We start from the raw sequence: 72,089 nt of genomic DNA, 5'->3' as shown, positions 1-72,089 counted from the left end.
CCGCCGGGTCAAACTGTTTTGCAAAATAATTAGCATATGCCTAGAATTTAAAACTCGCCACGTCACGAGTGACACTTCACCTGTCATCATTTTCAAAATGGAGGAGGCCGATTTCAATCATTTAAAATCGCATAAAGGGAAGAAGATTAAGAGCTATTCAGTAGGATTTAAGGTCCAAGCTATTAAATATGCTAAAAAGAACAGTAAGCAGCTATGTTTTATTAATATACTGTAGCTGCGTGTGTCAAATATGAGTCATTAAATGACTCCCGCCTCCTGGTGGTAGAGGGCGCTAGTGATCCTTCTTGCGACTACTCGGCTGCAGAAGAAGTGACAACAAGCAGCAAGAGTGAGCAGCGATCCTTTAGTTTTTCCTCTCACTTGCACTTTTAACATGGAGGATTACATATCTAAAATTAAACAGTTTTCTAAACTGGACTTTCAATGGAAGCAGGAGGTAATAAAGGAAGATCTCCATCGAGACAGAGAGACTTTAAAACTGAAGAAAGATAAGGAAGACTTCTATAAACAACATGCTTTGATCAGAAGGAGCTGCGCATGGACTTCATTTATAAGTAAAAGTAAGACCATAATAATGTTTTTTTTATTAAATGTGCTTTTCATGATGGTATCCTTACATCACACTCAAATTTATAAGCGCAGGCCTAAATTTACCGCATGCCTTCGGTAAGCGACAGAGTGAGAAGAGCTTTTAAAGGCCTGCTTAAATGAGATGTTCTTATTTAAACGGGGCTAGCAGCTCCATTCTATGTGTCAACTTCATCATTTTGCGATTGTGACAGCTTTGTGTCGTAGGGTCTTCAGGACCCAAGGATCACAGCAGGAGTTCAAGTTGACAATTCTTTTTAATCTTTTACACACAATATTTCTTCTTTTGTTTGTTCCCAAAAGGATTTTATTTTCATTTTAATTTTCACAACAGTTCATCTTCTTCGTTCACTCCCCAAGTCTTTTCAGTCTTAATTCGTTCACTCACAAAGTTTTTAACTCGCTCAGTCCTCCCACAACCCTTCTGGCGTCCTCAGCTCCTTCTGGCTTTTCAGCCCCGCCCTGCAGTCCCCAACGCTGCTAATAGAGACAGGTGATTAGATAACTCCTGCCAGCTGAGGTATCCACTCACCTGCCATCTTGCTTCCAGCCGGCTCCTGGGCATGACATCGCCGGCAGGCAGCGAGTGACCACGCCCCGCCTCTCACAGCCATATTGACATATTTTTGCTGAAAGGATTTAGTAGAGAACATCGATGATAAAGTTTGCAACTTTAGGTCACTAATAAAAAAGCCTTGCCTGTACTGGAAGTAGCAGACGATGTGCGCGTGACGTCACGGGTTGTGGAGCTCCTCACATCTGAACATTGTTTACAATCATGGCCACCAGCAGCGGAGAGCGATTCGGACCAAGAAAGCGACGATTTCCTTATTAATTTGTGCAAGGATGAAAGATATGTGGATGAGGAAAGTTAGAGTGAAGACTAGAAAAAAATAAAAAAATAAAAAACTAGTCTGCAGAGCGATTCAGGTATTATTAAACAAATTTACTAGGATAATTCTGGAAAATCCCTTATATATGGCTCGGTTGGTAGAGCGGCCATGCCAGCAACTTGAGGGTTGCAGGTTCGATCCCCGTTTCCGCCATCCTAGTCAATGCCCTTGTGTCCTTGGGCAAGACACTTTACCCACCTGCTCCCAGTGCCACCCACACTGCTTTAAATGTAACTTAGATATTGGATTTTACTATGTAAAGCACTTTGAGTCACTAGAGAAAAGCGCTATATAAATATAATTAACTTCACTTATTTGCTTATTGTGTTACTAGTGTTTTAGTGAGATTATATGGTCGTACCTGTACAACCTGAAAGTCGGAGGGGTGTGGTGACCGCCAGTGTCTCCAAGGGAAGCCACGTTTCTCGACGAGGCGAAGGCAGCCGGTCGGGCCGGGCTGAGATTTTTTCTTTTTCCCCTCCTCCACGGTGAAATGTTCCGACGGTTGGAAACGGCCGGTGGGAGGAGGCAAGAGAGTCGCAGCTGCCTCTTTGACGGGTGCAGGAGGAACGACGCAAGCTCTCCGCTCATGTCTACGGTAAGAGCCGACTTATCACCACCATTTTCTCTCGAAACCTGCCGGTTGACATGTGGTAGGGAAACTCTGTTCCATCGTAAAGCTTCACCGTCATTTTTCGAGAATGTAAACAATGAAACACCGGCTGTGTTTGTGTTGCTAAAGGCGGCCGCAATACACCGCTTCCCACCTACAGCTTTCTTCTTTGACGTCTCCATTATTCATTGAACAAATTGCAAAATATTCAGCAACACAGATGTCCAGAATACTGTGGAATTAAGCGATGAAAGGAGACGACTTATAGCTGGAACGGTGCTGGACCAAAATGTCCTCTACAATGCGTGATGTCATCATACCGCGACGTTTTAGCTGATATTTCTGTGCGAAATTTAAAATTGCAATTTAGTAAACTAAAAAGGCCGTATTGGCATGTGTTGCAATGTTAATATTTCATCATTGATATATAAACCTTTAGACTGCGTGGTCGCTAGTAGTGGCTTTCAGTAGGACTTTAAATTAATTCTCGCCCCAGTGGCAATTCAAGGAAATGCGGTACGCATAATTATCATAACATTTATTCACCGCTGCTTATTTTGTTTTGTAAGGTTCCAATGTTTAAACTTTCAGTCGTGCACTACGCTTCCCTACCTTGTTGGCTGGACCACGAGCACACGGCCCTATGTGCTCCCTCTCTGGAGGCTAAAACAAAGCATTTCTTTGGCCAGAAGCTCCAGCAGAGGTTTTTTCTTCCCCGGCCATATTTAAAGGTTACCGGCAGGGTAAATGCCACCACTGTTTGCTCGCAGTTAATCAGTTCTGGTTTTGCAGATAAAGCATTGGGGGGGATGTCGTCGCCCGTGCTCCAAATATTTTAGCTTCCAGGCCTTTTTTTGTCGCGGGTTCCGCAGGATGCGAGTGTAAGAGTGCGGCTGTCAGCCGGCTGTGATTTGTGGCACGGCCTGCTTGGCCAACTGTGAGCTACCGAGGTGTGACCGCAGAGGGATGGCCAACACCTCCAGCTGCCTCGGGGCCAGCCAGTCAATTATACAATGCACACACACACACACACACACACACACCGGGGGAGGGGGGGGGGGGGGTGCATCTCCAAGTACGAGGCGTGTTCATCACGGTAATATTGGATCGATAGTGCCGTGTCGTGTAAGATTAGTCCGTACATTAGCATCCCACTGTCCTATATCTGCCAGCTAAAACCGGAGATGTTGTCCGAGGCCAAAAACAATTCCCGCCCTCCGAGCATATATCCATCTGTGGAGAGGCGGAGCCGATGGCGGGGCAGGGCACGCTGTAGCCCTGCCCAAGATGGCGGCAAGGAGGCGGAGAATGCGACGGAGCGGAGAGGCGGGGCGTGCCGGGAGCGACGCCGCCGCGATCGAATTCAGGTGCGACAATTAACAATTCTCCTGACCCTGTATAAAAGGGGAGAAGGAGGAGAGATCGGGAGGAAAGAAGGAGGTGGAGTGTCAGCAGCGACCAAGGAGCAGAAGCAAAGAGAACAGCAAGAGCGCCAACGAGCACACAATAGACGGAGACGCGGCCACCTGAAAAGCGACCAAGAGGCGAGCAGCGGAAAAGGAGCTGAAAAGCGACCGGACCGGAAGACAATCTTTATTAATGGAATTAAAGAGTCAAACCTGCTCGACGATCATGTCCTTCCTGGGTGGTCCACTGAACCCGCACGACGACGGCTTAAATCCGTCACACTATCCACTTTCTACCGCTTGTCCTTCGCGGGGTCGCGGGGGTGCTGGAGCTGATCCCAGCCGCACTCGGGCTAAAAGCGGGGTACGTGTAAGTAAAAAAACAGGAAAATATTGGGAAATTGTACATTCTCATGACAAAAAAGTTGAAGGTGAAACAATGTGTGCATCCAAGCGTTTTATGTTTACTTATATAACCCTAAATCGCGAGTGTCTCAAAGGGCTGCACAAGCCACAACGGCATCCTCGGCTCAGATCAGGGCAAGGAAAAACTCAACCCAATGGGAAGACTTCTATAAACAAGTTATCGATGCTTTTGATCAGAAGGAGCTGCGCATGGACTTCATTTATAAGTAAAGGTAAGACCATAATAATGTTTTTTTTTTATTATTAAATGTGCTTTTCATGATGGTATTCTTACATCACACTCAAATTTGTAAGCACAGGCCTAAATTTACCGCATGCCTTTGGTAAGTGCCGGAGTGAGAAGAGGTTTTAAATTAATTAGCGCCCCGGCGGCAATTCAAGGAAATACTTTATATTAGTCTCGCATCAATTCAAGGAAATACGGTATCTATCCAATCCACTTTATTTATTTAGCACATTTAAACAACAATAACGTTTCCAAAGTGCTGCACAGCCATGTTAAAAACAATTGTAAAAAAAAAAAAAAAATATATATATATATATATATATATATATATATATATATATATATATTATGCTCCACCAATGACCGAATAAAAATAAATAAATATAAAACCAATAAAAACAAATATGTTTAAAAACTATTTTAAAGGGTAAAATCAATTAAAACAGTAAAATAGAAAGTGTTTACTCTGGTCCTCCCAACAAAACAAAAGGTTGTGTATCCGAGGCAAGAGAAAAAGTGCACATTTAAAGGCGTCCACACCAGACTCTGAACACCGTGTCCACTCCGTGGGATCTCAGCTGTTTATGAGGACCATGTGTGGACGTCTCCGAGAAGGTCCTTGTTCAAAGCTGCTTTGTGAAACACGTTATCGTGTGCATGCAGATGTGCTTTTTGTTCGAGCCCCGCACCTCATCCATTACCTGCAGCCTGCCAGCCAGATAGTGGAGCATGAATCCATTCAAAAAGGGCCGTGACAGAGCGGGCTGATCCTGATGAACTTTCCGTGAACCGAGCTCAACGGCAGGATCCATGCATCACCGCCACGGAAAAAAATACAAATAAAAGTACTTTCTCGTCGCCACTCAGGCCGCACGCTTCATGCAGATTGTTGCTATCAACATTTCTGCTGTCCTCATGTATCAATCTGTCATCGGGATATTTGTTGGCGCACCAATGCTGGAGAGACTTCCTGGGAGCGGAGTCGACTTAGCAGGCTTGTGATGATCCTGTCTTGCTGGATCTGGTGGAAGTACTCTTCACACTCACTGGCCGGGGAGTTCAAGGCCGACTGAAATGAGATGTTCTTATTTAAACGGGGATAGCAGCTCCATTCTATGTGTCATACTTCATCATTTCGCCATATTGCCATATTTTTGCTGAAAGGATTTAGTAGAGAACATCGATGATAAAATTTGCAACTTTTGGTCGCTAATAAAAAAGCCTTGCCTGTACAGGAAGTAGCAGACGATGTGCGCGTGACGTCACGGGTTGTGGAGCTCCTCACTTCTGAACATTGTTTACAATCATGGCCACCAGTAGCGAGAGTGATTCGGACCGAGAAAGCGGCGATTTCCCCATTAATTTGAGCGAGGATGAAAGATTTGTGGATGAGGAAAGTGAGAGTGACGGACTCCAAAAAAAAAAAAAAAAAACTAGACGGCAGAGCGATTCAGATGTTATTATACACATTTACTAGGATAATTCTGGAAAATCCCTTATCTGCTTATTGTGTTACTAGTGTTTTAGTGAGATTATATGCTCGTACCTGTACAACCTGAAGGTCGTAGGGGTGTGGTGACCGCCAGTGTCTTAGAGGAGAAGCCATGTTTCTCGACGAGGAGAAGGCAGCCGGTTTTCCCTCCGACCCAATGGAAGCATCCGACGGTTGGGGGCAGCCAGTGGGAGGAGGCAAGAGAGTCCGCAGCTGCCTCTTTGACAGGTGCAGGAGGAACCACGCAAGCACTCCGCTCATATCTACGGTAAGAGCCGACTTATTACCACCATTTTCTCACCGAAACCTGCCAGTTGACATGTGGTAGGGAACCATGTTCGTTTGACCGCTCTGTTCCATAGTAAAGCTTCACCGTCATCTTTCGGGAATGTAAACAAGGAAACACCGGCTGTGTTTGTGTTGCTAAATGCAGCCGCAATACACCGCTTCCCACCTACATCTTTCTTCTTTGACATCTCCATTATTAATTGAACAAATTGCAAAATATTCAGCAACACAGATGTCCATAACACTGGAATTATGCGATTAAAGCAGACCACTTATAGCTGTGATCGGTGCTGGATCAAATGTCCTCTACCATGCGTGACGTCACGCACACACGTCATCATACCGTGACGTTTTAACATTATACTTCCGCGCAAAATTTAAAATTGCATTTTAGTAAACTAACTTGGCCGTATTGGCATGTGTTGCAATGTTAATATTTCATCATTGATATATAAACTATCAGACTGTGTGGTCGCTAGTAGTGGCTTTCAGTAGGACTTTAATTGCACCTGCAAAATGAGGTGCTATTTCAACAACATGATTGCAGTCAACTAGTGCTAATAAATATTGAGCAAAAATGTGGTTGATATCTTGCATAGTGAACAATGTAAGAAGACATGGCCGGGAAATACAGATGAATGGCAGCAGTGTGGAAGAGGGACAAGCGGTAGAAAATGGTTGGATGGATGACGACAGATGGACTTTTTTGAATGCGTTCTAGATATTAAATAAATTCAATCCAATGTCCGCTTACTATGGAGCCTGTGGGACTCCTTCAATCCTGCCACTAAAGAAACAACCAAAAACCTCCATTAGGGTTTTGTAAATATGATGTAAGTGTGTATGGAACATTTACAAGTGAAAACAGTCCTTGGTGGGGGTGGGAGGAGTCTCTGCAGATTTTCTGAGCTCTGGTCAGGCAGCGGCTTTTTGCGATTTCCTTGATGATCTTGATCTATGCCTACACACTTTACAATTTAATTAGAGTCCCTTTCATGCAGGATGTTATTTTACTTACCTTTTGTGAAATGGCACTGAACCAATTAATGTCATCGACAATGGACTGGACTCTCACTATTATGTTAGATCCACTATGGACTGGACTCTAACACTATTATGTTAGATCCACTATGGACTGGACTCTCACTATTATGTTAGATCCACTATGGACTGGACTCTAACACTATTATGTTAGATCCACTATGGACTGGACTCTAACACTATTATGTTAGATCCACTATGGACTGGACTCTCACTATTATGTTAGATCCACTATGGACTGGACTCTCACTATTATGTTAGATCCACTATGGACTGGACTCTCACTATTATGTTAGATCCACTATGGACTGGACTCTCACTATTATGTTAGATCCACTATGGACTGGACTCTCACTATTATGTTAGATCCACTATGGACTGGACTCTCACAATATTATGTTAGATCCACTATGGACTAGACTCTCACTATTATGTTAGATCCACTATGGACTGGACTCTCACACTATTATGTTAGATCCACTATGGACTGGACTCTCACTATTATGTTAGATCCACTATGGACTGGACTCTCACTATTATGTTAGATCCACTATGGACTGGACTCTCACTATTATGTTGGATCCACTATGGACTGGACTCTCACTATTATGTTAGATCCACTATGGACTGGACTTTCACTATTATGTTAGATCCACTATGGACTGGACTCTCACAATATTATGTTAGATCCACTATGGACTGGACTCTCACTATTATGTTAGATCCACTATGGACTGGACTCTCACACTATTATGTTAGATCCACTATGGACTGGACTCTCACTATTATGTTAGATCCACTATGGACTGGACTCTCACTATTATGTTAGATCCACTATGGACTGGACTCTCACTATTATGTTGGATCCACTATGGACTGGACTCTCACTATTATGTTAGATCCACTATGGACTGGACTTTCACTATTATGTTAGATCCACTATGGACTGGACTCTCACAATATTATGTTAGATCCACTATGGACTGGACTCTCACTATTATGTTAGATCCACTATGGACTGGACTCTCACACTATTATGTTAGATCCACTATGGACTGGACTCTCACTATTATGTTAGATCCACTATGGACTGGACTCTCACTATTATGTTAGATCCACTATGGACTGGACTCTCACTATTATGTTGGATCCACTATGGACTGGACTCTCACTATTATGTTAGATCCACTATGGACTGGACTTTCACTATTATGTTAGATCCACTATGGACTGGACTCTCACAATATTATGTTCGATCCACTATGGACTGGACTCTCACTATTATGTTAGATCCACTATGGACTGGACTCTCACACTATTATGTTGGATCCACTATGGACTGGACTCTCACTATTATGTTAGATCCACTGTGGACTGGACTCACACTATTATGTTAGATCCACTATGGACTGGACTCTCACACTATTATGTTAGATCCACTATGGACTGGACTCTCACTATTATGTTAGATCCACTGTGGACTGGACTCACACTATTATGTTAGATCCACTATGGACTGGACTCTCACACTATTATGTTAGATCCACTATGGACTGGACTCTCACTATTATGTTAGATCCACTATGGACTGGACTCTCACACTATTATGTTAGATCCACTATGGACTGGACTCTCTCACTATTATGTTAGATCCACTATGGACTGGACTCTCTCACTATTATGTTAGATCCACTATGGACTGGACTCTAACACTATTATGTTAGATCCACTATGGACTGGACTCTCACTATTATGTTAGATCCACTATGGACTGGACTCTCACTATTATGTTAGATCCACTATGGACTGGACTCTCACACTATTATGTTAGATCCACTATGGACTGGACTCTCACTATTATGTTAGATCCACTATGGACTGGACTCTCACACTATTATGTTAGATCCACTATGGACTGGACTCTCACTATTATGTTAGATCCACTATGGACTGGACTCTCACACTATTATGTTAGATCCACTATGGACTGGACTCTCTCACTATTATGTTAGATCCACTATGGACTGGACTCTCACTATTATGTTAGATCCACTATGGACTGGACTCTCACACTATTATGTTAGATCCACTATGGACTGGACTCTCACTATTATGTTAGATCCACTATGGACAGGACTCTCACTATTATGTTAGATCCACTATGGACTGTATGTTTATTTATATAGCCCTAAATCTCTCATGTCTCAAAGGGCTGCACAAGCCACAACGACATCCTCGGTTCAGATCCCACATCAAGGCAAAGAAAAACTCAAACCAAGGTTATGACGATGAGAAACCTTGGAGAGGACCAAAGACATGCACCTGGGGATAGGCCCCTCCCACCTCCAAAGACATGCACCTGGGGATAGGTTGATTGGCAACACTAAATGCTCCCCAGTGTGTGAATGTTGTCTGTCTGTGTTGGCCCTGCGATGAAGTGAAGTGAATTATATTTATATAGCGCTTTTTTCTAGTGACTCAAAGCGCTTTACATAGTGAAAACCAATATCTAAGTTACATTTAAAGCAGTGTGGGTGGCACTGGGAGCAGGTGGGTAAAGTGTCTTGCCCAAGGACACAACGGCAGTGACTAGGATGGCGGAAGCGGGAATCGAACCTGCAACCCTCTAGTTGAGGTGGCGACTTGTCCAGGGTAAACCCCGCCTTCCGCCTGAACGCAGCTGAGATAGGCTCCAGCACCCACCTGCGACCCCGAAAGCGACAAGCGGTAGAAAATGGATGGCTAGATGAGGCCTTTTTGTGTTCTTGGTAGTATAAAAACCATCTTTGAAAGGTGACATTTAAAGTGTAAACAAAAGCAAGTATTTTGCTGACTCAGCGTGCTTCCTGAGGACGTGACAGCGCTCACACGCACTCTGGTGGCTTGCATCAAAAGTCATTCGGCAAAAATTCAATTTCTCTCCATAGTCAGGCTGCATGGCCACAATGGATTTTATTTTCCTTCTCCATGCACACGCCTCACTGAGCATGCATGAAGCCCTTTCTCTGTGCTCTTTTACCTTTCAGGTGCACTTTTACTCCACTTATTTCACTACTTCAACCTTTACGGCGGGGGTGTCCAAAATGCAGCCCGGGGGTTATTTTTTCAATGCAATTGAAAAAAAATTAAAAACATAAAAAGTGTTATAAAAGAGCAAACAGGTGAAATGTAAGAAGATATTGTTGCAACTATAACACAGAGCTGCCATGCAGGCTGTTTACTTCTTTAAAAAATAATAATGAATCACAATCAAAGTCATTTTGAATTATTGACCTATTCAAGGCTCCGATCACATTTAATATTCCACATTGAAATATTTTTGGGGGAAAATGTTGCATATTCTTTGTTTTGCCATATAAAAAAAATGAGCTCTTTTTTTTAAGAAGGGCCGAAAACAATCAAAAAACATAAACAAAATAAAACTAATAATTGACGGATAAATCTGAAAGTGCTCTCAAAATTATTGTGCCAAAAGTAAAAGGTAAAAAAATATATATGTAATTTGTTTTTTAACACTTTAATGAGTAGGACACTTTTGGATCCCCAATTATTTTAGTATCAATCAATCAATCAATCAATCAATATTTACTTATATAGCCCTAAATCACTAGTGTCTCAAAGGGCTGCACAAACCACCACGACATCCTCGGTAGGCCCACATAAGGGCAAGGAAAACTCACACCCAGTGGGACATCGGTGACAATGATGACTATGAGAACCTTGGAGAGGAGGAAAGCAATGGATGTCGAGCGGGTCTAACATGATACTGTGAAAGTTCAATCCATAATGGATCCAACACAGCAGCGAGAGTCCAGTCCAAAGCGGATCCAACACAGCAGCGAGAGTCCCGTTCACTTGGGAGCCAGTCAGGAACCATCCCAAGCGGAGGCGGATCAGCAGCGCAGAGATGTCCCCAGCCGATACACAGGCAAGCAGTACATGGCCACCGGATCGGACCGGACCCCCTCCACAAGGGAGAGTGGGACATAGGAGAAAAAGAAAAGAAACGGCAGATCAACTGGTCTAAAAAGGGAGTCTATTTAAAGGCTAGAGTATACAAATGAGTTTTAAGGTGAGACTTAAATGCTTCTACTGAGGTGGCATCTCAAACTTTTACCGGGAGGGCATTCCAGAGTACTAAAAACGCTCTATAGCCCGCAGACTTTTTTTGGGCTTTGGGAATCACTAATAAGCCGGAGTCTTTTGAAGGCAGATTTCTTGCCGGGACATATGGTACAATACAATCGGCAAGATAGGATGGAGCTAGACCGTGTAGTATTTTATACGTAAGTAGTAAAACCTTAAAGTCACGTCTTAAGTGCAGAGGAAGCCAGTGCAGGTGAGCCAGTATAGGTATATATGTATGTATATAAAGGTATATACAGTATAGGTATGTATGTATGTATATATGTATATAAAGGTATATACAGTATAGGTATATATGTATGTATATATGTATATAAAGGTATATACAGTGTAGGTATATATGTATGTATATATGTATATAAAGGTATATACAGTGTAGGTATATATGTATGTATATATGTATATAAAGGTACATACAGTATAGATATATATGTATGTATATATGTATATATATAGAAGCATTTAAGTCTCACCTTAAAACTCATCTGTATACTCTAGCCTTTAAATAGACCTCCTTTTTAGACCAGTTGATCTGCCGCTTCTTTTCTTTCTCCTATGTCCCCCCCTCCCTTGTGGAGGGGGTCCGGTCCGATGACCATGGATGAAGTACTGACTGTCCAGAGTCGAGACCCAGGATGGACCGCTCGTCGGGACCCAGGATGGACCGCTCGCCTGTATCGGTTGGGGACATCTCTACGCTGCTGATCCGCTTGAGATGGTTTCCTGTGGACGGGACTCTCCCTGCTGTCTTGGAGCCACTATGGATTGAACTTTCACAGTATCATGTTGGACCCGCTCGACATCCATTGCTTTCGGTCCCCTAGAGGGGGGGGGTTGCCCACATCTGAGGTCCTCTCCAAGGTTTCTCATAGTCAGCATTGTCACTGGCGTCCCACTGGATGTGAATTCTCCCTGCCCACTGGGTGTGAGTTTTCCTTGCCCTTTTGTGGGTTCTTCCGAGGATGTTGTAGTCGTAATGATTTGTGCAGTCCTTTGAGACATTTGTGATTTGGGGCTATATAAATAAACATTGATTGATTGATAAAGGTATATACAGTATAGGTATATATGTATGTATATATGTATATAAAGGTATATACAGTACAGGCGTAATGTGATCAAACTTTCTTGTTCTTGTCAAAAGTCTAGCAGCCGCATTTTGTACCAACTGTAATCTTTTAATGCTAGACATGGGAGACCAGAAAATAGTACGTTACAGTAATCGAGACGAGACGTAACAAACGCATGGATAATGATCTCGGCGTCTTTAGTGGACAAAATGGAGCGAATTTTAGCGATATTACGGAGATGAAAGACGACCGTTTTAGTAACGCTTTTAATGTGTGCCTCAAAGGAGAGAGTTGGGTGGAAGATAATACCCAGATTCTTTACCGTGTCGCCTTGTTTAATTGTTTGGTTGTCAAATGTTAGAATTGTATTATTAAATAGAGTTCAGTGTCTAGCAGGACCGATAATCAGCATTTCCGTTTTTTTGGCGTTGAGTTGCAAAAAGTTAGCGGACATCCATTGTTTAATTTCATTAAGACACGCCTCCAGCTGACTACAATCCGGCGTGTTGGTCAGCTTTAGGGGCATGTAGAGTTGGGTGTCATCAGCATAACAGTGAAAGCTAACACCGTATTTGCGTGTGATGTCACCTAGCGGCAGTATGTAGATGCTGAAGAGTGCAGGGCCAAGGACCGAACCCTGGGGAACTCCACACGTTACCTTAACGTAGTCCGAGGTCACATTGTTATGGGAGACGCACTGCATCCTATCAGTAAGATAAGAGTTAAACCAAGACAGGGCTAAGTCTGACATACCAATTCGTGTTTTGATACGTTCTAATAAAATATTATGATCGACGGTATCGAAAGCAGCGCTAAGATCGAGGAGCAGCAACATAGATGACGCATCAGAATCCATCGTTAGCAATAGATCATTAGTCATTTTTGCGAGGGCTGTCTCAGTCGAGTGATTTGCCCTGAAACCGGATTGAAAGGTTTCACATAGATTGTTAGACGCTAAGTGTTCATTTAACTGCTCCGCAACAATTTTTTCGAGGATTTTTGAAATAAAGGGAAGGTGAGACACCGGTCGGTAGTTTACCATGAGGTCAGGATCGAGGTTAGGTCTTTTAAGAAGAGGATGAATAACCGCTTTTTTGAATGCTCGGGGAACAGTGCCCGAGGAGAGTGATAAGTTTATATTGTTTTTAAGTGTCATTGCTCAAAAAATAAAAATTAAGGCTCCAATTATTATATAATCTCAAATATTCCACCTAAAAAAATGTTATTGGGTCAAAATATTGCATATTTTGTGTTTTTTCCATTTTTTCCTAATGTTGATCCAGAGATTTAAAATTTGAATAATAATGAAAATAATAATACTGAATAATGACACATTTTTTATATATATATTTTTTTACCAAAACCTTTTGGGTTTTGTATATGGTTGTATATATGTATATTTTTTTTACATATATTGTAGTGGTTTTTAAAATAAAAATTATGAAAATGGCCCCCGCTTGCTTTGATTTTTCAATGTGCGGCCCTCAGTGGAAAAAGTTTAGACACCCCTGCTTTACGGAGAAAGGCCTCTTATGACAAAATGACATCCCGTCATATTACTACAGTAAAGTATGTTGACTCATATCAGGGGGGTCCACATTTTTCCCCCCAGAGGGCCACATATTATTTTCATTGTATTTATTAAACATGCTGAAACTACTCAAGTGGAGTTCAAGACATGCTAGCTTATGCATGTGCGGGGGAGGGGGGGGGGGGGGGGTCTATGGTATCTATATCAACAGTCAGTATTAGGTCGATACGAGCTTGATGGCATTGATATTTTCAGTTATTTTCCATGTGCTGTAAAGGGCTTTCACAATAAAATACTGTTTATGTTACTGTGCAATTAATGCAAATATTAGCCAGTAATTTGCTGTGAATTTACAATGATAATTTTTTTTTTTTTTTACAAGGATGTCTACTCCATTATGTGTAGTCTTGTGTATAAAATACTCCCTGAGGCAATTTCTCTTTCAATCAAGTCAGTACAGTTAAAGTAACATTCATTATTTACTTCCATTCAATTGATTGAACAAAACACCATGTTCAAAAAAAAGAGGGAAAACCAGTACCAGGAGGGGAGGGAACACGTGCAGAGGCAGCCAACAGTGAAAGGGGAAAACTAAAAAAAGGTGAAGAACATTTTTTCACCACTCTTGAACTTTCTAAAGCGGCGGAGCCAAGAAGGCAGCAAGTTGTGACGGTCGTGCAAAATAAAATAAACGACCACTAATCACACAATAATGAGGGCGAGAAGAGCGGGTAAAGTCTCTCCAAAGGGAAATTAAAAGTACTATCATCCCAGAAGGAGCAACACTCCGTTCTGCAGTACCATGCTGACATGTTTGCTACGTCGCACTCCATATATCAAGTCCTAAATCACGGGTGTCTCAAAGGGCTGCACAAGACACAACGACGTCCTCGGTTCAGATCCCAATTTCCCTTGTGGATCGATAAAGTTTGTCTAAGTAAGTTTCGATATTCGCAGGTGTATTGAATCACTTCTCATAGGAAAAAAACCCTAATTAGGACTTTGGAATGCAAAAGTGATAACCCTATCCTTGAGAAAAGACTACATGTTCAGCCCATTGCCAATATTTAAGTTATGACTTAAATGAGTTGTTTTTCAGACACCTACACACAAACTTCAATCAATCTATGTTTATTTGTATAGCCCTAAATCGCAAGTGTCTCAAAGGGCTGCACAAGCCAAAACAACGCCCTCGGCTCGGATCCCAATTTCCCTTGTGGATCAATAAAGATTGTCTAAGTAAGTTTCGATATTCGCAGGTGTAATTGGATCACTTCTCATAGAAAAGAAGCCCCAATTGGGAATTTTGAATGCAAACGTGATAACCCTATCCATGAGAAAAGACTACATGTTCAACCCAATGCCAACATTCAAGTTATGACTTAAATGAGTTGTTTTTCAGGCACATACACACAAACTTCAATCAATCTATCAATCAATCAATGTTTAGTTGTATAGCCCTAAATCACAAGTGTCTCAAAGGGCTGCACAAGCCACAACAACATCCTTGGTTCAGAACCCACATCAGGGCAAGGAAAAAATCAACCCAGTGGGATGATAATGAGAAACCTTGTAGAGGAAAGCAGATGTGTGTGACCCAACGTGGCTTGTAATGACCACATGTATGGTCTGAATGTTGACTACATGATTGTATTTACAACATACAATCATGCTCTTTGAGATTCATGCGTGGAATAAATCCACTTCTTTTGACTTTTCATGCAACAATGCAGGGAGCGCAGTCGCATCCTTAGAGCGTGCTGAGTCAGCAAAACACGCTGGCTTTGTTTGGTCGGCAAATGTCACCTTTTCATTTTGCCCTAGCTTTCTTTTCTAAGGGCAACAAAGCAATTATGCAAAAAAACAAAACAAAAACAAACAAAAGAGAACATTGGATAGAGCTTTTCGGCAAACAACACTTTTTTTCATAAATACAAGAAAGTAAGACTTTGTCGACATGTCAATAATACAAAACTCTGAATTTTTCCCCCTTGGCCCTCTTCCACGTGTTCAACAATATGTAAATACAGTGTAACAATGTCACACAACTCAACAACAAGACATATGTTTTTTGTAAAAATAAACATGGAAGATAACTGAATATAGGTAAACAAAACACTGTACTTTAATAAAGTGACTCTTTGGCGTACTACTAGATGGAGCCCGCATACCAGAAGTAGTACATGGACCCTGGTTTGAGAATCGCTGTCCTAAGGTGTTCCTAACTACGTTGCACGCTTTTGTACAATCAATCAAAGTTTATTTAGATATATAGATACATAGTACATTATTGATTCCTTCAGGAGAGTTCCCTGAGGAAAAGTTAAATATTTAAATTAAAATTTATACAGCCTTTAATCAAAAATGCCTCACAGGGCTGCACAAACCACGAGGACATCCTCGGTTTTGATCCCACATCAGGGCAAGAGAAAACTCAACCCAACAGGGAACAATGAAAAACCTCGGAACTAAGAGATTAACTAACAATCCCTTACCCCCCTTTTAAGGGGACGAGCAGTATGTGCACTCGTATATTTAGGAGGCGATGCCTTGTTAAGCAATTAATCTGGTTTTAGGCAAGTCTCACTGAGACCAATGACGTTAAGATTGTTCTGGCAATTCTGGCAATGCTTACTTAATGGGGACATCGCTCTGTTTACGCAGCCATCTTTAGGGGACCTCTCAGTCAGATCCATTCAGAACCATATTAACTCTTTTTCCCCAGGGTCCCCAGTATGGATGATCAGCACATTACTTCATCAATCCAGAGATTTAAAGAAGTGTATGAGCTAACTGGGCAGTGGCCATTTGACCTAAAAAAAAATTAGGCCTCCACAACCTGTAGACAGGGTGGTCCCCACAAGTACTGAACAACAACTTGGTCCCCATTCCAAATGATAACCAGCATGTGTGTGTGTGTGTGTGTGTGTGTGTGTGTGCGCAGTTGAAGGGCAGAGACTTGCTGTTCGTTGTTGAAGGAGCAAGCAGGAGTTGACATGATGAATGTGTCGGAGGACGTGTCCTTTTGAAGTGCATCACTTGTGTCCGACTGCTTTGTTATGCACAGCGGCTGCAAGCAGAGCCCCGCTTTCTTTTCTCTCGCTAGCCAGGGTGAAGCCGTCAAAACGTCGAGACACGGCTCTCCGACGTTTCGAAGAGACGCCCGCATCCGTCCACGTTTCCTTTTTAACTCAGATCACGGGTGGGGGGTGGGGGGGGGGGGATTATAATTAATCCGTTAATGACAGCCGGGGCTGTCATAAGCTCGGGGAGTGAATAATAAATTGCTGTAATAAAAATTAAGATTGCATGCATCGTTGAGGTCTTCGGAGGGTTTGTTTAATGTAGTTAGAAAAAAAAAAAGAAATGGCGGCAGCCTCTGTGGCGTCCGGCGCTGCACCAGGAGAAGGCTAATTTCTGAATGACACTTAACCTGCTGCAGTTCAACCGCAGCTGAGGGAGGTTGAGGGAGAACATAATGAGTTTTCCCATTTCGAGAATCACTCAACTAGATGGCCTGCTTTTTACCCCCAAGGCAAGAATGAGAGAAACTTTGCAAATGTAATATCCAGTTCACATTTCTGGTAGGAACTGTTGATATGGAGTCCATTTTTAGGGACAGAGGACCCTATTGAATTTCTAAGGTTTTATTATTATTCTTTATTATTATTCTACTGGCTCTTTGAACTGTAATTTGACCCCCTTAACATGCTTCTAAACTCACCAAATTTGACAAACACATCAAAACTGGCGAACATTGCGATCCAATCAAAAAACAAACCCCAAAACTTGAAATTGCGCTCTAAAACATAAACAAAACTGCTTGTTACTTCCGTTAGGATTATCATAAAAAAAACCTCTATGTAGGTCTAACTTAGACCGAGATTTCATACATTGACATCCTTCAGCAAAAATCAACAGGAAGTTGGAAAAACCCTTTCAAAACAAAAGTTTCCTCAAAAATGTAATTTTTGCCTCTCTGACCTGTAATTTGACCCCTTAAAATGCTTCAAAACTCACCAAACTGGACACACACATCAGGACTGGCAAAAATAGCGATCTAATAAAAAAAAAACCTAATCCCAAAACTCAAAATTGCGCTCTAGCGCCCCCTAGAAAATAAAACGGACAAAACTGCTCTTGGGGAGAAAACACAGACAAAACTGATTGTAACTTCCAGTAAGAATGTTGTAAAGACATGAAACAAAAACCCCTATGTAGGTCTCACTTACACCTACATTTCATTCATTAACACCCTTCAGCAAAAATCAACAGGAAGTTGGCAATTACCCCTTCAAAACATAAGTTTTGTCAAAACCCATCACCTTTTTTCAAACATTATCTCCTCTGAGCGCGTTTGTTGTGTCGGCTTCAAACTAGCACAGGAAAGAGATTGAACCCTTCTGATTAAAAGTTGATGAAATACTTTTTCTGACTGCTCCGGTTTTGATTTTACGAGCCTTCAAAGAACTGTTGCGCTGATGCTGCAGCGCTGCTGCCGTCTCAAGATGGCCGCTTAAAAGCAGGAAGCATCAGCGTGACCACACAATGCAGAGAAGGTAGGTACTGTGCGGGTAAAGATATGTTGACTGGGTGAAAGAAGGAGGCACCAGTTTGACACCAGGATACAGAGAAGGTAGGTAAAGTGCAGGTAAAGATATGTTGACTGGGTGAAAGAAGGAGGCACCAGTTTGACTCCAGGATACAGAGAAGGTAGGTACTGTGCAGGTAAAGATATGTTGTCTGGGTGATGGCAGGAAGCACCAAGGTGTATGGGTGACAGAAAGAAGCACCAGTGTGACCCCAGGATGCAGGGAAGGTAGGTAAAGTGCAGGTAAAGATATGTTGTCTGGGTGAAAGAAGGAGGCACCAGTTTGACTCCAGGATACAGAGAAAGTAGGTAATGTGCAGGTAAAGATATGTTGTCTGGGTGATGGCACAAAGCACCAAGGTGTATGGGTGACAGAAAGAAGCACCAGTGTGACCCCAGGATGCAGGGAAGGTAGGTAAAGTGCAGGTAAAGATATGTTGAATGAGTAAAGGCAGGAAACACCAGCAAAAGTCGGTCCCGTCCATCACTGCTTGCAGCTATAATTTTACTTTTACTTTTTCCAGTGAGGGTTGGACTCCGCCAAGGCTGTCCTTTGTCACCCATTCTGTTCATAACTTTTATGGACAGAATTTCTAGGCGCAGTCAAGGCGTTGAGGAGATCTGGTTTGGTGGCTGCAGGATTAGGTCTCTGCTTCTTGCAGATGATGTGGTCCTGATGGCTTCATCTGGCCAGGATCTTCGGCTCTCACTGGATCGGTTCACAGCCGAGTGTGAAGCAACTGGAAATGAGACTCAGCACCTCCAAGTCCGAGTCCATGGTTCGCACCTTTTGTTTTCACTATTTTTAGTATAATTAAATGATGTCTTTACCTTCACACCACGACCAGTCCAGTTCCTTTGCATTCCGGGAAAACAAACCACACCATAGTCTATGTTACGACAAACATGCCCTGGAAGAGCGGAATGCGGCGTGCCGGAGGTGGAGGAGAAGGACAAGGACGGCGCTCCCCGCTAGGCTACTTTATGCCGCCTTACAAGTACAGTGTTTTGTTAAAATTGTGAATAAACACAAGGGCCTTTGTAAATATTTGTTGTGTCAATGTGTACACCCGCGGCTAAGCCACACCCAAAAAATTCGGTGGGTGCAGATTAAAAACTTGTGCGATCTGTAGCCCGGAAAGGACTGTGATTGTCTTTTGTTGTGACTCTCTACCACAAACCGAAAACCGGCCTTGTAGGAATTGTGTTAGATGTAAATATAAACAGAATACAATGATTTGCAAATCCTTTTCAAGCCATATTCAGTTGAATATGCTACAAAGACAACATATTTCATGTTCAAACTCATAAACTTTTTTTTTTGTTGCAAATAATTTGATGCCAGCGACACGTGACAAAGACGTTGAGAAAGGTGGCAATAAATACTGATAAAGTTGAGGAATGCTCATCAAACACTTATTTGGAACATCCCACAGGTGTGCAGGCTAATTGGGAACAGGTGGGTGCCATGATTGGGTATAAAAACAGCTTCCCAAAAAATGCTCAGTCTTTCACAAGAAAGGATGGGGCGAGGTACACCCCTTTGTCCACAACTGCGTGAGCAAATAGTCAAACAGTTTAAGAACAACCTTTCTCAAAGTGACATTGCAAGAAATTTAGGGATTTCAACATCTACGCTCCATAATATCATCAAAAGGTTCAGAGAATCTGGAGAAATCACTCCACGTAAGCGGCATGGCCGGAAACCAACATTGAATGACCGTGACCTTCCATCCCTCAGACGGCACTGTATCAAAAACTGACATCAGTCTCTAAAGGATATCACCACATGGGCTCAGGAACACTTCAGAAAACTACTGTCACTAAATACAGTTGGTCGCTACATCTGTAAGTGCAAGTTAAAGCTCTACTAAGCAAAGCGAAAGCTATTTATCAACAACATCCAGAAACGCCGCCAGCTTCTCTGGGCCCGAGATCATTTAGATGGACTGATGCAAAGTGGAAAAGTGTTCTGTGGTCTGACCAGTCCCCATTTCAAATTATATTTGGAAACTGTGGACGTGGTGTCCTCTGGACCAAAGGAGAAGCGAACCATCCAGACTGTTATGGACCCAAAGTGTAAAAGCCAGCATGTGTGATGGTATGGGGGTGCATTAGTGCCCAAGGCATGGGTAACTTACACATCTGTGAAGGCACCATTAATGCTAAAAGGTACACACAGCTTTTGGAACAACATATGCTGCCATCTAAGCGCCATCTTTTTCATGGACGCCCCTGCTTATTACAGCAAGACAATGCCAAGCCACATTCAACACGTGTTACAACAGCGTGGCTTCGTAAAAAAAAGAGTGCGGGTACTTTCCTGGCCCGCCTGCAGTCCAGACCTGTCTCCCATGGAAAATGTGTGGCGCATTATGAAGTGTAAAATAGGACAGCGGACTGTTGAAGGACTGAAGCTCTACATAAAACAAGAATGGGAAAGAATTCCATTTTCAAAGCTTCAACAATTAGTTTCCTCAGTTCCCAAACATTTATTGAGTGTTGTTAAAAGAAAAGGTGATGTAACACAGTGGTGAACATGCCCTTTCCCAACTACTTTGGCACGTGTTGCAGCCATGAAATTCTAAGTTAATTATTATTTGCAAAAATAAGTAAAGTTTATGAGTTTGAACATCAAATATGTTGTCTTTGTAGCATATTCAACTGAATATGGCTTGAAAAAGATTTACAAATCATTGTATTATGTTTATATTTACATCTAACACAATTTCCCAAATCATACGGAAACGGGGTTTGTAGTTGAGGGCCTGAACAAAAATGCTCTGACATTCAATTGACTGCGTTGTTCACTTGGTTTTTCTTCTATCTAACTGAAACATGAAGGAATGCATGGCATACTTTCACCAGCTGAGCACATCCTGTCCTTTGATGTGACATAAAGCTTCCTTTGTGGTTCGCCAGGGTAGACTTCTTCCCCAGAGGAATATTTCGCCACAATACCCATGTCTTGTGGCAAGTAAAACAATGACGACTTGTGCCAAGCATCGATTTGCGCCTGCAACCACCACGACTCATCTAGGATACGAACAACACAGGTTGGGTTACGCCCTTCGACACCAAGGCTATGTCTACACTAAGTCCTTTTAACCCTTAAATGAATAATTAATTAGCCTTAGCCTGGTTCCTACCACACTAAACATTTGTTTAAGGTCCCCCTCTTCGGACACATTTTTACACAGGTAAGTCAGCCTTGTAGTCCTTGAATCTCCGGCACTTAACTTTGTTAAAATTTACCTTTGATATTTATTATATTTAGGGACCGAATATCCGTTTGGGACGGAGGACCCTATTGAATTTCTGGCGGTTTTTTCGTTCTTTCTTTATTATTATTCCGCAGCTTTGAGCTGTAATTTGACCCTCTAAACATGCTTCAAAAGTCACCAAATTTGACACTCACATCAGAACTGGGAAACTTTGCGATTTAATCAAAAAAACCTAACTCCAAAACTAAAAATTGCACTCTAGCGCCACCGAGGAAGAAAACACAGACAAAACTGCCTGTAACTTCCAGTTGGAATGTCGTAGCGACACAAATCAATAACCTCTATGTAGGTCTCACTTAGACCTAGGTTTCATTCACTGACGTTCTTCAGCAAAAATCAACAGGAAGCTTGCAATTCCCCCTTCAAAACAAAAGTTTTGTAAAAACACTCACCTTTGCCTCTTTGAGCTGTAATTTGACCCCTGTAACATGCTTCAAAACTCACCAAACTGGTCACACACATCAGGACTGGCAAAAATTGCGAAATAATCAAAAAACCTAACCCCAAAACTCAAAATTGCGATCTAGCGCCCCCTAGGAATAAAACAGACAAAACTGCTCCTAGGAATAAAACACAGACACAGCTGCCTTTAACTTCCAGTAGGAATGTTGTAGCGACATGAAACAAAAACCTTTATGTAGGTCTCACTTAGACCTACATTTCATATGTTGAAAACCCCCAGCAAAAATCAACAGGAAGTTTGCAATTCCCCCTTCAAAACAAAAGTTTTGTAAAAACCGGTCAACTTTTTTCAAACATTATCTCCTCTGAGCATGTCTGTCGTGTCGGCTTCAAACTACCACAGGAGAGAGATTGAACCCTTTTAAATTAAAAGTTGATGAAATAGTTTTATCTACTGCTACGGTTACGATTTTATCAGCTTTCAAAGAACTGCTGCTCTGAAAACCATTTCAAAGATGGCTGCCGTGTGCAGACACAGTGAGAGAAACGTTTTTTCTTTCTTTCAGAGTTGGTAAGTCTATCTGTTTGCTAATAGTAGCTACTATCCATGCATCTTCTAACGCAGCAGCCAAAGCGGGCCCGTCCATCGCTGCTTGCAGCTTTAATTTGTTTGTGAATTTTATCTTCAAATAGTTCTCTTTTCTGCTCGCCTGTGACAGGGCGGTTTGATATATTTTTGTCCCTCCTGAGCTCCTGTAGTCCTCCAGGGTTGTGTAGCCCCGCCCCTTCTTCCCCTCACAGAAAAGTTTCACATGGCTGAGGGTGTAAGCCAAAGAAAGACGGGATACCGACATTGTCTGATTGTCGCCTGGAGGTTGGAAGGAAGAGACATAAAGCTGAGAACAGTGGAAAAAGTCTCAACATTGTGCCAAATGGACTCATTGATCGTTTACAAACCAAGTTCAGAAAGGAAGTGACGCCACTAAGACCTCGCCCACACAGGAAGTGACGTCAGATAGAACATGCCACAGCCGGCTTCATAATAAAGCTGTTTTGTAGCTCGGAGCTAACCACTGGAAATATGGAGGCGAGTCATCCAGACATGCCCGTGTTTCTCCTTCTTCTACGTGTACAGATGCTTGTGGAAATCACACATGAATACTTAAGAGAAAGCCATTGCAGCTATTTGGGATACAACACTTCTCAGACGGCAAGAGAACTTTCCAATGTCCGGGTCAGCTTTGATTATTCTACTTAGCGAAAAACTTCATCCATTTGTCGAAGGAGAGTCAACGATATACGAGCTCCCGTGGATGTGATAAAAAAGTTAGCATGTGCTTTGTATTACCTGGCCGTCGAGGAAAACGGCGAATGCTTTTGGACTGGCAAAGCATGTATGTAGCGGACTCAAGGTCTAGGACCAGAGTATATAAAGTCACCAGAAAGGAATGGACAATGAAGGCAAAAGAGTGAGGAGTGTCCTGACTAGATCTCTAGATCCCTAGATTGATTAATGTTAAATGTTCTTTACCAAATTGTTTATGTGTCTAATAAAGATTTGATTAATTTATGATTTCTCAGGCGGGTTTCACTCCAATAGCCCCACAGGACTCTGGATTCCAGTTCATTGAAATACCACAACACAGAAATTTAAAGGGGAACATTATCAGCAGACCTATGTAAGCGTCAATATATACCTTGATGGTGCAGAAAAAAGACCATATATTTTTTTAACCGATTTCCGAACTCTAAATGGGTGAATTTTGGCGAATTAAACGTCTTTCTGTTTATCGCTTTGGAGGGGATAATGTCAGAATGTGACGTCGCCGAGGTAACACACCCACCATTTTCATTTTCAAAACATTGTAAACATTGGGTCTCAGCTCTGTTATTTTCCGTTTTTTCGACTATTTTTTGGAACCTTGGAGACATCATACCTCGTGGGTGTGTTGTCGGAGGGTGTAACAACACTAACAGGGAGGGATTCAAGTTGCACCACTGGCCCGGAGATGCGAAAATGTCTGCCGCCAGACCCCCATTAAATGTACCAAAGTGCCTCCACATTTTACCGGCGAAGACAGACATGGCACAGAGATGTATGGATAAACTGCAGATGCATTTGCAACGATAAAGTCAACTAAATCACAAAGGTGAGTTTGTTGATGTTGACTTATGTGCTAATCAGACATATTTGGTCGCAGCGTGACTGCCAGCTAATCAATGCTAACATGCTATTTACCGGCGGTGCTAAGGCAGACATGGCACAGAGATGTATGGATAACCTGCAGATGCATTTGCAATGATAAAGTCAACAAAATCACAAAGGTGAGTTTTGTTGATGTTGACTTCTGTGCTAATCAGACATATTTGGTTTCGGCGTGACTGTCAACTAATCGATGCTAACATGCTACGCTAATCGACGCTAACATGCTATTTACCGGCGGTGCTAAAGCAGACATGGCACAGAGATGTATGGATAACCTGCAGATTGCATTTGCAACTATATTACGTTTCCTTCCACCCACATTTAATGCGAAACAAACACTTACCAATCGACGGATTTAAGTTGCTCCAGTGTCACAACATGCGAAAGTCCTGATCGTTTGGTCCGCACATTTTACCGGCGATGCTAACGCAGCTATTCGGCCATGCTATGGCTATGAATAGCGTCAATAGCTATTCGCTCAATAGCTTCAGTTTCTTCTTCCATACTTTCATACTCCAACCATCTGTTTCAATACATGCGTAATCTGTTGAATCGCTTAAACCACTGAAATCCGAGTCTGAATCCGAGCTAATGTCGCTATATCTTGCTGTGGTATTCCCATTGTTTGTTTACATTGGCAGCACTGTGTGACGTCACAGGGAAATGGATAGTCGCATCACAAATAGCGAAAATCAAGCACTTTAAAGCTTTTTTTAGGGATATTCGGAGACCGGTAACATTTTGAAAAAAACTTCAAAAAATACAACATGCCACTGGGAACTGATTTTTATTGTTTTTAACCCTTTTGAAATTGTGATAATGTTCTCCTTTAAGAACTTGCACACACTGGAGGTGACTATGACGTCCTCATTTTCCGTGCATGCGTACTAGGTCGCGTTACGCCAGCGGACGGAGGTCTTAAACAGTGGCATTGTTGTGTGTGGACACGGATAATATTAGGTGAATTTTACCCTGGATAACCTTATCCGGCTTAGTGTAGACAGGGCCTAAACCGGCTAAGGTTATCCTTGGTAAATCGGGTTTGGTGGCTGCAGGATTAGGTCTCTGCTTTTTGCAGATGATGTGGTCCTGATGGCTTCATCCGGCCAGGATCTCCAGCTCTCACTGGATCGGTTCGCAGCCGAGTGTGAAGCGACTGGGATGAGAATCAGCACCTCCAAGTCCGAGTCCATGGTTCTTGCCAAGGAAAAGGGTGGAGTGCCATCTCCGGGTTGGGGAGGAGACCCTGCCCCAAGTGGAGGAGTTCAAGTACCTAGGAGTCTTGTTCACGAGTGGGGGAAGAGTGGATGGTGAGATCGTGTGGCGTCTTCAGTAATGCGGACGCTGTATCGATCCGTTGTGGCTGAGCCGGAGGCTAAAGCTCTTGATTTTCCAGTCGATCCACGTTCCCATCCTCACCTATGGTCATGAGCTTTGGGTTATGACTGAAATGCCAAGATCACGGGTACAAGCGGCCCAAATGAGTTTCCTTCGCTAGGTGGCGGGTCTCTCCCTTAGAGATAGGGTGAGAAGCTCTGCCATCCGGGAGGAACTCAAAGTAAAGCCGCTGCTCCTCCACATGGAGAGGAGCCAGATGAGGTGGTTCGGGCATCTGGTCAGGATGCCACCCGAATGCCTCCCTAGGGAGGTGTTTAGGACACATCCAACCAGTCGGAGGCCACGAGGAAGACCCAGGACAGGTTGGGAAGACTATGTCTCCTGGCTGATGGATGGATGGATGGATGGTTACCTTTAATGATGGTTTAGTGTGGCTGAAACGGGGCTTAGGCTAAATAGTTATTTGTTTAAGGGCTTATCCGGCTTAGCGTAGGCATTGCCTTAGTAGTTTCCTGTCTGGTCACCTTTTCAAGCCCCCTGATGGAGGCTAGCGACCTTATCTTTTGGTTGATGTTTGGGACACAAGGCTGGTTTGGGGTTGAGCCTTGAGGCGCGCTACTATATTGCACTTGTAGCCTGACACCAGTTGACACAGAATAGTTGGCCAGGTCACCATAAAAAAACATCTCTCTCTCTCTCTGGGTGAACAATGACAGATAGACAAATAGATATTTTGTCGACAGACGGCCCCAAAGTGCTCCAAACGACTCCAAGCTCACCGAGGAAGATTTAGTCGTGAACTTTAAAGTGACAACATCCTTCCTGTCCCGCCGTTCAACTTAGCAAGATCCTCATAATGGCAGCATGTGTGCCAGATTCCGGTTGGGACGAAATCAAAACAGGTCGGATAAAGTTTTGGGCAGGGGTTTTCATCAATAACTGAGTCAAAAATGGCAGGATTGAAGATTGGCAGAGATCGTCTTGGAAAAGCAGTGTCCTACATTATGCATCATCCGGTGACACATGAAAGATGTTTGGACCGAAGGCAGCAACGGGCCTCTGATAGTCCAAACCATGTGAAACCTAATATGGAAGTTCGACTGAATCTTGGCAGTGATTAATGGGTGTGGGAAGACAAGGCGTCAGTGTTACTTACAGGTCAACTGCTGTTGTGCGGTTCAAACAATGCATCGTAATGCTGGACTATTACTCCAAATAATATAGTGGGAAAAACAAAACATTGAGGGCACTAGAAAGCTTAATTAAAAAATGAAAAAAGTTATTTGAGTGCTGAATAAGAGGACAACAATAAATTCATTCAAATCATTTGTTGTAACGAGGTGGTCGCATGGTGATGCGGAGTCGTTCTCTCTAGGATGCAGACATGGCGTGAAGGTAAGAACAAATGATTTATTAACAAATAAAACAGACTTTGACAAACGAACCGAGCTAGCATGGGAGCTAGAAAAAACCAAAAGGGCTTAGAATGGAAGCTAGCAAAAACAAAATAGCCTAGCGAGGAAGCTAGCAGGTAGCGAACAAGAAACAAACCGTTGTTACTAGTTGTGCGAAGACAAATTACGAAGCCAGACAGAATGAACGAAGGAGGCAGGCTTAAATCAAGACAGTAATTACAAAACAGGTGTGCGTCCGGAACAAGTGGCGGGTGAAACTAATAAGTTACTACGGTGACCAAACCAACCCACGGGTGCACAAACAACAAAGGGAGTCCAAGCTAACAGAAAACACAAATCCAAATCAAGAAATGATCCGGGCAGCGGATCACAACAATTTGTACTGTCATGATCCGTGGCCTGGATCATGTTTATGTTATGTTCTGTGATTTTTGGACTCCCTTAGTTCTTGTTTTGTGCACCTCTGGGTTTGTTTTGGTTTCTATGGGGATTTGGGTTTACCTGCCTCTGGCTAGTAGTCGACCACTAATCAGAGAGCTATTTATTGGCCTCTCTCGCCACACTCGTCCTGGCTTCTTTGTTGCGTAAGTTTCGCTACAAATGAGCAAAATTTTGCACTGTTATACAATTTAATAAATCAGAAACTGAAGACATAGTGCTGTATTTTACTTCTTAATCTCTTTTTTTCAACCAAAAATGCTTTGCTCTGATTAGGGGGTACTTGAATTCAAAAAATGTTCACAGGGGGTACATCACTGAAAAAAGGTTGAGAACCACTGTCCTAGTCCATGCTTAGTGTTAGCTTCGAGTGCCATTGGCACCTGTTTTCCTCAACTTGTTTTCTGTTTTTGGTGCTTCTTTGATTGTTCTGAAAATTAAATCATGTTTCTACCTTCAAGTCCTGTCCAGAGTGGTCCGTTTGCATCCCGGGGAAAAGAACCACAAGGCAAGCTGCGACAAACCCCCAACCGTAACATGAACACAGAAAGGCTCCAGACGACACAAATCCAAATGTACTTTTTATGAGGTGACAAACAAGAACCATAAATGTACCGTTTTTTTTTCGGACTATAAGGCGCACTTTAAATCTTTTCATTTCTTCAAAACTTCGACAGTGCGCCTTATAACCCGCCAAATGTACAGAGTAATTTTGGTTGTGCTAACTGACCTTGAAGCTATTTTATTTGGTACATGGTGAAACGATAAGTGTGACAAGTAGATGGCAGTCACACATAAGAGATACGTGTAGACTGCAATATGGCACAAGTAAACAACAACAATTTTCTAGTATTCTAGCATTTTCTAGTAAAATAGAGCATTATATGGTGTGTGTATAAGGTAAGACATTATCTGGCGTTTAGTTTCGCAAAATTTTGTAAAAGAGACTTTTCTTACCTTCTGGTACCTGCTGATCTGTATTTGGGATCTGCATAAGTCCTAAAAGTAATTTGCGCGAGTCTGCCTTTGTAGTCTGTGGGGACACCCTAGTAGATTCTTTTTTTTCCTCTGTTTTACAGTTATGGGACTTTCATCCTCCACTGTTGCCATTTCTAATATAAATACATGATGTTTATCATGTTTTACCATGAACACATGAAGTACACATTTCTGTACTTATGAACTAAATACATCATATCAAAAGATGATTCCTAGTTTTTATTCAAATTAGGGTCCGATAAGCCCAAATAGCAAAGAAAAAAAAACATGTAAACAAACAGCTTGGGCCTTAAGCACCTCCACCTCGGGGTGTTTCAGTGTTTGTATGCCAAAATGTGTCCGTTCTTCCTTTTCTGTCTACACACTGTCTGCTTGTAAGCACTCTGTGATTTTGCGCTGCCAAACATGCTCCACTGCTTGTAAACCAGCCATGTCATGACGTGACGACGACAGGGGAGTGGGGGATTTAGATTTATTTATTTTATGTTTTTATTCAGTCATTGGTGGAGTATAATATTGATTTTAATATTGTTTTTAACATGGCTGTGCAGCACTTTGGAAACATTATTGTTGTTTAAATGTGCTTTATAAATATAGTGGATTGGATTGGGATTTGGTGGACCGGTACTTTTTAGAGGCCGTATAGTACTGAATATGATTCTTTAGTATCGAGGCATCCTCTGGTGTCTGTTGCCGTCACCTCCCCTCAGTCCTTAGTAAAACACAACATTAAAGGGGTAAACCTCCTAGTGCCCCAAGACCCCATAGAGGAGCCTCCACTGCCGGATGCACTTTAACGTCATGCCCGGGATATAAAACTACTATATACGACTATACACTTCTGTACTTGGTATTATTACAGTGGATGCCAGGTGTAGATCCACCAATGGCGTTTTTGTTTACATTGTCATGCCGGTGAGTTACGGTGTGTAGGGAAGCATGTTAACTATTCCTTGTCCTGCAGGGATGAAAACTTGTAAGAAACGTACTTTAATTATCGATCAAATTCTAAAGTTAATGACTATTTGCCAGAATAATTTAAAAATGTTTTATGAGTTTGAACATGAAATATGTTGTCTTTGTAGCATATTCAACTGAATATGGCTTGAAAAGGATTTGCAAATCATTGTATTCTGTTTATATTTACATCTAACACAATTTCCCAACTCATATGGAAACGGGGTTTGTAAGTTGGCACCACTACAGCTCAAGTCCAGTAATTTCACTCCAACTTTGCAGCCACTTGTTTTGACTTTCGAAATTGTGTCATAGTATTCAGCTTAACTTGCGTTTTTGAACCTTGCAACCAAACAACAATGACTGCCGTGGAGTTTAATCTGCTATGAGTTCTTCCCTTAACTCAATTGTTCTTCCTTCCTTTTAAAAGTGCTGGCACTCGCAACTTCTTTGGGCCCAACCGTGGCTTATTTTGCAATCATATTCAATAAATGCATCTGCCTCACAATACGAAGGTCCTGAGTAGTCAGGGTTCAATCCCGGGCTCGGGATCTTTTTGTGCCAAATTTGCATGTTCTCCCCGTGACTGCGTGGGTTCCCTCCGGGTACTCCAGCTTCCTCCCACCTCCAAAGACATGCACCTGGGGATAGGCCCCTCCCACCTCCAAAAACATGCACCTGGGGATAGACCCCTCCCACCTCCAAAGACATGCACCTGGGGATAGGCCCCTCCCACCTCCAAAGACATGCACCTGGGGATAGGCCCCTCCCACCTCCAAAGACATGCACCTGGGGATAGGCCCCTCCCACCTCCAACGACATGCACCTGGGGATAGGCTCCTCCCACCTCTAAAGACATACACCTGGGGATAGGCCCCTCCCACCTCCAAAGACATGCACCTAGGGATAGGCCCCTCCCACCTCCAAAGACATGCAGCTGGGGATAGGCCCCTCCCACCTCCAAAGACATGCACCTGGGGATAGGTTGATTGGCAACACTAAATGGTCCCGAGTGTGTGAATGTTGTCTGTCTGTGTTGGCCCTAGGATGAGGTGGCGACTTTTCCAAGGTGTACCCAGCCTTCCACCCGATTGTAGTTGAATTAAGCGTCAGCGCCCTCCGCAACCCCAAAGGGAATAAGCGGTAGAAAATGGATGGATGGTTGGACAATTTCCCAACTCATATGGAAACGGGGTGTGTTCTGTACTAATAGCAGCTTACTTTCCATCCCTGGCACAAACAGAAGAATTAGGTTGAATGTTCTTCTAACATGGCGTGCGTTCCGTGGCACTAAAGCCTCGTTGCGCCTCACCGGGCCGTCCGCTTTTTCGTACATTTCGGGAACATATAATCATTCTTTTTAATTACCGCTCCTCGGCACTCTATTAAAATTGTAATTCACCTCATTCGCCCGGATTGATCCGTTCTCAGCGGGCGGCGGCGTCCAAACCCACTGTATAATATTCACGCCGCTCCGCCCCGGTTGTGCCGCGTGTCAGAAGGCATCTGGCGGCGAATCCCTCAGCCCGCCTGGGAGCGCAGCCTGTGGAACTGATGAGGTGAGGAGCATGGCTCTTGCAGCTCCGTGCTAGTAATCACGGGACTGAAGAAACACATACATCATCTTCCACCCGGGCCGCCGTGGCGAGGGGAAGGCCCGTCGCGTCACGTAAGATGTCGGACAAATGACGGCCGTGCGTGTGTTTGTCCTCCTCGCAGATGGCCGTGCATCTTCAGTTTGGGAGGAAGGAAAGAAAGGAGGATTCTAGCGCTTCCTTGATCCCCTCCCCCCAGTCCACTCCTCTCCTCCTCCTCCTTCCTCGCTCCCTCCATCAGTCTTTTTTGTCTTCGCTTCTCCCCTGCAGGAGGTTTGATATTGGCAAGGCGGTTAGCGTCCCTCCGCGGAAATAACAGCCGAGAAGATGACATAAATTATTGGCCGATTGTTTGACACATGCGGGGCATTGTCCTCGCTCCGATCATCAGCGCTCTGTCACCTGGAGCTTTGTGTCTCGCCATTCAGCCTCCCAGGTGTTGCTGGACAATATGATGTGGCGCCTTTGGATATTATTGTCAAATACCGTATTTCCTTGAATTACCGCCGGGGCGCTAATTAATTTAAAACCTCTTCTCACTCCGGCGCTTACCGAAGGCATGCGGTAAATTTCGGCCTGTGCTTAAAAATTTGAGTGTGATGTAAGGATACCATCATGAAAAGCACATTTAATAAAAAAAACATTATTATGGTCTTACCTTTACTTATAAATGAAGTCCATGTGCAGCTCCTTCTGATCAAAAGCATCGATAACTTGTTTATAGAAGTCTTCCTTATCTTTCTTCAGTTTTAAAAGTCTCTCCGTCTCGATGGAGATCTTCCTTTATTACCACCTGCTTCCATTGAAAGTCCAGTTTAGAAAACGTTTTTTTTTTTTAGATATGTAATCCACCATGTTAAAAGTGCAAGCGAGAGGAAAAAATAAACGATCGCTGCTCACTCCTGCAGCCGAGTAGTCGCAAGAAGGATCACTAGCGCCCTCTACCACAAGGAGGCGGGAGTCATTTAATGACTCATATTTGACACACGCAGCTACGATATATTAATAGAACATAGCTGCTTACTGTTCTTTTTAGCATATTCAATAGCTTGGACTTTAAATTCTATTGAATAGCTCTTAATCGTCTTCCCTTTGTCAAGATGGGGGGGGGGGGGGGGGGGGTCGTTCTCCCAGGAAGGCAGACAGACTACTCAAAACATGGCGTTCAGGTAAAAACATGATTTAATTTGAACTAAAAAAAGGTACAAACAAAAAAGCACTCGCTTGGGAAAAGAGACAAAACTAACACTTTAAGAAATTATGAACATAATGCAAATAACATTTACTATGGCTGGACAAGAGTAGCAAGGACTTTGGCATGAAAAAACTGGCATGAAAAGAAACACAATGACGCCAGGACGACCAATATAAAATGACAGGCTTAAATAGAGATGTGGTGATTGAAAGGAGGTGTGAGACATGACAGGTGAACTGATTGGTCATCATGGTGACAAAACAGAGTGAGAAAAAAAAAGGAACTTAAAGAGTCCAGAAGGTCAAACAGCACCTGGTATTCCTAAGCAGTCTCCCATCCAAGTACTAACCAGGCCAGACACTGCTTAGCTCCAAGAACCAACCAGATCGGGGATGCTCAGGGCAGCACGGTCAGACATGACACTCTTTATGCGATTTCAAATGATTGAAATCAGCCTCCTCCATTTTGAAAATGATGCCAGGTGAAGTGTCACTCGTGACGTGACGAGTTTGACCCGGTGGAAATTCTGGGCATATGCTAATTATTTGGTGAAACGAGTTTGACCCGGCGGAAATTCTAGACATGCGCTAATAAAAATAATATTTTCCGAAATGAGTTTGACCCGGCAGTAATTCTAGTCAGGCGCACACTATAGGAAATATGGTTCATGTTTTTTTCCTTCTTTATTATGCATTTTCGGCCAGTGTGACGTATACTCCGGAGCGACTTATAATCGGAAAAATACGGTAGTGGCTTCCCGTGCGGCATATAGAACAGAAATATCTTTCGGTGCACTTTGCTGTCAGTGCCAAGAAGCCACAGCTCCGTACAGTATTAATATTGTCTCTCTTATTGTGCACAATCAGATAATGGCTAACCACAACTGTCACCGTCCCTTTTGTCAAGCAGCGTACAACACAAGCTGAAAGCGAATCAACTCTTTCTGTTTTATTTCCCCAGATGAGAATATTTTTTGCTGCACTCTCCTCCGCAGGCAATTGTATTAACAATAGCTGCAAGCATGTCAGCTGGACAGACTGGAAAAACATATATTTTTCTCTGTTTTGTTGGTTTTTCGAAGCTCTCCCAAACTAATTTCAAACATCTCATTTTTAGTCTGTTAATAAATTGCAGCTGGTGACATCACATACCGTATTTCCTTGAATTGCCGCCGGGGCGCTAATTAATCTAAAACCTTTTCTCACTCCGGCACTTACCAAAGGAATGCGATAAAGATAATCATTTCTTTTCTCTTATGTGGGCTCTACCGAGGATGTGGTTGTGGTTTGTGTTGTGGTTTGTGCAGCCCTTTGAGACAACAGTGATTTAGGACTATATAAATAAACAATGATTGATTGATTGATATCCCACCACTGCCACCATGAAGTGTTATTGTATAAATAATACACTGGGTATTTAAGACTAGAACATTGTTTATTTCAGCCCGGTTGTTTACATAGCCAGCATAGGAGTAGTGGTGTTACATCCTAAAAGGTCCGTCATGCACCCCCCGCGTCAAATCCGTTCCTAGCACATATCACGTCACTTGTTGTCACTTCTTCTGCAGCCGAGTGGTCGCAAGAAGGATCACTAGCGCCCTCTACTACCAGGAGGCGGGAGTCATTTAATGACTCATATTTGACACACAGAGCTACGGTATATTAATAAAACATAGCTGCTTACTGTTCTTTTTAGCATATTCAATAGCTTGGACCTTAAATCCTACTGAATAGCTCTTAATCTTCTTCCCTTTATGCGATTTCAAAAGATTGAAATCAGCCTCCTCCATTTTGAAAATGATGACAGAAGAAGTGTCACTCGTGACGTGACGAGTTTGACCCGGCAGTAATTCAAGGCAAGTGCATACTATATGCCCGGCGGCAATTCAAGGAAATACGGTATGTTGCATGTTCAGGAAACAAAACGACATCCGACACGTTGCACACATACAATGATGGTGCGTGGTTATTGGAATCAATATTTGATTTGGTTTGATGAAGAATGAGGCGTAGCCCAGGCAGCGAAAATCCTGGCGAAAAGCCGTTGGTTATCAACGGGGGAGGTGTTTTGTCTCCGTGTAATGAGCTGTTGTGGTAGACAGTGCAAGAGCAAGCAGAGCCACCACTGTGCAAGCCTGCGCCGTTCCATAATGTCCTTGCCCTTGATCACTTTCCCGCTGCCTTCAATTGCACTGACACACATTATGGATTAATCACCCGGCCCGGGAAATTTGCATAAAGCACACACACACACACACACACACACACACACACACACACACACACACACACACACACACACACACACACACACACACACACACACACACACACACACACACACACACACACACACACACACACACACACACACACACACACACAGACCTATCCCCGTCCACCTATGTCTGTGGTGGAGTGTGTTAGAACACGGTTTTCTCAAGCTTTTTTGAGCCAAGGCACATTTTTTGCGTTGACAAAATGCGAAGGCACACCACCAATCAAGAATATATCAGTTGTTTTTATCCTTCTATGTGTGGACATTGTTGATTGTCATGTCATGTTGGGATGTACATTGTGGACGCCGTCTTTGCTCCACAGTAAGTCTTTGCTGTCATCCAGCATTCTGTTTTTGTTTACTTTGCAGCCAGTTCAGTTCCCTGAGCTTCAATGCCTTTTCTTAGCGGCACTCACCTTTATTTTATTATTGGTTTAAGCATTAGATACCTTTTTACCTGCACGCTGCCTCCCGCTATTTCCGACATATACAAAGCAATTAGCTACCGGCTGCCACCTACTGATAAAACCTTGACTAGGTTTACTTGTTTTGAAAAAATATTTTCACCCCAAATAGGTCAAATTACAGTCTTTGCTGTCGTCCAGCATTCTGTTTTTGTTTACTTTGCAGCCAGTTCAGTTTTAGCTTTGTTTTGCATAGCCTTCCCTAAGCTTCGATGCCTGTTCTTAGCGACACTCACCTTTTGTTTGTTAGTGGTTTAAGCATTTGATACATTTTTACCTGCACACTGCCTACCGCTGTCATCTGCATATTGTGATCAGGACAAACCGTGTTCCCGACGTCTATAAATCAATTAGCTACCTGCTGCCACCTACTGATTTGGAAGAGTATTACACGGTTACTCTGCCGAGCTCTAGACAGCACCAACGTTCAACAACGGCACATAATTTGCAGACCAGAATTACTTGTTTGCAAAAAATATTTTTACCCAAAATAGATGAAATTACAGTCTTTGCTGTCGTCCAGCATTCTGTTTTTGTTTATTTTGCAGCCAGTTCAGTTTTAGTTTAGCTCTGCATAGCCTTCCCTAATCTTCAATGCCTTTTCTTAGCGACACTCACCTTTTGTTTGTTATTGGTTTAAGCATTTGATACCTTTTTACCTGCACACTGCCTCCCTCTGTCGTCTGCATATTGTGATCAGGACAAACCGTGTTCCCGACATCTACATCTACACGGTTATTCTGCCGAGCTCTAGACAGCACCAACGTTCAACAACGGCACATCATTTGCAGACCAGAATTATTTGTTTGCAAAAAATATTTTTACCCAAAATAGGTGAAATTACAGTCTCTGCTGTTGTCCAGCATTCTGTTTTTGTTTACTTTGTAGCCAGTTCAGTTTTAGTTTTGTTCTCTATAGCCTTCCCTAAGATTCAATGCCTTTTCTTAGGGTCACTCACCTTTTGTTTAATTTTGGTTTACGCATTAGATACCTTTTTGCCTGCACGCTGCCTCCCGCTGTTTCCGACATATACAAAGCAATTAGCTACCGGCTGCCACCTACTGATAAGGAAGAGTATTACACGGTTACTCTGCTGAGCTCTAGACAGCACCGACACTCAACAACAGCACATAATTTGCAGACCACAATTACTGGTTTGCAAAAAATATTTTACCCCAAATAGGTGAAATTACAGTCTTTGCTGTCGTCCAGCATTCTGTTTTTGTTTATTTTGCAGCAGTGAGCAGCAGTGGTGGTCGCGCTCGGGAATCATTTTGGTGATTCAACCCCTAATTCCAAGCCTTGAAGCTGAGTGCCTAGCAGGGATGTAATAGGTCCCGTTTTTAAAGTCTTTGGTATGACTCGGCGAAAATAGGTGATGTTGCATAATTTCTCACGGCACACCAGACAGTATTTCACGGCACACTAATGTGCAGTGGCACAGTGGTTGAAAAACACTGGTGTAAAGGATATCACCACATGGGCTCAGAAACACTTCAGAAAACCACTGTCAATAACTACAATTACATCTATAAGTGCAAGTTACAACTCTACTCTGCAAAGCGAAAGCCATTTATCAACAACACCCAGAAACGCCGCTGGCTTTGCTGTGCCCGAGCTCATCTAAGATGGACTGATACAAAGTGGAAAAGTCTTCTGGGGTCTGACGAGATTTTGGAAACTGTGGATGTCGTGTCCTACGGACCAAAGAGGAAATTGTTATAGGCGCAAAGTTGAAAAGCCAGCATGTGTGATGGTATGGGGGTGCATTAGTGCCCAAGGCATGGGTAACTTACACATCTGTGAAGGCACCATTAATGCTGAAAGGTACATACAGGTTTTGGAACAACGTATGCTGTCATCCAAGCAAAGTCTTTTTATGGACGCCCCTGCTTATTTCAGCAAGACAACTCCAGGCCACGTTGGGAAGACTATGTCTCCCGGCTGGCCTGGGAACGCCTCGGGATCCCCCGGGAAGAGCTAGACGAAGTGGCTGGGGAGAGGGAAGTCTGGGTTTCCCTGCTTAGGCTGTTGCCCCCGCGACCCGACCTCGGATAAGCGGAAGATGATGGATGGATGGATGGAACTCCAGGCCACATTTTGCACGTGTTACAAAAGCGTGGCTTAGTAAAAAAAGAGTGCGGGTACTTTCCTGGTACTTTCCTAGTCCAGACCTGTCTCCCATGGAAAATGTGTGGTGCATTATGAAGCGTAAAATAGGACAGCGGAGACCCCGGACTGTTGAAGGACTGAAGCTCTACATAAAACAAGAATGGGAAAGAATTCCACTTTCAAAGCTTCAACAATTAGTTTCCTCAGTTCCCAAACCTTTATTGAGTGTTGTTAAAATAAACTGTCAGGCTTTCCCCTTACAGTTTGTCTATGTTTTAGTTTTTTCCTCTGCATTTGTCTTTGTTTCCTCTGTATATATATATATATATATATATATATATATATATATATATATATATATATATATATATATATATATATATATACAGTATATATATATATATATTTATATACATATGAAATACTTGGAATTTCAGTGAATTCTAGCTATACATATACTCCTCCCCCCTTAACCCCGCCCACCTCACACAATCTCCCGAATTCGGAGGTCTCAAGGTTGGCAAGTATGCATTACATTGTGAACTGTGTTTAGTAACGTTTAAATTCCTGATGGCATCAAAATGACCAAGTGCTTAAAGGAGAATGTGCACGCCAACAATGTAATGATGGACATCGGGCCCGCGACGCTTCCAGTGTAGTTTGGCACTACAAGTGCACATTAACGGCACAACTGCGGTTCTTCTCCCACTGCTTTCCTAAATGTCTCTGTTTGCATTTGTCACATTGCAATGCATCACTTGGAGGGGGGGCCATGGGAAACCCTCCAACAGTTGAATGGTAGCCAGTAGGCACCGGACCAGAAGCCGTCCATTGCGCCGCTGCTCCCCGCCATACTTAAACACATGCCGGCACCCAAGAGGCGCAGACATATGCACCTGACCCCGGGAAAATAAAAAATAAAAAATAGCCCTGAAAGTAGGGGAGAGGGTAAATAGTTTAATGAAGATGGATGACAGTGATGGCTTTACATTTCATTTCTTAACAGCGGGCATACCACTTTATTACAGCCAGGCTTCACCTTTGCCCCCCCAGACGTGCCACTCGGGAGGCTTCAGCGTGCCCACTCTTCGCAGCTTTTGGAGGGTACGTGTTTGAGCACATGCCGGGTACAAAAAAGTACATAAACAAATTAATCCGTTCCGGGCTAGCGCAGGGTATTTCCAAAGAGTTTACTATAGAATGCATATCAGGAATTGAATCACGATAACAATTGTGATATTGTCAGGTTCAAACACCGATGACATTTATTAAACAGACAAGAAGCAAGGAATCGTGCAGAGACAGAGTTCAATTTTGCTCAATGAGGAGAGACATTGTTAGGATATCCATCCATCCATCCATCATCGTCCGCTTATCCGAGGTTGAGTCGCGGGGGTAACAGCCTAAGTAGGGAAGCCCAGACTTCCCTCTCCCCAGCCACTTCGTCTAGCTCTTCCCGGGGGATCCCGAGGCGTTCCCAGGCCAGCCGGGAGACATAGTCTTCCCAACGTGTCCTGGGCCTTCCCCGTGGCCTCCTACCGGTCGGATGTGCCCTAAACACCTCCCTAGGGAGGCGTTCGTGTGACATCTTGACCAGATGCCCGAACCACCTCATCTGGCTCCTCTCCATGTGGAGGAGCAGCGGCTTTACTTTGAGTTCCTCCCGGATGGCAGAGCTTCTCACCCTATCTCTAAGGGAGAGACCTGGAAACTCATTTGGGCCGCTTGTACCCGTGATCTTGTCCTTTCGGTCATGACCCAAAGCTCATGACCATAGGTGAGGATGGGAACGTAGATCGACCGGTAAATTGAGAGCTTTGCCTACTGGCTCAGCTCCTTCTTCACCACAACGGATCGGTACAACGTCCGCATTACTGAAGACGCCGCACCGATCCGCCTGTCGATCTCACCATCCACTCTTCCCTCACTCGTGAACAAGACTCCTAGGTACTTGAACTCCTCCACTTGGGACAGGGTCTCCTCCCCATTGTTAGGATAATTGTTTCTAAATTATCACAAAAAACTTTTTGTGACTTTTTGTGTTCCTGACAAGAACACAAAAGGCTGTCTTTGAAATCAAACAAGAAGAAGGCTGGTAAAATTTCACTGGGATTTCAAAGCGGACAGACGACAGGAACTATTCAGTAGGATTTAAGGTCCAAGCTATTGAATATGCTAAAAAGAACAGTAAGCAGCTATGTTTTATTAATATACCGTAGCTGCGTGTGTCAAATATGAGTCATTAAATGACTCCCACCTCCTGGTGGTAGAGGGCGCTAGTGATCCTTCTTGCGACTACTCGGCTGCAGAAGAAGTGACAACAAGCAGCAAGAGTGAGCAGCCATCCTTTATTTTTTCCTCTCGCTTGCACTTTTAACATGGAGGATTACATATCTAAAATAAAACAGTTTTCTAAACTGGACTTTCAATCGAAGCAGGAGGTAATAAAGGAAGATCTCCATCGAGACAGAGAGACTTTTAAAACTGAAGAAAGATAAGGAAGACTTCTATAAACAAGTATCGATGCTTTTGATCAGAAGGAGCTGTGCATGGACTTCATTTATAAGTAAAGGTAAGACCATAATAAGGTTATTTTTTGATTAAAAGTCCTTTTCATGATGGTATCCTTACATCACACTCATATTTTTAAGCGCAGGCCTAAATTTACTGCATGCCTTTGGTAAGCGCCGGAGTGAGAAGAGGTTATCCTTGAATTGCTGGTGAGGCAATTCGAGGAAATACGGTTAAAGTGTTTAATTGTGAGGCATGAAAAGTGTTTGTGGGTCCATCAGACCCACAAATGCTGGCTGATATCATCCTATAAATATTGTTTTCCACCCTTATTTCAGACATTCAAAAATATCATCACAAAATACATTTTATGCAAAATAATTATAGTTCTATCTGAAAAAACAGCAACAACAATCCATCCATCCATTTTCATTTGGTCATTAAATACTTGTTGAAGACAGCGATGAGCAGAGAGGACCTTCATACCTCATAAAAAATAAAAAATAGCCCTGAAAGTAGGGGAGAGGGTAAATAGTTTAATGAAGATGGATGACAGTGATGGCTTTACATTTCATTTCTTAACAGCGGGCATACCACTTTATTACAGCCAGGCTTCACCTTTGCCCCCCCAGACGTGCCACTCGGGAGGCTTCATGGCGCCCACTCTCCGCGGCTTCTTGAGGGTACGTCTTCGTGCACAAAAACGGACAAACAAAAATCTGCGTAGTAGAGATCTCACTTTGCTGGCTGCTCTACGGGGAAATGTTGACAATTTTAGCGCAATTCCATCTGGAGACATTCTGCCCGCTCTATACGGCTGCTGCAAGGTCTCGGGTGAAATGATGTCCTCTACACGCCACTGAATGTCACCAAGCCTCCGCCATTACTGCACCGCCGCGTCCCTGCAGGCTGCACACAGGCGCCGTCTCTTTTCGCCGTGCAACCTTCCTGGCGTGTTGTGGCATTTCTTTTGCTTTTCACTCAATGTAAAATATCTCCTATTGTCGCACGATAGTTTATAAATCAAGATTAAAGTAGTCCATGTACTGTACAGCTTGTGTACCTTTATCCATTTACTGTCCTCGGAAAATAAGTCAATACATGGCCATTATTGTCTAAATAATCTAAGTGGACCCGAGTCTAAAACCCGTCAACACCCTCACCTGCGCCTTCAGCGTCCTTAACAAAACTCGCCGTTTTGGATAGCTTTTACAAACCCTGTTTCCATATGAGTTGGGAAATTGTTTTGGATGTAAATATAAACAGAATACAAGGATTTGCAAATCCTTTTCAACCCATATTCAGTTGAATATGCTACAAAGACAACATATTTGATGTTCAAACTCATAAACTTTATTTTTATTTGCAAATAACAATTAACTTAGAATTTCATGACTGCACAACGTGACAAAGTAGTTTGGAAAGGGCATGTTCACCACTGTGTTACATCACCTTTTCTTTTAACAACACTCAATAAACGTTTGGGAACTGAGGAAACTAATTGTTGAAGCTTTGAAAGTGGAATTCTTTCCCATTCTTGTTTTATGTAGAGCTTCAGTCCTTCAACAGTCCGGGGTCTCCGCTGTCCTATTTTACACTTCATAATGCGCCACACATTTTCCATGGGAGACAGGTCTGGACTGCAGGCGGGCCAGGAAAGTACCCGCACTCTTTTTTTACGAAGCCACGCTGTTGTAACACGTGCTGAATGTGGCTTGGCATTGTCTTGCTGAAATAAGCAGGGGCGTCCATGAAAAAGACGGAGCTTAGATGGCAGCATATGTTGTTCCAAAACCTGTATGTACCTTTCAGCATTAATGGTGCCTTCACAGATGTGTAAGTTACCCATGCCTTGGGGACTAATGCACCCCCATACCATCACACATGCTAGCTTTTCAACTTTGCGTCGATAACAGTCTGGATGGTTCGCTTCCTCTTTGGTCCAGATGACACGATGTCGAATATTTCCAAAAACAATTTGAAATGTGGACTCGTCAGACCACAGAACACTTTTCCACTTTGCATCAGTCCATTTTTGATGATCTCGGGCCCAGAGAAGCCGGCGGCGTTTCTGGATGTTGTTGATAAATGGATTTCGCTTTGAATAGTAGAGCTTTAACTTGCACTTACAGATGTAGCGACCAACTGTATTTAGTGACGGTGGTTTTCTGAAGTGTTCCTGAGCCCATGTGGTGATATCCTTTAGAGATTGATGTGAGTTTTTGATACAGTGCCATCTGAGGGATGGAAGGTCACGGTCATTCAATGTTGGTTTCCGGCCATGCCGCTTACGTGGAGTGATTTCTCCAGATTCTCTGAACCTTTTGATGATATTATGGAGCGTAGATGTTGAAATCCCTAAATTTCTTGCAATGGCACTTTGAGAAAGGTTGTTCTTAAACTGTTTGACTATTTGCTCACACAGTTGTGGACAAAGGGGTGTACCTCGCCCCATCCTTTCTTGTGAAAGACTGAGCATTTTTTGGGAAGCTGTTTTTATAGCCAATCATGGCACCCACCTGTTCCCAATTAGCCTGCACACCTGTGGGATGTTCCAAATAAGTGTTTGATGAGCATTCCTCAACTTTATCAGTATTTATTGCCACCTTTCCCAACTTCTTTGTAACATGTTGCTGGTATCTAATTCTAAAGTTAATGATTTTTTGCAAAAAAAAAAATGTTATGAGTTTGAACATGAAATATGTTGTCTTTGTAGCATATTCAACTGAATATGGCTTGAAAAGTTTATATTTACATCTAACACAATTTCCCACATCATATGGAAACGGGGATTGTATGCTGGAAAATGGTAATGTGGCCCAGTTTCCAAAAGGAGTGTCACAGTGCGAGTCTCCCTTAATGAACCACAGCTCTCCAGTGGCACCAGCACTCATGCAGCAGAACTAATGATCTCTAGACTAACATGCATTGCTGGCTGTTGTAACAATAATGGCTGTGCGTGGACTCCTTTTCTGCGGATAGTAAATGTATTCCACAATAGAAGCTGTGCACAGACTACTCAAAGGTACGCTATATTGTCAAAAGTATTTGGCCACCTGCCTTGACTCTCATCTGAACTTGAAGGCTTATCCCATTCCCAACCCATGGGGTTCAATATGGTCGAACCTTTTGCAGCTATTACAGCTTCAACTCTTCTGGGAAGGCTGTCCACAAGGTTCCATAGTGTGTTTATAGGAATTTTCCACCATTATTCCAAAAGCGCATCGGTGAAGTCACACACTGATGTTTGTCTAATTCATCCCAAAAGGTGTTCTGTCAGTGTTCAGGTCAGGACTCTGTGCAGGCCAGTCAAGTTCATGCACACCAGACTCTATCATCCATATCTTAACAAACCTTGCTTTGTGCACTGGTGCACAATCATGTTGGAAGAGGAAGGGGCTCCAAACTGTTCCCATGAGTTGGGAGCATGGAATTGTTCAAATTGTTTTAAAGTTAAAGTTAAAGTACCAATGATTGTCACACACACACTAGGTGTGGTGAAATGTGTCCCCTGCATTAGACCCATCACTCTTGTTCACCCCCTGGGAGGTGAGGGGAGCAGTGAGCAACAGTAGTGCCAAGCCTGGGAATCATTTTTTTGGTGATTTAACCCCCAATTCCAACCTTTGACACTGAGTGCCAAGCAAGGAGGTAATGGCTCCCATTTTCATAGTCCTTGGTATGACTCGGCCGGGGTTTGAACTCACAATCTACAGATCATAGGGCGGACCGGCGAACCACTAAGCCACTGAAGGAACACCACGCCTACCGTCAAACGTGGTGTTGGTAGTATTATGCTCTGGGTTGTTTTTTCTGCCAATGGAACTAGTGCTTTAAATGGAATAATGAAAAAGGAGAATTACCTCCAAATTCTTCAGGACAACCTAGTATCATCAGCCTGGAGGTTGGGTCTTGGGCGCAGTTGCGTGTTCCAACAGGACAATGACCACCAGGCCTTTAATCCCAGGAACACCATACCTACCGTCAAGCATTGTGGTGGTAGTATTACGCTCTGGACCTTTATTGCTGCCAAGGGAACTGGTGCTTTATAGAGAGTAAATGGGACAATGAAAAATGAGTAGTACCTCCAAATTCTTCAGGACAAGCTAAAAGTTGAGTGTTCCAGCAGGACAATGACCCCCAAACACAAGTCAAAAGTGGTAAAGGAATGGCTAAATTAGGCTAGAATTAATATTTTAGAATGTACAAAGTACAGTAGACCAATTCATGAGCAGCTGCACAGGAACCATGGGAACATGCAGGAATGTAGTATCAGATGCCCACCCTAACATCACCCTCTGGTCATGTCGGTGGTTTGTCCTCAGAAAAATGAAAGTTTTGTTCCGTCCCACAGAATCTCTCCTCCTCATAATGAAGTAGTTCATCTTAGACTGAACACACTTGCAATTAATGCCCAGCTGACTATTTCAAATGGGGTTCATTAGTGTAGCCTCAATTGGTGTTTTTTTTCTGTTCCAAGGAATAAACTGAATAAGTGTTCAGTATATACTTGTCATGTCTTGGTGACCATGTTCTGTTTGGTTTTTGGATTTTGTCAGTTCCTGTTTTTTCACTCCCCGTTTTGTTTCCATGACAACCCATTAGTTTTCACCTGCTCTCATGTCACGCACCTGATTCATTTGGACTCACGCACCTGTTGTCAATCACGTCACCACTATTTAAGCCTGTCGTTGCCAGGCAGTCAGCCTGGCGACATCACATTCATGCCCTGCACTCTTGACACTCTGAGTACTCTGTCCAGGTCAAAGTTCATGCTGCTCTTTTCTTGAGGCAGCTGACAAAAAAAAGAGTTCAGGGAAAAAAAAATCCATGACGTCACCCACTGGCGGCGGCGTGACGTCTTCCTGGGGAAGCTGGGCTGGCTGCAGCTTGTTTCCGCCCGGAGGGGGAGGAGCTTGCGGGAACAATTAATCCTGTCCACTCGGAGAAGCCTTACCAGACGTCCTTCGTCTATAGCGGGGCTTCTGGAACTGCGGTGATGCAGCGCCATCCTTGGACCAAATGGAGCTAATCGGAATTACCTTGCCATTATGTCCCCAGATCAAATCCCTGCGCTCCATGGGGGAGTAGCGCAGCGTTTCCGATTCCATGGCGCGCAGGACCTCCCACATTCCTTCGTCCAACTTGTTTGCGGGAACATTTTTTTGCTGGCGACATCTGTCAAGACGTGGTCTTTGGTGAGGTTTGTTGTCCCGTGGTGATAAACGATTGAACCGGACACAATGGGAAGGTAATGACATCTTTTAATTCTTCTATCAAAAAGTGAAAACAAAAGGCGCTCACAGCAGAGGTACAAAACTTGGCTAAGAAAACACAAAACTATTACTATAACCTACATTTGAACTAAAAAACTCACTAAACTGTGACTTGAATAAACAAAAAAACAGCTTGCTAGTAAATAAATAAAATTTAAAAAATAGAGGCAGCTCACTGGTAAGTGCTGCTATTTGAGCTATTTTTAAAACAGGCCAGGAGGTGACTCATCTGGTCCTTACAGGTGACCTGGTGCCTGCGGGCACCGCGTTGGTGACCCCTGGTCTAACCAGTAGAAACTGAGTAGGTAGCCCCCGGACCTTAATTTACCCAGGTGTGGTGTAGATAAGGTAGCACAAAGGGTTAATGTATACAGTAGATAATAAAAGTTGGAGTCCTCATATTGTCTGAACTTCTATTGGTTATAAGCAAGAGGTAGTGGGGGCATTTGTCTGATAATAAAAGTTGGAGTCCTCATATTGTCTGAACTTCTTCTGGTCTTGAAACAAGAGGTAGTGGGGGGCATTTGTTTGATAATAAAAGTTGGAGTCCTCATATTGTCTGAACTTCTTCTGGTCTTGAAGCAAGAGGTAGTGGGGGGCACTTGTTTGATAATAAAAGTTGGAGTCCTCATATTGTCTGAACTTTTTCTGGTCTTGAAGCAAGAGGTAGTGGGGGGCATTTGTCTGATAATAAAAGTTGGAGTCCTCATATTGTCTGAACTTCTTCTGGTCTTGAAACAAGAGGTAGTGGGGGGCATTTGTTTGATAATAAAAGTTGGAGTCCTCATATTGTCTGAACTTCTTCTGGTCTTGAAGCAAGAGGTAGTGGGGGGCACTTGTTTGATAATAAAAGTTGGAGTCCTCATATTGTCTGAACTTCTTCTGGTCTAGAAGCAAGAGGTAGTGGGGGGCATTTGTCTGATAATAAAAGTTGGAGTCCTCATATTGTCTGAACTTCTTCTGGTCTTGAAACAAGAGGTAGTGGGGGGCATTTGTCTGATAATAAAAGTTGGAGTCCTCATATTGTCTGAACTTTTTCTGGTCTTGAAGCAAGAGGTAGTGGGGGGCATTTGTTTGATAATAAAAGTTGGAGTCCTCATATTGTCTGAACTTCTTCTGGTCTTGAAGCAAGAGGTAGTGGGGGGCATTTGTCTGATATAACACAGATTTATGAGTCTCACAGTGCACAGCTCGCTAGTCCTAATTAGGTAGTTACCATCAAATGGGATTCATATCATCACATGGTGAGCGTAGCAGGGGGACGTTCGCCTCCCCTAACCTTATATTTCTGAATCTCAATATTATAAGCGGCATAGAATACTCAGAGGAATAATTAATGTAGGACTAAATGAAGTTTGAAAAGCCCGTGGCGGGCCGTTGGCGGGCGGCTGAGGGATGGGGAGGGTCAGCGCGTGACGTCTGTTGCATGAGTAGCGTTGCTTTATGACTTCCGTTTGCCCAAGTGCTCGCCACCTCGCCACCTCGCCACTTGGTCGTCCCTAATGACGCCTCGCTAATGCTCCACGGACTAGCAGAGGAGTGCAGCGTAAGTGGGGACAGGGGAGGCTATTCGGTAAAAATTAAAAAGCCATAATTGATCATATTTCAGTGTGATTAGAGTTGCTCAATGGGATGTCCAAGCGGTTTATTTGTGAATAAATAAATTGAATTTAAATATTCACAAACCCCGTTTCCATATGAGTTGGGAAATTGTGTTAGATGTAAATATAAACAGAATACAATGATTTGCAAATCCTTTTCAAGCCATATTCAGTTGAATATGCTACAAAGACAACATATTTCATGTTCAAACTCATAATTTTTTTTTTCTTTTTTGCAAATAATAATTAATTTAGAATTTCATGGCTGCAACACATGCCAAAGTAGTTGGGAAAGGGCATGTTCACCACTGTGTTACATCACCTTTTCTTTTAACAACACTCAATAAACGTTTGGGAACTGAGGAAACTAATTGTTGAAGCTTTGAAAGTGGAATTCTTTCCCATTCTTGTTTTATGTGGGTTCTTCCAAGGATGTCGTACTGGTTGTGCAGCCCTTTGAGACAGTTGTGATTTAGGGCTATATAAATAAACATTGATTGATTGATTGATATGTAGAGCTTCAGTCGTTCAACAGTCCAGAGTCTCCGCTGTCATACTTTATGCTTCATAATGCACCACACATTCTCCATGGGATACAGGTCTGGACTGCAGGCGGGCCAGGAAAGTACCTGCACTCTTTTTTTTACGAAGCCACGCTGTTGAAACACGTGTTGAATGTGGCTTGGCATTGTCTTGCAGAAATAAGCAGGGGCGTCCATGAAAAAGACGGCACTTAGATGGCAGCATATGTTGTTCCAAAACCTGTATGTACCTTTCAGCTTTAATGGTGCCTTCACAGATGTGTAAGTTACCCATGCCTTGGGCACTAATGCACCCCCATACCATCACACATGCTGGCTTTTCAACTTTGCGTCGATAACAAATTGGATGGTTCGCTTCCCCTTTGGTCCGGATGACACGATGTCGAATATTTCCAAAAACAATTTAAAATGTGGACTCGTCAGACCACAGAACACTTTTCCACTTTGCATCAGTCCATCTTAGATGATCTCGGGCCCAGAGAAGCCGGCGGCGTTTCTGGATGTTGTTGATAAATGTCTTTCGCTTTGCATAGTAGAGCTTTAACTTGCACTTACAGATGTAGCGACAAACTGTATTTAGTGACAGTGGTTTTATGAAGTGTTCCTGAGCCCATTCCAGTGTTTTCAGTTTCCATTTAACTCTTAAAACTGTAATACATTTGTATTTTATATTTGTTCTCGCTTTACCTATTTCAAAAATCGATATCCCCCGTAAATTATAGTTTTCTCCTCTTAAATGAAATAGCCTGAGAATACAAGCCGGAAGGCTGTTGTTCTTTACTCGAAACATAATTTCCATTGTTTTTAAAAACACAATGTCTGAAAATATTAATACATTTGAACTCATAGATAATGGATTGGTATGTTCATAGTAGCACACTTTGTGTATTATTCTAATGACCCTTTTTTGAAGTTGTATTATTGGGTCTATGTTTGTTTTATAAACATTTCCCCAAATTTCAACACAATACGTTAAATATGGAAAAATAAAAGAATAATACAACATATGCAGGCATGTCTTATTCAGCATGTGTCTTACTTTATTAAGAACAGCAGTAGATTTGGATATGTTTCCCTTTATATATTCAATATGCGGTTTCCAACACAGTTTATGATCAATTATTATTCCCCAGAATTTATTTTCATATACTCTATCAATTTCCACTTGATTTAATTTTAATTTTGCTTCACAATTTGTCCTTGCACCACTAAACACCATAAATGTATTTTTCTTATCATTTATGTCATGATCTGTAGTCTGGATCATGTTTAGTTTAGTTATTTTCTGTTGGTTTGGACTCCCTTTGTTGTTTGTGTACCTTGTGAGTTAGTATGGTCACCATGGTAACATTAATTTCACCTGCTGCGGGTTCCAGACGCACACCTGGTTTTGTTAATTACTTCCTTATTCAAGCCAGCCTTGTCCCGTCAGTCGGGTTTGGTCCCTTGTTTGCGGTATGCAACTGTTTCGTTGGTAATTACTAGATTTCTTGTTACCTGATCCTGTGCTAGTGTTAGCATTAGCTTCTGTGCTTTTGCCACGCGTTTCTTTTCGTCTGTTTTTGTACCATTGTTTTGTTATTAAATCATTCTTACCTTTACGTTGTTGTCCGGAGTGTCCATGTTTGCGTTGGAGGAACATTAAAATGCGACCCACACGTGACAATTTAATGATAACTTATTTATATCAAGCCATTTTTTTTAGCTGAATTAACTCAACCTCTACTATCCTCAACACTTTTCAAACACTATGGTTTGAATTGGTCCAGGTTTTCAGGACTGTTATTACTGACGGACAGGTGTCGCGGAGTGACTGCAGCCAGGTACATAAGAAAACCCTCACTCATTTGCTGCTTTTCCACTAAGCAGGGGTAGGCAACCCAGAACGTTGAAAGAGCCATTTTGGACCCAAATAACACAACGCTGTCAAGCGCCATTCATGTAAAACTTGCGTGCCGCACTAACATTATACTTTCATATTAAGGTGGGGGCCGCAATTGGCCCGTGGGCCGTGTGTCTAAGTCCCCTGATGTAGTTATTGGCCCACAGTCTTTTTTTTTCTCTCTCCCATACCTTCAGCTATTAGCAGAATTCATGCTTCTGCACTGGTATGCTGTTTTTTTTTCCCTAAGGTGCACTACAGGCAAGGGAAGGGGTTAATGGACGTCCACGCCCGGGTGGACTGAATGAGTCATTAGAGGCCAGACCCACCGTGTCACGGCGCTATAGGCTCCGGCACTGTTGTGCTTCGGAAGTCAAAAAAAATAAATAATAATTGCAGGAAGCGCGGGACGCGGCTAAATCACGGCAGTCTGGAAAGACAGGGAAGCGGACAGAAGCCGGACTATTTTGTGGGGATCCCTCTAAAGACATCCAGCTGGCCCATTACATCAAAGATGCTGTGTTTATGTTTGGGAATCAATTGATATTGTGCATGATGGATGAGCTGCTGCGAGAGCTGCCTCCTCTATTGGTGCCCAGGCAGAAGGTGGCCCCGGTCTAATGGATAGCGGGTCGCCTCGAAAACTGAACGTGCGGCTATCCTGCGACGTGAAATATAAAGCCGGCGGAAGGTGTCGTTAGCCGACTATGTGGCCACAGTGAAGGGGAGCATGATGAGTGGCTGCCACGCCCTCTCTTCTTCAATTCTTACTTACTCTCGGAGGGGACCATGTTTCATGTTGCTCTCGGAGAGTGTCTTGGATCTGCGGATGCTAGACTTAGATGTGAAAAGACAAAATCTGACTGGACTGATTACACATTGTTACTATAACAATCTACAAGGTTAATTTAGTTGACTTCTCCTTTTTTCCATCCATTTATCTGCTTTCTTTTGTATTTCAAGTTATAATTACAGTATATATATATATATATATATATATATTGCTGCATTTGACAATAAAGGTACTTATTGTTACTATCCATGATCAATAGTGCTATTTCTTTTTTTACAATCACAATCTACAAGGTTAATATAGTTGGCTTCTCTATCTTCCCCTCCATTTATCTGCTTTCTTTTGTATTTTGAGTTATCATTACATAAATGTATTTTTGCATTAGAACAATTTTTGATAATAGAGGTAATTATTGTTATTATTCATGATCAATAGTGGTATTTATTTGGTTACTGTAACAATCTACAAGGTTAATATAGTGGGATTCTCTTTCTTCCCCTCCGTTTATCTGCTTTCTTTTGTATTTCAAGTTTTCATTACATATATGTATTGCTGTATTTGACAATAGAGATAACAATTGTTATTATTCATGATCAATAGTGCTATTTCTATTGTTAATATAACAATCTACAAGGTTAATATAGTTGGCTTCTCATTCTTCCCCTCCATTTATCTGTGCAGCCGATACAGGCATCTCTACATCAACGATATGATTTTTCCTGAGAAGCTGGACAGGACAAAAAAAATATATGTATATATTTTTTTAAATAAAATAAAAAAAATAAAATGTAGACACAATCCTGTGGTACTCTTTGGATTATGACTTTGCTCCATATTGGACCTGCTTGTTCTTCTCCAGTCAGATAGTGTGGGAAATATAAGACAGATAGCTTGCCTAGATTAGATAAAGATGTGTGTGTGTGTGAGTGTGTGTGTGTGTGTGAGTGTGTGTGTGTGTGTGTGTGTGTGTATGTGTGTGTGTGTGTGTGTGTGTGTTTGTGTGTCTTCCCAGTGCTAGGCTGGCCATGGTCTGAACGTGCACTTTCATCCTGGTGCTTTTTTCTTGCCTCCAGCGATGGGAGTGGATGACCTTTTACTGTCAGCCTCCAACATGACAAATTACAGAGGCTGGATGACCGTGTTTTTTAGGAATGCAGGAGTTCACCGCCTGGTCAGGCCACTGGCAGGGCATCGGACCCCCAGATTGGAGACGAATATATGAATTTATGACAAAAAAAAACTGTCATATTTCTGAATCAGGCCTGCAAGAAATAACAAAAAATGAAACTCAACTTCCTAACGTTGCAGCCATCCAAAAAATGGCCATGTTTCTGTGTGTTTGTTATCTTCATTGCTTCTAATCAGAATGCAAGAGGGTTCACTCTGTTTATCGTGTTCCAGAGCAGAATTAAATGAACGCAGTGAACCCTTTTTTGAGCCTTTGTGGCAGGACTGCAGACAACAGCAAACTAACAATAACATGGAAAAAAAACATATGACTGCAAAGCTAAATTTCAACACAAACGTACAGAACCCCAAACCAGTGAAGTTGTCTCGTTTAGTTTAGTTTAGTTTGTTAAGGATCCCCAGGGACTAGTTTTCCTGGGGTCCAATCAAAAAACAAAAGATTACCACGCAGTAAAACATGATCAAATAAAAAAATGTTGTAATACAAAAATAGCAACAACAAAGAACCAACAAAAACAAACAAAAATAACTTTGAGTTTACATAATAATGTTCATACCAAAGATAAAAACAGCAATATAAAAATATATATATATATTTTTTTTCAAAAATATATATTTATCAACAACACCCCAAAACGCTGCCAGCTTTCCTGGGCCCATGAAATAAATAAATTTTAAAAAATCCAAAAATAGCAACAATTCAAAAATCCTTTATAAATATATTTATTGAATAATACTTCAACAAAATATGAATGTAAGTTCATAAACTGTGAAAATAAATAAAACAATGCAATATTCAGTGTTGACAGCTTGATTTTTTGTGGACATGTTCCATAAATATTGATGTTAAAGATTTCTTTTTTTGTGAAGAAATGTTTAGAAGTAAGTTGATGAATCCAGATGGATCTCTATTACAATCCCCAAAGAGGGCACTTTAAGTTGATGATTACTTCTATGTGGAGAAATCTTTATTAGGGACCGAATATCCCTTTGGGACAGAGGAGCCTATTGAATTTCTAAGCTTTTACTATTATTCTTTATTATTATTCTGCAGCTTTGAGCTGTAATTTGACCCCCTTAACATGCTTCAAATCTCACCAAATTTGACACACATCAGGACTGGCGAACATTGCGATTTAATCAAACAACATAACCCCAAAAGTAAAAATAGCGCTCTAGCGCCCCCTTGGAAGAAGAAACAGACAAAACTGCCTGTAACATCCAGTAGGAATGTCGTAGCGACAGTGTATGAAATCGAGGTCTAAGTGAGACCTACAAAGTGGTTTTTGTTTCATGTCGCTACGACATTCCTACTGGATCTTACAGGCAAAAATCAGTAAAAATCAACAGGAAGTTTGCGATTTCCCCTTCAAAACAAGAGTTTTGTAAAAACACTCACCTATGCATCTTTAAACTTTAATTTGACCCCCTTAACATGCTTCAAAACTCACCAAACTGGACACACACATCAGGACTGGCAAAATGTGCGATCTAATCAAAAAATCCAACCCCAAAACTCAAAATTGCGCTTTAGCGCCCCCTAGGAATAAAAAACAGAAAAAACTGCTCCTAGGAAGAAAACAAACAAAACTGCCTGTAACTTCCAGTAGGAACGTCGTAGAGACATGAAACAAAAACCTGTATGTTAGACCTAGATTTCATATATTGACAACCCCCAGCAAAAATCAACAGGAAGTTTGCAATTCCCCCTTAAAAAAAAATGTTTTGTAAAAAATGGTCACCTTTTTTCAAACATTATCTCCTCTGAGCGCATTTGTCGTGTAGGCTTCAAACTACCATTGCCTTGTTATCTAATCACCTGTCGCTCTGTTTATAAGCAGCGGCCAGGAGGAGAGACGGGGTAGGGGCTGGAGCCAGTGAGCGAGCGAGAACGAAAGAGAATAAGACAATTGCTGGAAAGCAACTGAGAGACTTATTGAAAAATAAAACAATATTGTAACCCTGAAACAGGCTCTCATGTCGGTGCTTGGGGGTCTGAAGAACCCCCAGGAGGGCAAGCCCCACACTAACCAGTAATAAATAAATAACTTCTTACCATCAACGCAACTTCTTGAACAAGTGCGGTAGAAAAAAGGATGGATGGATTCAAATGCATGAGCATTTTTATGTTTTTAACGTTATTTTTAACACTGTGATTACAAGTGGAATTATTCATTATTTATCATGTTGAGCAATGTCAGCTCAGATTTATCTGAGAGCCAGATGCAGTCATCAAAAGAGCCACATCTGGCTCTAGAGCCATAGGTTCTCTACTCCTGCATTAGGGGGTACTAGAATAAAAAAAAAATTTTCATAGGGGGTACATCACTGAAAAAAGGTTGAGAACCACTGGATTATGGGACAAGCAGCAGAAAATGGATGGATGGTACTTTGTCTTTGCCGTCTGTTCAATTTTACATTTTTTTTTCCTACCATTTACACCAGGAACCAACTTCACCGGTTTTGTCTTTTGCACATTCAGCTATTTCCACGTTCTGTGCACAGAATGCTCTGTTGACCAAAAAAAAAAAAAAGGAAACAATGCTTGACTGTGTGAATCTTTGCTGGCCTTGCAGCAAATGCAAGGAGCATGGCAGGTCTTGGCTGCTTTTCCACCCACCGCCCTGCTCTGCGTGGCGTCCATGCCCTCCTTAATGGGACGATCAGCCGGGCCAAATGCAAGCCGGGGCGTGGCTTCCTGACCTGATCTGTGCCATCCTCCCGGCCCACTCTCCTGTCGCCACATCGGTCAGGCCTGTCACTTTAAAAAGATGGCCGCTAAGTAATCAGCGAGCTGATTGCATGCCTTAGTCCAGGAGTCTGCAACTTGCGGCTCTTTAGCACCATCCTGGTGGCTCCCTGGAGCTTTTTCAAAAATGTATGGGTGGAGAGGCGCAGCCGGCCAACGAGCAGCGGGGCAAAGCACGCTGGAGATGGCGGCAAGGAGGCGGAGAATGCGGCCGAGCGGAGAGGCGGGGTGTGCCAGGAGCGACGCCGCGATCGAGTTCAGGTGCGTGGATCGCGCACCTACACACACTAAATAAATCTCCTCTGGCTGTATAAAAGGGCAGCAGCGGAGGAGGGTGGGGCAGAAGGAGGAGGAGAACCCGCAGCAGTACATGACCAGCGAAAACAACAGCGAGCAAGACGACGGCGACGAGGGCGGCTGAAAAGCAACCGAAGAGCGAGCAGCAGAGAAGGAGATGAAAAGCGACCAGACCTGAGGACAAGTTGTTATTGAATATAAAGCGAGTCAAACCTGCTCGAAAGCGATGTCCTTCCTTGATGGTCCGTGGAACCCGCACGACGACAGCAAGCGACTGTCACAGTATGAACATAGAAAAAAGATGGGGGAAAAAAAATATTTTTGTTTCATTAGGGTTTCTGTAGGAGGAAAACATGACACAAACCTCCCTTATTATTAGAAATCCCAGTGTTTGTATCAAACATGATTCTCTGATGAGAATATTTGGCCAGCACCGTTTTGTCCTACTAATTTTGGCGTTCCTTGAACTCGCCGTAGTTTGTTAACATGTAAAACTTTATTCAATGATGCCAGAGAAAGACATATTCCATGCCACTCATTTTCTGTCTCATTTTCTCCATCAAACCTTTTATACTGTGTGTGTGAATGCTCAAAGGTGAGCATTGTTGGTGTCATTAAATTGTGCGGAGTGCTTATCAAGCATATTTGGTCATTGCATGACTGCAAGATAATCGATGCTAACATGCTATTTAGGCTAGCTGCTGATTAACGTGGACCCCGACTTAAACAAGTTGAAAAACTTATTGGAGTGTTAGCCTTTAGTGGTCATTTGTACGGAATATGTACTGTACTGTGCAATCTACTAAAGAAAGTTTCAATCAATCAATCAATCAATGTACATATTGCATCATTATGCATCATTTGTAACTATATTTGAGATTATTTAATATCCTCTACTTTTACCTTCTTTGTGTATAATTCAGACACATTATCTGTAGGTAATATTGGGTGCATTCCAGATAGTTGTTTGTGTGCCAAAGATTGTAGTAAATTTATTAAAAGAAGACAGCCTGCCGTTTCTTTTTACAAACCCCGTTTCCATAGATGTAAATATAAACAGAATACAATGATTTGCAAATCATTTTCAAGCCATATTCAGTTGAATATGCTACAAAGACAACATATTTGATGTTCAAACTCATAAACTTTTGTTTTTTTTGCAAATAATCATTAACTTTAGAATTTGATGCCAGCAACACGTGACAAAGAAGTTGGGTAAGGTGGCAATAAATACTGATAAAGTTGAAGAATGCTCATCAAACACTTATTTGGAACATCCCACAGGTGTGCAGGCTAATTGGGAACAGGTGGGTGCCATGATTGGCTATAAAAACAGCTTCCCAGTCTTTCACAAGAAAGGATGGGGCGAGGTACACCCCTTTGTCCACAACTGCGTGAGCAAATAGTCAAACAGTTTAAGAACAACCTTTCTCAAAGTGACATTGCAAGAAATTTAGGGATTTCAACATCTACGCTCCATAATATCATCAAAAGGTTCAGAGAATCTGGAGAAATCACTCCACGTAAGCGGCATGGCCGGAAACCAACATTGAATGACCGTGACCTTCCATCCCTCAGACGGCACTGTATCAAAAACTGACATCAGTCTCTAAAGGATATCACCACATGGGCTCAGGAACACTTCAGAAAACCACTGTCACTAAATACAGTTGGTCGCTACATCTGTAAGTGCAAGTTAAAGCTCTACTATGCAAAGCGAAAGCCATTTATCAACAACATCCAGAAACGCTGCCGGCTTCTCTGGGCCCGAGATCATCTAAGATGGACTGATGCAAAGTGGAAAAGTGTTCTGTGGTCTGACGAGTCCACATTTCAAATTGTTTTTGGAAATATTCGACATCGTGTCATCCTTACCAAAGGGGAAGCGAACCATCCAGACTGTTATCGACGCAAAGTTGAAAAGCCAGCATGTGTGATGGTATGGGGGTGCATTAGTGCCCAAGGCATGGGTAACTTACACATCTGTGAAGGCACCATTAATGCTGAAAGGTACATACAGGTTTTGGAACAACATATGCTGCCATCTAAGCGCCGTCTTTTTCATGGACGCCCCTGCTTATTTTAGCAAGACAATGCCAAGCCACATTACGCACGTGTTACAACAGCGTGGCTTCGTAAAAAAAGAGTGTGGGTACTTTCCTGGCCCGCCTGCAGTCCAGACCTGTCTCCCATGGAAAATGTGTGGCGCATTATGAAGTGTAAAATAGGACAGCGGAGACCCCGGACTGTTGAAGGACTGAAGCTCTACATAAAACAAGAATGGGAAAGAATTCCACTTTCAAAGCTTCAACAATTAGTTTCCTCAGTTCCCAAACGTTTATTGAGTGTTGTTAAAAGAAAAGGTGATGGAACACAGTGGTGGACATGCCCTTTCCCAACTACTTTGGCACGTGTTGCAGCCATGAAATTCTAAGTTAATTATTATTTGCAAAAAAAAATAAAGTTTATGAGTTTGAACATCAAATATGTTGTCTTTGTAGCATATTCAACTGAATATGGCTTGAAAAGGATTTGCAAATCATTGTATTCTGTTTATATTTACATCTAACACAATTTCCCAACTCATATGGAAACAGGGTTTGTATATAGAATTTCAACATTTCTGTCAACATAGATTTGCTTCAGCCTGCGACACAGTCATTTTGATAGTAGGCTAGTATAGCTAATATAGACACTTACGTCATGTGTTGCCTTCACTTTAAGACTCATACACGGCTTTTTATTTTTTTGCGGCTCCAGACAGATTTGTTGTTTGTATTTTCTGTCCTATGTGGCTCTTTCAGCGTTTTGGGTTGCCGACCCCTGGCTTAGTCGCACACGTGAGGACGCTTACCTTGTTCCTCATTTGCCTCGGTGAAGCGCTTTTGTTCCTCGTGTCAGGGCGGGGGTGCACATCTTTACAATATTTACACGCCGGGCTTTATTCTGGCAGATTGCCTCATTTCATATACTTAATTTGCTTAATGACAGAACGGTATTATGCAAATGCTCATTCTAATGGCGCTCGGTCCCACGCACCCGCGTCAGGCCTCGGTTATCCCGCTCTGCCGTGTAGCCAACACTTAGTGAAGTGGGGAAATGAAATCGAAAATTGCCCATCGGCCCCCCTGTCCACTTTTATAGAGCGAAGCATTCGCCATAGTGAGAGAAATGATGATTTCATCCCGGGAGGGTGAAGGGGGGGGGGGGGGGGGGGAGGTTTCTGCAACACTGGTAAACAGCTGTCCACGCACGCAGAGACTCATGTCGCCGACAGTATTGGTCCATCTTCAGCACACTGATTCTATGACAATCAATTATACTCCACACAATAAGCCTTTTCTGTGCCAGGCCGCACATTTTAATTGTCCATATCCTTCATCATAAGCTGCTATGAATAAAGAAAACAATAAATAAAAATAAATAAATACAGCCAGAGGTAGTCCACAGTGTGCAGAGCGTACAAATGCACTAACACTGATGTGCAAAAAAAAAAAGTTTTGGGAACAAACACTCATCTATTTTCTGTTTTGGTCGGTGAACAAGACGAACAGTGTTTTTTGTGGGTGTTTTTTTTAGAAAAAAAATGGATCATGCTTTTTAGCAAACAAGTGGTCTAGTGCAGAGTGGAGCACAGTAAGTAGGGCGGAACGTGGCAGGGGGTCTCGGGGAACACTTTGTGGACACGCCCTGGCATCACTCAACCACTGCCCCGCTGCCTTGTGGGTAGAGTAGCCAGAAATTGTACTGAAGTAAGAGTACTGTTACTTTAGAGATGTGGGGCGGTATAGCTCGGTTGGTAGAGTGGCCGTGCCAGCAACTTGAGGGTTGCAGGTTCGATTCCCGCTTCCGCCATCCTAGTTACTGCCGTTGTGTCCTTGGGCAAGACACTTTACCCACCTGCTCCCAGTGCCACCCACACTGCTTTAAATGTAACTTAGATATTGGGTTTCACTATGTAAAGTGCTTTGAGTCACTAGAGAAAAGCGCTATATAAATATAATTAAATTCAATTATTACTCTATCCATCCATCCATCTTCTTCCGCTTATCCGAGGTCGGGTCGCGGGGGCAACAGCCTAAGCAGGGAAACCCAGACTTCTCTCTCCCCAGCCACTTCGTGCAGCTCTTCTTGGGGGATCCTGAGGTGTTCCCAGGCCAGCCGGGAGACATAGTCTTCCCAACGTGTCCTGGGTCTTCCCCGTGGCCTCCTACCGGTTGGACGTGCCCTAAACACCTCCCTAGGGAGGCGTTCGGGTGGCATCCTGACCAGATGCCCGAACCACCTCATCTGGCTCCTCTCCATGTGGAGGAGCAGCGGCTTTACTTTGAGTTCCTCCCGGATGGCAGAGCTTCTCACCCTATCTCTAAGGGAGAGACCTGGAAACTCATTTGGGCTGCTTGTACCCGTGATCTTATCCTTTCGGTCATGACCCAAAGCCCATGACCATAGGTGAGGATGGGAACGTAGATCGACCGGTAAATTGAGAGCTTTGCCTTCCGGCTCAGCTCCTTCTTCACCACAACGGATCGGTACAACGTCCGCATTACTGAAGACGCCGCACCGATCCGCCTGTCGATCTCACGATCCACTCTTCCCTCACTCGTGAACAAGACTCCTAGGTACTTGAACTCCTCCATTTGGGGCAGGGTCTCCTCCCCAACCCGGAGATGGCACTCCACCCTTTTCCGGGCGAGCACCATGGACTCGGACTTGGAGGTGCTGAATCTCATTCCGGTCGCTTCACACTCGGCTGCAAACCGATCCAGTGAGAGCTGAAGATCCTGGCCAGATGAAGCCATCAGGACCACATCATCTGCAAAAAGCAGAGACCTAATCCTGCGGTCACCAAACCGGAACCCCTCAACGCCTTGACTGCGCCTAGAAATTCGGTCCATAAAAGTTATGAACAGAATCGGTGACATGTATTACTCAAGTGAAAGTAAGTAGTCTTAGACTTAGACTTCCTTTTTATTGTCATTCAAATTTGAACTTTACAGTACAAATAAGAACGAAATCTCGTTGCATTAGCTCATGGTAGTGCAGGGGAAGGAGGGGGCGTGGGGGAGTCAAATAAAGAAGGAGGAGTACGATCTTGGGGCAGAGCGTGGTGAAGGACTGTACAGAGAGTACAGTGGCCATGTCTCTCCTGAGATCTGAGTCCAAATTTAATTCTGTCTCTGTTTGGTTCTTTGCCTTTTGTCTTGTTTAATAGATGTCATCAGTGTTTGAACCTGACACTGTCTTTAAAAGATTTCACGCAAAGACGTTATCCTGAAGGCAATCCCCCCAACAGAAGGACAGTCATATGATCGCCAGCGACGAGGAGCTGCGGGATTCTTGGCCAAATATACACAGCCAATAAAACATCAGGCTGAGGCTCCCTCGGCGGCACTTTAACATGGTTACGCTTTCAAACTGTCTTGTATTGAGAACTTGAATATGCAGTTATATTAGCGTTGGCCATCATTTGCAGTCAATCACACGGATCCAAGCACGCTTTTATAGCCTCTTACTTAATATCTCATGGCTCAACGAGACTGCAGCGAGCGCCATAAGCATCCAGCGGGAAGATCTCAAGCTGATGTGCACTCACAAGTTCTTGCATGCGCTCCAGTTTCAACTAATCATTCTGCCTTGACATCACAAGCCCGATCCTGCATAGGAACCTTGGCTTTCGGCTGACAAACTCACTATCACTCCATAGTGCTTGATTGCAGTGTAGACATGGCTTTGGAATCACTCAAAACTAAGTCGTTTGACCCCTTGAACAAATAATTATTCAACCTAAGCCCCATTTCAGCCACACTAAACCATCCATCCATCTTCTTCCGTTTTTTCAAGGTCGGGTAGCGGGGGCAGCAGCCTAAGCAGGGAAGCCAAGACTTCCCTCTCCCCAGCCACTTTGTCCAGCTCCTCCCGGGGGATCCTGAGGCGTTCCCAGGCCAGCCGGGAGACATAGTCTACTCAATGTGTCCTGGGTCTTCCCCGTGGCCTCCTACCGGTTGAACGTGCCTTAAACACCTCCTGAGGGTGGCATCTTGACCAGATGCCCGAACCACCTCATCTGGCTCCTCTCCATGTGGAGGAGCAGCGGCTTTACAGAGCTTCTCAGCCTATCTCTAAGGGAGAGCCCCACCACCCGGCAGAGGAAACTCATTTGGGCCGCTTGTACCCGTGATCTTGTCCTTTTGGTCATAACCCAAAGCTCATGACCATAGGTGAGAATGGGAACCTAGAGCAACCGGTAAATTGAGAGCTTTCCCTTCCGGCTCAGCTCCTTCTTCACCACAACGGATCGATACAGCGTCCGCATCACTGAAGACGCCGCACCGAGCCGCCTGTCGACCTCACGATCCACTCTTCCCTCACTCGTGAACAAGACTCCGAGGAACTTGAACTCCTCCACTTGGGGCAGGGTCTCCTCCCAAACCCAGAGATGGCACTCCACCCATGGACTGGGACTTGGAGGTACTAAATCCTATCCCAGTCTCTTCACACCCGGCTGCGAACCGATGCAGTAAGAGCTGGATCACACTAAACCAGCGTTTAAGGTTCCGCTCCTCGGACAATTTTTTACACGGCTAAGTGCGCCATGTATTTCTTGAATCTAAGGTTCTTAGCTTCGTGTGGACTCATTGATTGTTTACAAACTGAGTTCGGAGAGGAAGCGACACCCGAAACACCACGCCCCACACAGGAAGTGACGTCAGGAAGAACGTGCCACAGCCAGCTGCAAAATAAAGCGGTTTTGTAACTTGGAGCTAACCACTGGAAATATGGAGGCCAGTCATCCAGACATGGCCGTGTTTGTCCTTCTTCTACATGTGGTGATCACACATGAATACTTAAGAGAAAGCAATTGCAGCTATTTGGGATACAACACTTCTCAGACGGCAAGAGAACTTTCCAACAATGTCCAGGTCAGCTGTGATTCTACTCAGTGAAAAACTTTGTCCATTTGTCGAAGGAGAGTCAACAAGAATGCGGGCTCCCGGGGATGTGATAAAAAAGGTAGCGTGTGATTTGTATTACCTGGCCGTCGAGGGAAGACTAACTACAGAAAACAGTGAATGCTTTTGGACTGGCAAAGCAGACTGTATCAGTTGTTGTCCGCCATGTATGTTGCGGACTCAACGTCTGTGTCCAGAGTATATAAAGTCACCAAAAAGGAATGGACAATGAAGGTCATCAATCAATCAATCAATGTTTATTTATATAGCCCTAAATCACTAGTGTCTCGAAGGGCTGCACAAACCACAACGACATCCTCGGTAGGCCCACATAAGGGCAAGGAGAACTCACACTCAGAGGGACGTCAGTGACAATGATGACTATGAGAGGACCACATATGTGGGCAACCCCCCCCCCCCCCCCAGGGGACCAAAAGCAATGGATGTGGAGCGGGTCTAACATGATACTGTGAAAGTTCAATCCATAGTGGATCCAACACAGCCGCAAGAGTTCAGTTCAAAGTGGATCCAAGACAGCAGCGAGAGTCCCGTCCACAGGAAACCATCCCAAGCGGAGTCGGATCAGCAGCGTAGAGATGTCCCCAGCCGATACACAGGCGAGCGGTCCATCCTGGGTCCCGACTCTTGACAGCCAGTACTTCATCCATGGTCATTGGACCGAACCCCCTCCAAAAGGGAGTGTGGGACATGGGAGAAAAAGAAAAGAAACGGCAGATCAACTGGTCTAAAATGGAGGTCTGTTTAAAGGCTAGAGTATACAAATGAGTTTTAAGGTGAGACTTAAATGCTTCTACTGAGGTGGCATCTCGAACTGTTACCGGGAGGGCATTCCAGAGTACTGGAGCCCGAACGGAAAACGCTCTATAGCCCGCAGACTTTTTTTGGGCTTTAAGAATCACTAATAAGCTGGAGTCCTTTGAAGGCAGGTTTCTTGCCGGGACATATGGTACAATACAATCGGCAAGATAGGATGGAGCTAGACCGTGTAGTATTTTATACGTAAGTAGTAAAACCTAAAGTCACATCTTAAGTGCACAGGAAGCCAGTCCAGGTGAGCCAGTATAGGTATATATGTATGTATATATGTATATAAAGGTATATACAGTATAGGTATATATGTATGTATATATGTATATACAGGTATATACAGTATAGGTATATATGTATGTATATATGTATATAAAGGTACATACAGTATAGGTATATATGTATGTATATATGTATATAAAGGTATATACAGTATAGGTATATATGTATGTATATATGTATATAAAGGTATATACAGTACAGGCGTAATGTGATCAAACTTTCTTGTTCTTGTCAAAAGTCTAGCAGCCGCATTTTGTACCAACTGTAATCTTTTAATGCTAGACATGGGGAGACCCGAAAATAATACATTACAGTAGTCGAGACGAGACATAACAAACGCATGGATAATGATATCAGCGTCGTTATTGGAGAAAATTAAGCGAATTTTAGCGATATTACGGAGATGAAAGAAGGCTGTTTTAGTAACGCTTTTAATGTGTGACTCAAAGGAGAGAGTTGGGTGGAAGATAATACCCAGATTCTTTACCGAGTCACCTTGTTTATTTGTTTGGTTGTCAAATGTTAAAGTTGTATTATTAAATAGAGGTCGGTGTCTAGCAGGACCGATAATCAGCATTTCCGTTTTTTTGGCGTTGACTTGCAAAAAGTTAGCGGACATCCATTGTTTAATTTCATTAAGACAGGTGAAGGCAAAAGTGTGAGGAGTGTCCTCACCGGATATCTATATCCCTAGATTGATAGTTGTTGGGGCATTGTTGGGTGTGGACATGGATAAGGTTAGGTGGGATTTACCCTGGATAACCTTATCCAGCCTAGTAGCGTGATTCCTCTTCATGTCTATTACTTTACAACAACAAAAGATGTCGTTTGTGGAAGCAAAATAAATATGTAATATTGCAACTGGTTTTTGAAAGACTTGAGCAAAGTAAGGCAGCAAAATATGATGCGGATGACGTTCTGGACTTTTATGCCTTTTTAGATCATTACAGACTTATTTTATTGAAAATAACACTCTTTAATTTTATGTTAAGTCTCTTTTCTAATGCTTTTTAATACAATGTTTGTTTCTAAAACATTATATCCCATTTAGAGCAATGGATGTTTTCTTGACATTGATTCAATATACAGGTACTGTCAGGTTCAAACACCGATGACAACTATTAAACAAGACAAGAAGCAAAGAATTAAACAGACATAATTCAATTTGGCTCAATTTGAGGAGAAACGTCTGGTCTGTACTCTTGTAGAGTGTCTGAGCATGCTCCGGCGAAAGATTGTATGCCTCCTCCTTTATTTGGACTTTCTCTGACCACATGTCAACATCTGCTTCCAAAGGGGCGGGGTCGTAAACAGTTCTCAGAAAAGGTCAAAAAACAGTTCAAAGAAGAGGTTCGTAAAAGAGTTCAAAAAGAGGTCGCCTGGAGGGGAGTTTGGTCCTGCTTCCTCTTTGCTTTCGTAGTTTTTGGGTCAGACAATATATTTCTGTTTAAATACAATACATGAAAGAAACAGGAACACCTTCATGTTGCTTCCCCCCCTACATAGTGGAGTTTTGCAAGCCTTACGCTTGGTAGATTCAAAGACAGCTTTTGGGCTTCTCGCTGGGAAGTTTTTGTGATAACTTAGAAACAATTATTCTAACAGGTACAAACCGTATGAAAGTTTACCAAGACCCAACTGTACCTGTATCGTCTACAAAGATACAAATAATTGCTATTGCGACATCCAGTGGGCACATTTAGAACAGCAGTTTCTTTCATTGAAAAATTTCAGGTTCATTTTTATACTTAGCAAACTCATCTCGTGGGCCGGAAAAAAACTTTTCGCGGGCCTGATCCGGCCATCGGGTCATACTTTGACACTCCTGGTCTAGACCAGTGTTTTTCCCAAAATATTTTTTGCAAATCAATAATTATGATCTGCAAATAATGTGCCGTTGCTTAGGGTGTGTGCTGTGTCGAGCTCAGCAGGGTAACCACGTAATATTCCGAATCAGTAGGTGGCAGCAGGTAGTTCATAGCTCTGTAAAAGTCGGAATGTGTCAAGTGAGACGAGGTGTGTTTGTTGTGATCCCAATATGCAGACCACAGCGGGAGGCAGTGTGCAGGTAAAAAAAAAGTATGTAATGCTTAAACCAAGAATGAACAAAAAAGGGAAAAGAAAAGGGCAACGGCAATGCAAAACAAAAGTAAAACTGAACCGGCTACAAAGTAAAAAACAGAATGCTGGATGACAGCAAAAACTTACGGCATCCACAAAGTAAACCCCGAACATGACATGGCAATCAACAATGTCCACAAAAAGAAGGATAGCAAAAACGTAAATAACTTTGCTCGCTAACACAAAGCAGGTGCACGGAATAGCGCTCAAAGGAAAACTTGGAACTGATCCAGGAAAACACCAACAAAACAGGACGGGTCACCATGAATTGATGAAGGTGGACCCCGACTTAAACAAGTTGAAAAACTTATTGGGGTGTTACCATTTAGTGGTCAATTGTACGGAATATGTACTGTACTGTGCAATCTACTAATAAAAGTATCAATCAATCATTCAAAAGTCAGCAATTAAAGTTCTCAAGGTTTTCAGTTTTTTCAGGATCCACCAGTTAACTAGTGTGCATGTTTAATCTCTGCTTTGCACAAAACCGAACCCTCACTCCTCGATGTACATCTCTTCCCTTCGGCGTCAGCTCACTTTCTAAGAGGTTAATCTTTCTGACCTTTGTGTGTCTACAATATTTAACCTGGCGTGTATACAAGGGCTTTTAAAGAGGTTTACTGAAGTCCTTAACAGGGGATTAGCCAAATCCTTGTCTTGTTTGTCTAAAGGTGAATGACACTCCAGGATCGGACTACCCACTGTGTCTGAGTTCAGGTGAGGAGGCAGACTCCCACTATTATGTTAGATCCACTATGGACTGGACTCTCACTATTATGTTAGATCCACTATGGACTGGACTCTCACTATTATGTTAGATCCACTATGGACTGGACTCTCACTATTATGTTAGATCCACTATGGACTGGACTCTCACTATTATGTTAGATCCACTATGGACTGGACTCTCACACTATTATGTTAGACCCACTAAGGACTGGACTCTCACACTATTATGTTAGACCCACTATGGACTGGACTCTCACTATTATGTTAGATCCACTATGGACTGGACTCTCACTATTATGTTAGACCCACTAAGGACTGGACTCTCACACTATTATGTTAGATCCACTATGGGCTGGACTCTCACTATTATGTTAGATCCACTATGGACTGGACTCTCACACTATTATGTTAGATCCACTATGGACTGGACTCTCACACTATTATGTTAGATCCACTATGGGCTGGACTCTCACTATTATGTTAGATCCACTATGGACTGGACTCTCACTATTATGTTAGATCCACTATGGACTGGACTCTCACTATTATGTTAGACCCACTAAGGACTGGACTCTCACACTATTATGTTAGATCCACTATGGACTTGACTCTCACTATTATGTTAGATCCACTATGGACTGGACTCTCACACTATTATGTTAGATCCACTATGGACTGGACTCTCACTATTATGTTAGATCCACTATGGACTGGACTCTCACTATTATGTTAGATCCACTATGGACTGGACTCTCACACTATTATGTTAGATCCACTATGGACTGGACTCTCACACTATTATGTTAGATCCACTATGGACTGGACTCTCACTATTATGTTAGATCCACTATGGACTGGACTCACACTATTATGTTAGATCCACTATGGACTGGACTCTCACACTATTATGTTAGATCCACTATGGACTGGACTCTCACTATTATGCTAGATCCACTATGGACTAGAGTCTCACACTATTATGTTAGATCCACTATGGACTGGACTCTCACTATTATGTTAGATCCACTATGGGCTGGACTCTCACTATTATGTTAGATCCACTATGGACTTGACTCTCACTATTATGTTAGACCCACTAAGGACTGGACTCTCACACTATTATGTTAGATCCACTATGGACTGGACTCTCACTATTATGTTAGATCCACTATGGGCTGGACTCTCACTATTATGTTAGATCCACTATGGACTGGACTCTCACACTATTATGTTAGATCCACTATGGACTGGACTCTCACTATTATGTTAGATCCACTATGGACTGGACTCTCACTATTATGTTAGATCCACTATGGACTGGACTCTCACTATTATGTTAGATCCACTATGGACTGGACTCTCACAATAGAGGGGGGGTGGGGGGGGGGGGTTTACCCAAATCTGCGGTCCTCTCCAAGGTTTCTCATAGTCATTCTCATCGACATTCCACTGGGTTGTGAGTTTTTCCTTGCCCTTATGTGGGCGCTGAACCTCGGATGTCACTGTGGCTTGTGCAGCCCTTTGAGACACTCGTGATTTAGGGCTACAATAATAAACATTGATTGATTGATTGATTGACTTTCTTGAGTTTGTAGTGTGTGTATGTGTGTGTGTGTGTGTGTGTCAAATTGACAAAACCTCAACTTTTTCCTTTAATGTTGTTTTTTTATAGATTTACTGTTAAACGTCAAGCGTGTAATTTTAAGCTGCTGACAACCAAATTACATGTTTGATGAGTGTGTGTATGTGCGTGTGTGTGTGCGTGTGCGTGTGTGTGTGTGTGCGTGTGTGTGTGTGTGTTTGTCCTTTAAGGCTGCAGTGATGCCAGGCTCCCCCTACAGGACAGTACTAGTATTTCACGCCACTGGGTACAGTTCCTTTGTGTTTCAGACTGTAGATCCTGTATATTAAATGGGGATAAGACTTTATTACTGCTTTCCTGTAAGATAAAACACCACCTTTTTCTGTGTAAAAGGTTCCTTTTACACATTTTTAAGACAAAGGTTCCTTACTCAGGGTTGTTTCTCATGTGATATTCGACACACAGCATGTCGAACACTTTTGTCGATGGCACGGATTCAGACTGAAAGCAGCAATGGGAAATCCATCCATCCACCCATTTTCTACTGCTTGTCCCTTTTGGGGGGGTGCCGGGGCCTATCTCAGGCGAGGTACACCCTGGACAGACAAGTGCAATAGGAAATCATAACCCAAAAAAAATGTTGTCCTTTTTGTAATGTTGTAAGTCACTTTAACTGAAAGAATAAAATATAACTACAACATTTTTAAAGGTGTGGATATATATATATTTTGTGGTTTAAATCAGTGGTCCCCAACCACCGGGCCGCGGCTCGATTGGTACCGGGCCGCAAAATAATTTTTTATTAATTTTTATTTTTTTATATTTTTTTTATTTTGTGTATTTTTTATTAAATAAAGATCAAAAACACAAGATACACTTAAAATTGTTGTGATCCGCTGCCTGGATCATATTGTGATTTGGATTTTTGGGTCTGTTTGTGTTTTCTGTTAGTTTGGACTCCCTTTGTTATTGTTTGTGCACCTGTGAGTTAGTTTGGTCACCATGGTAACATATTGTTTTCACCTGCCGCGTGTTCCAGACGCACACCTGTTTTTGTGATTACTGTCTTGATTTAAGCCTGCCTCCTTCGTTCATTCGGTCTGGATTCGTAGTTTGCGACACGCAACAAGTGACGACTTTGGTTCCCTGTCCTGTTTACGCTAGCTTCCATGCTGAGGCCTTTTGTGTTATCCTCTAGCTCCCATGCTAGCTCTTTTTTTTGTTTTTTGTACTTTGAGCATTTTTTTCTTTTTCATAGTCTCTTTTATTCTTAAATAAATCACTGGTTCTTACCTCCACGCTGTGACCTAAGCCCGACTGCATCTCTGGGAGAACGAACCCACATCACCATGCGACCCAATCGTTACAACAATTAGTGTACCAACACCAAAAACTTCCTGTTTTCATGGCCCAAAAAATAAAATAAAATAAATAAACAGATTAAAAAATACAATAACATACAAATTGGTGCAGAAACACAAAAGAAAAATCCCCGTGGGATCCAAAAGCTGGCAGAGAAATTTTCCATACAACGGGCGTTTTTGGGTCTGATGGACCCGTTGCATTTTGTGTCTTTTAATGCCTCACAATCTAACACTTTTATGTTAAAATACTGAACAGATGTTTACCCTGACCCTAACCCTAAGCCCACACCAGAGGTTGGAAACACAACTCACTCATATGTGTCCATACCATGGTTTTTTTTTTTTTTTTACTTAATTTCATTTCCCCAAAAACTACAAATCAGCTAATTTGTTCGCAAGTCATTGTTGCGCGCTTGTCAAGTGATATTCCTGGAATTTAGGCGGTGAGTCTGAGCAGGGACACCCGCGGAATGACAGCGCTAATGGCTATCAAGATAAGTGCAAGAATGTGACATCTGAGAAAGCCACAGGCACTGAATGAAAGAACAAGCGCAGCACTTAAAAAAGCCTCCTTCACCATAGGACACACACTAAGGACACACCACTACTAGTATTTAGCATCCATTACTACTTTCAAAAACACAAGTTTCACCTACAATTACATAAAGAGGCTTGACATTATTTCATCATTGTTTACACTGATTGTTTGCCCTTAAAGGGGCACTGCACATGCTTTGAACGTTTGCATATCATTCACAAGCCTTATGAGAGAGCAGCCACGCTGTTGTAACACGTGCTGAATGTGGCTTGGGATTGTCTTGCTGAAATAAGCAGGGGCTTCCATGAAAATGACGGTGCTTAGATGGCAGCATATGTTGTTCAATACCTTTCAGCATTAATGGTGCCTTCACAGATGTGTAAGTTACCCATGTCTTGTTCACTAATACACCCCCATACCATCACACATGTGTAAGTTACCCATGTCTTGGGCACTAATACACCCCCATACCATCACACATGTGTAAGTTACCCATGCCTTGTTCACTAATACACCCCCATACCATCACACATGTATAAGTTACCCATGCCTTGTTCACTAATACACCCCCATACCATCACACATGTGTAAGTTACCCATGCCTTGCCCACTAATACACCCCCATACCATCACACATGTGTAAGTTACCCATGTCTTGGGCACTAATACACCCCCATACCATCACACATGTGTAAGTTACCCATGCCTTGCCCACTAATACACCCCCATACCATCACACATGTGTAAGTTACCCATGCCTTGGGCACTAATACACCCCCATACCATCACACATGTGTAAGTTACCCATGCCTTGGGCACTAATACACCCCCATACCATCACACATGTGTAAGTTACCCATGTCTTGGGCACTAATACACCCCCATACCATCACACATGTGTAAGTTACCCATGTCTTGTTCACTAATACACCCCCATACCATCACACATGTGTAAGTTACCCATGTCTTGTTCACTAATACACCCCCATACCATCACACATGTGTAAGTTACCCATGCCTTGGGCACTAATACACCCCCATACCATCACACATGTGTAAGTTACCCATGCCTTGGGCACTAATACACCCCCATACCATCACACATGTGTAAGTTACCCATGTCTTGGGCACTAATACACCCCCATACCATCACACATGTGTAAGTTACCCATGTCTTGTTCACTAATACACCCCCATACCATCACACATGTGTAAGTTACCCATGTTTTGGGCACTAATACACCCCCATACCATCACACATGTGTAAGTTACCCATGCCTTGGGCACTAATACACCCCCATACCATCACACATGTGTAAGTTACCCATGCCTTGGGCACTAATGCACCCCCATACCATCACACATGTGTAAGTTACCCATGTCTTGGGCACTAATACACCCCCATACCATCACACATGTGTAAGTTACCCATGCCTTGGGCACTAATACACCCCCATACCATCACACATGTGTAAGTTACCCATGTCTTGGGCACTAATACACCCCCATACCATCACACATGTGTAAGTTACCCATGTCTTGGGCACTAATACACCCCCATACCATCACACATGTGTAAGTTACCCATGCCTTGTTCACTAATACACCCCCATACCATCACACATGTGTAAGTTACCCATGTCTTGGGCACTAATACACCCCCACACCATCACACATGTGTAAGTTACCCATGTCTTGGGCACTAATACACCCCCATACCATCACACATGTGTAAGTTACCCATGCCTTGTTCACTAATACACCCCCATACCATCACACATGTGTAAGTTACCCATGCCTTGCCCACTAATACACCCCCATACCATCACACATGTGTAAGTTACCCATGCCTTGGGCACTAATACACCCCCATACCATCACACATGTGTAAGTTACCCATGTCTTGGGCACTAATACACCCCCATACCATCACACATGTGTAAGTTACCCATGTCTTGGACACTAATACACCCCCATACCATCACACATGTGTAAGTTACCCATGTTTTGGGCACTAATACACCCCCATACCATCACACATGTGTAAGTTACCCATGCCTTGGGCACTAATACACCCCCATACCATCACACATGTGTAAGTTACCCATGCCTTGGGCACTAATGCACCCCCATACCATCACACATGTGTAAGTTACCCATGTCTTGGGCACTAATACACCCCCATACCATCACACATGTGTAAGTTACCCATGCCTTGGGCACTAATACACCCCCATACCATCACACATGTGTAAGTTACCCATGCCTTGGGCACTAATGCACCCCCATACCATCACACATGTGTAAGTTACCCATGTCTTGGGCACTAATACACCCCCATACCATCACAGATGTGTAAGTTACCCATGTCTTGGGCACTAATGCACCCCCATACCATCACACATGTGTAAGTTACCCATGTCTTGGGCACTAATACACCCCCATACCATCACAGATGTGTAAGTTACCCATGTCTTGGGCACTAATGCACCCCCATACCATCACATATGTGTAAGTTACCCAGGTCTTGGGCACCAATGCACCCCCATACCATCACACATGCTGGCTTTTACACTTTGCGTCCATAACAGTCTGGTAGTTCACTTTGCCTTTGGTCCAGATGACACGATGTTGAATATTTCCAAAAACAATTTGAAATGTGGACTCGTCAGACCACAGAACACTTTCCCACTTTGCATCAGTCCATCTTAGATGATCTCGGGCCCAGAGAAGCCGGCTGCATTTCTGGATGTTGTTGATGAATGGCTTTCGCTTTGCATAGTAGAGCTTTAACTTGCTCTTACAGATGTAGCGACCAACTGTATTTAGTGACAGTGTTTTTTTTAAGTGTTCCTGAGCCCATGTGGTGATATCCTCAAAAGATTGATGTCGGTTTTTGATACAGTGCCGCCTGAGGGATCGAAGGTCACGGTCATTCAATGTTGGTTTCCTACCTTTACCCATTCAACATATCTTTACCTGCACGTTACCTACCTTCCCTGCATCCTGGGGTCACACTGGTGCTTCTTTCTGTCACCCATACACGCTGGTGCTTCCTGCCATCACCCAGACAACATATCTTTACCTGCACATTACCTACTTTCTCTGTATCCTGGAGTCAAACTGGTGCCTCCTTCTTTCACCCAGTCAACATATCTTTACCTGCACATTACCTACCTTCTCTGCATTGTGTGGTCACGCTGGTGCTTCCTGCTTTTAAGCGGCCATCTTGAGACGGCAGCAGCATCAGCGCAACAGTTCTTTGAAGGCTCGTAAAATCAAAACCGGAGCAGTTATAAAAACTCTTTTGTCAACTTTTAATCAGAAGGATTCAATCTCTCTCCTGTGCAAGTTTGAAGCCGACACAACAAACGCGCTCTGAGGAGATAATGTTTGAAAAAAAGGTGACGGGTTTTTACAACACTTTTGTTTTGAAGGGGTAATTGCCAACTTCCTGTTGATTTTTGCTGAAGGATGTCACATAATGAAATATAGGTCTAAGCGAGACCTACATGGAGGAAGTTACAAGCAGTTTTTTTCTGTGTTTTCTTCCCAAGAGCAGTTTTGTTTGTGTTTTATTCCTAGGGGGCGCTAGAGTGCAATTTTTATTTTTTCATTTTTAATTTTTTTTATTACATCGCAATTTTCACCAGTCCTGATGTGTGTGTCCAGTTTGGTGAATTTTGAAGCATTTTAAGGGGGTGAAATTACAGCTCAAAGAGGCAAAAATTACTTTTTTTTTTGGCTGGCATTGTGGTGATGTGGTTGCAGTCTCTCGTTTATGCAAGCGGAATGGAAACAGCGTGAAAGTAAGAATGATGATTTATTTAACTACAAAA

The sequence above is a fragment of the Nerophis ophidion genome, linkage group LG19 (assembly GCF_033978795.1).
Source record: "Nerophis ophidion isolate RoL-2023_Sa linkage group LG19, RoL_Noph_v1.0, whole genome shotgun sequence".
Taxonomy (NCBI): Eukaryota; Metazoa; Chordata; class Actinopteri; order Syngnathiformes; family Syngnathidae; genus Nerophis; species Nerophis ophidion.
This window is presented reverse-complemented; position numbering follows the sequence as displayed.